Source organism: Lonchura striata, chromosome 2 (assembly GCF_046129695.1).
Source record: "Lonchura striata isolate bLonStr1 chromosome 2, bLonStr1.mat, whole genome shotgun sequence".
Lineage (NCBI taxonomy): Eukaryota > Metazoa > Chordata > Aves > Passeriformes > Estrildidae > Lonchura > Lonchura striata.
In genome coordinates, this window is record NC_134604.1 from 61,030,813 (window position 1) to 61,101,586 (window position 70,774).

At 41.3% G+C, this 70,774-nt stretch overlaps 2 protein-coding genes across 4 annotated transcripts; both read left to right on the plus strand.

Moving 5' to 3' along the window:
• Positions 1–4,647: 4,647 nt before the first annotated feature.
• Positions 4,648–16,465, plus strand: SLC25A30 (solute carrier family 25 member 30). 3 transcript variants are annotated; one of them, XM_077781393.1, is made up of 11 exons: positions 4,649–4,732; positions 5,314–5,403; positions 7,407–7,485; positions 9,014–9,161; positions 9,777–9,871; positions 10,138–10,223; positions 11,411–11,510; positions 12,374–12,494; positions 13,008–13,146; positions 14,002–14,082; positions 14,848–16,465. In XM_077781393.1, the coding sequence occupies exons 2-11, from the start codon at positions 5,383–5,385 to the stop codon at positions 14,887–14,889; spliced, it is 912 nt and encodes a 303-aa protein (XP_077637519.1). In that variant the 5' UTR covers positions 4,649–4,732; positions 5,314–5,382; the 3' UTR covers positions 14,890–16,465. The 3 variants fall into 3 exon arrangements, with proteins under 3 accessions (XP_077637520.1, XP_077637519.1, XP_077637521.1); XM_077781394.1 differs by lacking the exon at positions 5,314–5,403 and having other exon boundaries at positions 4,648–4,732; XM_077781395.1 differs by lacking the exons at positions 4,649–4,732; positions 5,314–5,403; positions 7,407–7,485 and adding an exon at positions 7,499–7,685.
• Positions 16,466–17,662: 1,197 nt separating this feature from the next.
• Positions 17,663–46,834, plus strand: COG3 (component of oligomeric golgi complex 3). Its single transcript, XM_021528457.2, has 23 exons — positions 17,663–17,845; positions 19,674–19,820; positions 20,347–20,408; positions 22,068–22,233; positions 23,011–23,085; positions 23,209–23,301; positions 23,592–23,717; positions 25,893–25,973; positions 26,186–26,229; positions 26,435–26,561; positions 27,056–27,147; positions 28,108–28,247; positions 29,441–29,601; positions 31,724–31,829; positions 33,693–33,817; positions 35,401–35,490; positions 37,376–37,496; positions 39,792–39,880; positions 39,978–40,112; positions 41,136–41,211; positions 42,661–42,788; positions 43,350–43,448; positions 44,657–46,834. The coding sequence occupies exons 1-23, from the start codon at positions 17,678–17,680 to the stop codon at positions 44,684–44,686; spliced, it is 2,481 nt and encodes an 826-aa protein (XP_021384132.2). The 5' UTR covers positions 17,663–17,677; the 3' UTR covers positions 44,687–46,834.
• Positions 46,835–70,774: the final 23,940 nt, after the last annotated feature.

The following is a 70,774-nucleotide window of genomic DNA, read 5'->3' on the forward strand; positions in this document are numbered from 1 at the left end:
TTTTTGTGACAGACAACTATCACAAGGACAAAATCTTACGGCTGTTTTTCCCTGCAGTGCAGAATAACCTGTCTTGCTCAAGGTTATCAGCAATCAGCTCATCTCAGCCAAACACTGTGTTAATTCTGGTGTTGTCATCCTGTGGATCAGCAGGACTGTGAAGCAGGGGAATACTTCTTCAGAAAGCATCCTGCCTTTTCAGAATTTTTTATTTTAAAAAAAGTTACTTAAACATTTCATTTGACAAAATTTTATAAAGTATATTTTTAAATTTAAGGGGAAGGAAATGGTATTCAGATGCTGATAGTGAAAGCTAGGTTACTCAAAGCCAGACTGGAGCAACCAGAAGAAAATCTGTACTATTTGCATAATGATTTAATGCAAGGCTTTCTGTAAAACTAGAGGAAAACCCTCAAAACTTGAGAATTGGGAAAGAGAAAGCGAGGCTCCTTTAAGAAGTAATAGCACTGAAAGTTTTAAATTTTCCTACGTAGGCAGTTCTGTATTCTGATCAACCTAAATCCTGCATTGTGAGGGACATGGCTTGGGGTCACCTGCCAGTACATCTCCCTGATCATTGTCTTGTTTGTGTCATGTTTCTTTTACTGTAGAACTACTTCAGCTGCAACTCTGCTTTCACAGGAGACTGTAGTGCAAATATGTATTTCCCCCAGCAGACACTTCCACAAATATATTCTTCCTCCGACAAATGCTTTCTATTATCTCTGGATATTGAGTACGGCCAGCAAGGGGTGTACTGAAAGTGGCAATGAACATATAATGTGTGAGATGTTATTTGGTGTCACTCATTCAATGTTGAATCATCTCCCATGTGGGAAAGGTTGAGCTGTATCTTACACCATATTCTGTCTGTTTTTTAGTAGAACATAGAAAAATATTTGCTCTTCTTTTTATTGCATCTTCCAGCATTTAAATTGGCATTGTTTCTTCCAGCTGCTACTTGTTTAGTGCAGTGCAATTTTGGACAAAAGCCTCTGTGAAGCAACTGTGACTGATCTTTATTTAGCAAGGACCTGGAGGATCACCCTTTGAGGTTGGAAAGTATTTTGTAGCAGTGAAAAGCCTCCTATAGTGCCTTCCTATCTGAGCAACTTTAGCAGCTTTTCATTTGCTCATTCAAATAACATCAAGCTGAACACTGTGACGTACATAGGAGTTATTATCTCTGTATGGAGTCTCAGAAAAGAAGATAAATCAATTTCCCAGGATCTGTTGCAAGATTGCAACATTTTCAGAAAATTTTGTTTGGTTTAAAAGTTTACATTTACTAGAACTGCCTTGCTGGGACCTTATGCTGTATGACTCTCGTCCACTCAAAGCCTGGAACTGCCCTCCTTTCCTTCACCCTTTACCCATTAAAAACAAATAACATGTCCCTTTTATATCCACAAAACAATGACACAGTAAAGACCTTTGGCTCCTGCCAATGCCAGAGTCCAAATCAGATTATAAGAAAAAAATTATTAAAAAAAACATACAAAATAACATTTCTTGTTACTCCTGATTTCACTTTCCTTTCTCCTTGGTCTCTGCACAGTAGATTATGTTACTAAGTTAGAAACTTCAGTTGTCTTGTCATTGTGCATAACATATGCTAGCAGCTGGAAGAGGAAATGTCATTGAATAATTACAGAAAAAAAGGGCTGGAGAGATCCTTGAGAGTCCATCCCAATGCTTGGTCTGGGTAATCCAGATTGTAATTATACCTCAAAACCAGCTGCTTAACAGTTTTTAAAAGTTTGTGATGATGAAGGTACTGCAAACTCCACAGTCATTTTCATCTAGCACTGTCCACACCATTAGAAAGTCTGTTGTATGTCTGATATAAGTGGTGGAGAAAAGATAATTAAATTCCTCTTTATGGATAAATTTCAGTCTTGAAGATTATGTTATACTAATCTTTTTTTAAAGATTGTTTTTTTCAATATTTTCTTACAGATTGTGTTTTGTATTCCTAGCCTTATTTTCCTAGCTCTTCTGTACAGCTGTCCTGAAATGCACCACACATAACTGGATGTGGTGCTTCAGGCTGAGGCTTTCCCTCTGGAAAACACAATGGAAGTATTATTTATTATGTCTTACAATTTTAGATGTGAGTGTCTACTTTTCCAACAAAGTCATGTGCTGTATGATTGAAGGTCAGATGAAATGCTCTTCAGAGAGAAAGTACAAGCAATTGAAGGTGAGGAGGCAGGGAGTTCTTGACTCCCATGTCCTAGGCTTACTTTCATCACTCAGCCAATGGAACATGAAAGATGCAAATCAATTATATAACTAATAATTGTGGAAGTTTCCAAGGGAAAAAGGTAACTCTCCAGTGGTTACAGCTAGCAACAAAATTACAAGGCAGTTTGAACAATACCTGTAGCCATCTGTGTCTCTCCACTTACAATTCATTTAAGCAGTAGGAGACTTGGCAAAACTGTCTTCACCACTGCAGAGACCAGAAATGAATTGATTTTCCATTTTAAGCAGCAATGGAAGTAGCAAAACAGGAATGAATGCACAAAAAGCAGAGCTCCCCCGTAAAATGGTTTGAGGGCTGTCTTCTTTTGCTTAAAAAAAAGAAACAAAAAAATGTGTGAGGAAATTTAGGAGCAGTAAGTTTAGGGGTGTGGGAATTAACTAATTAAACTGTACCCCTGCACAGTCCCTTGGGAGAGAACTGGTGCTTGGATAAAGCTGTTGTAAGATTGTGTAATCAGTAGCACATGTGGAAAGATGCTGAGCACCTCAGTGTAGGTATGACGCAGATGCCAGGTTCCAGCTTGTCAAAAGTAGTCCACTGTTGGTTGGCAAAAGCATTACGTACCTCATTACGTAGTATGAATTGGGTTAAGAATACAACAGAAGACTTTAATCAGAGGACCCATGCAAAAGTCACCAGTAGTAACAAAAGTTAACCTGAATTATTTTATATTCAGAAGTACACAGTTGAGAACTAGCATCTAGGTTGCTAAGAAACTAAGAAATGTGATTGGGTGCAAGATATAACATGTGAGCAGGAACTGATTTTCATCAGAGGTAATAAAAACCATCTGCCTGCAGAAGGAGCTGCCCAACTCAAGACCAGAGTGGAACTAAAGTCCTTCTTAAAAGGAGGCAGAAATTTGAGAAGTCAGGAAACTGAAGCGACTGCACCAAAGTGCAAAATCAGTCAATGTTAGAATCGGTCCAAACGATCTCTGTGCAAAAAGAGAGGAGTTCAAAGTTTAACTGAAGTAAGATTGTACTACTACTTGTTGTAGCTATAAAACCTGTACTAGCTAGGTACTAGGAGTTTCAGGACGGGGGTTAGAATGTGAATTCCAATTCTAAGGTGGGACTTCATAGCTACTTCATTCTGTGAGGCCCACCTGCAAAGACAACTTTGCAACACTGTGATTAGAGCACAAGCTTTGTAGGCTGCCCACCTTTAACAACTGAAATGTAACATTTGTGGGAAATCTGTAATAGACTTAGATTGCTTTAGAGAACTATTTTCATTGTATGAAATACTTGTGGCACATTGGAACCCAAATTTTGGATTCCTATGCTTTATGGCGGATTCCATGCAAAGCCACATCCAGCTTCTTAATGAGGGCTGAGCGGGTGTCACCCCCTTTTCCCACCAGCCAGTAAGCTTAAATATAGGTTCTTAGCCTCCAGCCTTGCCCTGAAATTGGCGCGGGGAGCAATCCCGCGGGATGTTTTGCCCTTTCCGGGGTAAGGGATGCCGTCCGCCCGCAAGGCAGCAGACTGACAGCGGCAGCAGGGCTGCGCCGTGGGGGTAGGTTCCTACAAGCACTCCTGGCAGCTCTTCAGTCAGAAACAGAAACACCGAGTTGCCAGAACACTCTGCCTTTAGGGGCAGCAAAAGAGCTGATCCCAGCCATTTCACAGCGAGCCCTGGGCTCCGGACCAGTTCTGGTTCTCCTCCAGTCCTCCGTACAGCGGCTGAGACCTGCCCTTTCGGACAGCCCCTTTCCTTCTGGACAGGCACCGGATGTGTGTGAACAAAGCAGTGTAAAGCATATATACTGAATCCAGGATTTCTGCCATGGTAATGCGAAGAAACATAGAATGGCACAGACCTGTGTAATACTACTACGACTGCTGAATCAACGTGTAACCGCTCTGCCAAAAACATTGAAGTGGGTATTTTAAACAGCAAAGTAGCTATTTAAGCCCACCCTGCCCCTTTCTGTTCCTCCACAGAGCAGGTAAATAAAGGTCCCTGTGCCGCTTCAGGAAAGCTCAGCCCGGGTACTGCTGCGGTGTCGCTGGCGCCCATAGGATCGTAAACCGAGGGGCAAAATCATTGTGTCTCCTGGAGAGGAGAAACTCTAAGGGCCGAGTGACCTGCTCGTTAATCGGGGAGCGCTGAAACACCCGACACAGCCACTCCATTCTCCCAGGGCAGGAATGCTAATGGAAAATGCCGGCCTGCCCCGCCAGCCCTCCAAGGCCAGTGGCAAGGAGACACCTCTGACTGCAAGGTCAGCGTGGTTAATCTTTTCCCGGATAATTACAGCCGGCTCGGCGCCCCGTTTAAACCAACCGCGGCTTTGCATCCGCCCTTTCCACACCCCGCTCCTGGCTCGGCCCCTCGGGCCAGCCCGCCCCGGGGCGGAGCCCCGCGTTCCCCAAAAGCGGCCGCGGGGAGCGGCGCTGGGATTGGGGAGCGGCGGGGTAGGCACGGCCGGACGCGGGGCTCGGGCAGGGCTCGGTGGTGAGTAGGGAGGTGGCAGTGGCTGCTGCTGCCGCCCTCAGGTCTTGGAGGGTGGGAGACCATTTTTCTTCCGTAGTAGTAGTTGTTGCCACCTTAGACCGGAATCCGTTTTAAATAGTTAAAGCTCCTATAAGCTCGAGTGTATTGTGTGCTTAATACGTCAGCGATGTTTTCAACCAATATGTAATTCGATGTGAGACTTTTCAAGCCTGTTCCCCGTCGGGGAAATACCAAGTTATTTAAGTGATTTGTTCTTTCATGGAACCCAGGCTTTTGTGTTTAGTCCAGTCATGCTGTGGTTAAAAAAAAAAAAGATTCTCTTCTGACCTCTGCAGAAAGTGTGTGGATGAATCTCTGTATTAATTCAACCCAATGTTCGTTAGGGTCGAGTATCTCCTCTGTCATCGTTGAGGTTTAGGGTATGGCAACATATATTTTGTAAAGACAGTATCTTTCTAGTAAAAGTGGAGACCTTAATTTTTTCTATAATGATGGCTGAATTCTCTTTTTAAGTAGTTTCCCATTCACTCAGCTGATACGGATTTGTTCTGAGGAGACACTTATTATTTTCATTGATATAGGGAAGAAGTTTTGACTAAGAAGCAAACCAAGAATTCGGAGTATAAGTGGGAAATGAGGCACCTGAGGTCATGGGGCGAAACTACTGGCTGGTGTGTGTTTTTGATTTTTTTTTTTTTTCTGAGAAAAACTCTCCCTCTTTGCTTTATCTTTTTCTTCTTCATACTTCTTCCTAAAGTATGGAAATCTTGAAGAAGAGGGCTGGAGGTTAGAAGTGGAAAGATTCATATGGCTAGTTTAGCATACTGGCAGGAGATGAGACTTGAAAGCCTTTCAGATGTACAGATCTTGACCTTCACTGTGGGACCTGTCAAAGGAAGAGTGTACTATAAAGTTCTTGCATTAGGATATCCTATTTATATATTGAAGCTTCAACTAATATTTGTAAATCTGTGTGCAAACTGAAAACTTTATTTGACCATGCTCAGCATTACATAGAAAAAGTGAGTAGCCTTCATTGCCTAGGCAGAGTGAAATATAAAACAAATAGAAAAAGGATCTATTTTCATTTTATTCCTGTTATGGTATTTGTGATAGATGAAAATTTGTTTTAATATGTTGGGGGTCTTAACTATCAGTTTTGATTAATTTCTCAGGGATGAAGATCAGGTGTGTAGCAGATAGTGGGCAAACTGAGCTTGGCTTTGTCTCTGCTAAGTAAATGATCTGCCATTAATCAGGGCAGAACAGGATTATGAGGAACTTGGAGCTGGAACTGGCCTCCCTCTGATACAGTGGCTCTCCCTCCATGTGGCTCTGCCTCCTATGTATTGAAAAGCTGGCACAGTCTAAACCTGTGTGTCCAGACTTCTGTACTGCACTCTTTTTGACAGTATAGTGGGGGTAACTTAGTTGCCTTGTCCTCTTTTTTTTTTTTTTTTTTTTAATGATGTTCTTTGCAGTAGTCTAAAGAATAAGATGGATTTCTGCACATGTAGGTGTTGAGTATGTGGAATTTTGTGATTTTAGCTTCTTTCTTTGTCTTGTATCTCAAAAGACTCAGGTAACTCATAATGAAATAAAGATGATTAAAAGAAAACTAGAGCTGCAGGAAGTGTTCAGGCCTTCTGAGTGTCAGCAGCTCTGAAAATTCATTTAGGTGCTGGGTTATTGGCATTTCTAGAGGAAGTGACTAAAGAAGGTTCAGCTGTACAAAAGGCTGGGCTAAGTAATGGGTGTATTTGTGATATTTTCCAGTTAGGCACTACAGGTGATAAAGCAGGGAAGAATAACATGGAGTGTAAGTGCCAAGGGAAGTATTTTCAAGTACAGTTTTCCCCTAAAATTAATTGGTGAAAATAACTGTAGAATGCAATGTTTAGGGGGATATTATAGAAAATGGGGAATGAAAACTATTTGTATTGTGAGAAAGGGGAAAAAATAAGATGTTGAGAAATGTGCTTGCTTTTAGGAAGGGCAATCTTGTGTTGGCTGGACTAGTTTGGTTTTAAAGTTCTTGTCTCTTTTCTAATATAACTGGATTACTTTAACATTGTGCAAAGCATATGCTATAGTTAATGATGGATTGTGGTTACTTTGTCAAATTTGCTAACTGATACAATTTTCATGTTACATTGACATAATTTTCATGTAACATTCAAGAATGAATATTGTGAATACTGGTAGCAGAAATGGGTCTGAATGGAAGCAAAATGGTGTATGCTCCCTTATTTTCTGTCCAAGTGTACCAGCTTAGCTCATGTTAGATCTTGGTGGTAACTGGAAAAAAGGAAGTTCTGTAATGACTGCAGGATGTAGTCAGACTAGTTCAGCTTAGTAAAAATCCTTGGAGGCTATTCAGTGCTATGTTCCTTAGCAGTATGCCTGGGAGATAACCTGCTTTAACCTTTCATGGTGAGGAGAGTGGTGGCCCAAATACATAACAAACACTGATTTGAACCCAGATGCCTTTCTGTGGTATTCCTGTCTTTCTTCTGATTGTCAAAAGTATTACATGTTTTTGTTTTTTTTTTTCCTCTTTACTCGTGTTTGAAAGGCCCATTTTAATTGGACCAGGCACAAAGTTTTTACTAAGTGTTAGCATGTATATTTTTGACATGTACTTACAATAGTGTTAAATCTTCCTCTTTTACAGAAAGAGGAACCAATAATGCCAGCATTGAACTGGAAGCCCTTTATCTATGGAGGTTTAGCATCAATCACTGCAGAATGTGGTAAATGTTTGCTTTAATTGTTGACATGATTTTCTTTACTTGGATGGTCTCTATGTCAAACAAGTCTGGTTCCATGCTGCCGATGACACAGTGGTATATGGTGGTCTGCAGCAGAGTTTTTTTGCTTAATGCTGACTGAAGAGTTGCTCTTATCTCTGTTGCAATGTCAGAGCACTTGTGTCTGTAAACGCTTATCCCTGGTGAGTCTTGTTTTTTATACATATTTTGCCTTTGTGTTTTGTTATTTGGTGTTTGTTTGATCTGTTCCTAGGCAATAGTCATAAGTAGATACAGCTTCTGCTTTGCTGCAGTAGATCAGTTATGCTCTTAATTTGTAGGTTTTTCTCTTAGCTTTACTGAATATCTATGTTGCAGTGTAAATAATCTTTTCTTGAATGTAAATGGTTGCTTAGATTTGAACACTTAAATTCAGTAGTGACCAATACAGAATAGTTGCTGTAGTGAGACAGTGCATTTGATGTTTTAGGCCTCCTCTAAAGGCAGACCTTAAATTTCAACATCATTGTAAAGTTGTATATGAAAATAAAGGAAATCCGGATTTTCATTGTAGCAGGGTGTGTGGTGAGCTTGCATGAAAGGTCTGTCTAGTAAAGTAGAGGCAGTATAAGATTACACTTAAATCTACTATTTTGATTTCATAGAGTAGTTTGGGTTGGAAGGCCATCTGGTCCAACCCCTTTGCTTTAAGCAGGGACATCTTCAATTAGATCAGGTTGCTCAAAGCCTTGTCCAATCTGACTTTGAATGATTCCAGGGATGGGAAGGGTTTTTACTTAGGAAATTTGTACAAACTTGAGTTTGAAAACTGTCATTATTTGACTTGACTGAATATGGTTAATAATGCCAAAAGCTTTTAAGGAAGACATATAATGCATGAAAACTTTGCTTGTCTGGTAAGCCTCATTTAAACAGGTGTAGTTAATCCTGACTTCTGTTAGTACTTAGGTGAGTATGGAATGTTAAGGTGGTCCTTTTCCTAGATGGATACAGCTTCTGAACACTTTGATAAGGGGAGCATGGAGAATATGAATTGAACATAACACAGCAGTAGGCTACAGGAAAGCAGTAACAGAAATAGGCACTGCTGCTATTGCTTTTTCAGATACTAGGCCAGAATCTATATAGTGTGTCCTACAGAATTTATTTGCCTTCAGTGGCATCCTCTTCAAAGGTGTTGGTAAAATATATGTACAAACTAGGCGCTTGATTGGGATTGTAGGATCCTGTTCAGTGTGGCTGCTTAACAATAAGGCAATGCAGGGCTGCCTGAAAATACAGTGAGTGTGAACACAGGAGGTAGGCAGGGCCTCTGACAGGTCATTTGAAGAAACAGGGTGATAGAATGTGAATCACTTCTTCAAAAGAAAGTCTTGGTAAGAAAGGCTTCTTTCCCATGGGAGTACTTTTATATATTATGATATATAATAAATGTTACTGTTTCTTGTATGATGTCTGTTGCCTTTGGTTAGGTAGGTACTTCATTAATTTTCACTGATTTTCCTTTAAGGTACTTTCCCTATTGATCTGACCAAAACGCGTCTTCAGGTTCAAGGTCAAGTTAATGATGCCAAATATAAAGAGATCCGCTACCGTGGAATGGTGCATGCACTGGTCAGAATATGCAGAGAAGAAGGGTTGAAAGCCTTATACTGTGGGTAAGATTAACTGAGTTGCAGCAATGGTTTATGAACAGTCTGATGATAAAAGTATAAGCCCATTGTATGTGAATTTTTGGGTTTCGGGATTACAAAGTGTTTGGCTAGCCTTTATCTGTAAGTTGGAAGACCCAGGTTTCATACCTTCAGTGCTGCACACATTTAATGTTTAAAAAAATCCTCAAACAACAAAACCTAACTAAGCATTAGGTTATTCTCTACAGTGCTGCTATGGTTGTTCCATCTGTCAGAATTAAAACTGGATTTACCTTTGTCTATAAATGAGCATGATTTTCTTCAAAATGTGCAGGATGGTGGGGGGACTACATTTCAGACATTGCCAGCTATTTTATCGATTACAAGTTGAAGCATGGTCTAGTAGTAATAATTCCCTCACAGTCCATTCATGTTCTTGCAGGCTATATTAAAAAAAAAAAAAAAAACCACAAAAACCACAATCTAAAAAGCTCCAAAGCTTATTTTGTTTATAGTGTGTTTAAACCATTTATTTAAATGAACAAACCTTTCTTTGCTAGATATCTCTGCACTAGGAAGAACTTTCTGATGAGCTTTTGAGACCTTGAGCATAAACATTATTGCTGCTTGTTTTTACAGGATTGCACCTGCACTGCTACGACAAGCTTCATATGGAACCATAAAAATAGGCACTTACCAGAGCTTGAAAAGAATATTTGTTGAGCGTCCAGAAGGTGAGTGGTTATTTTCTATTTGATGACTGATTTGCTTGAAGCTGATTGTTTCCACTTGGTATCTTATGTTGCATTTGAACAAGTCTACTAAGACGACGTTCCTTATACCAGTTACAACAAAGTCAGTCAGCAAGGGTAACTCATCAGAGTAGGCTTTATGGGTTCTGTAACTGGCACTCTCTGGTTAAGTGAGGGGAAGCATCATCCTGTCCTAATGCATCTTAAGCTTTGTAAATCTGCAGCTAAAATCTTTGTTTGTGAAACAGATGAAACCCTCATGATTAATGTTCTGTGTGGCATTCTTTCGGGAGTAATCTCGTCATCTATTGCCAACCCTACCGATGTCTTAAAGGTAATTATGTAGAGCTTGTCTTCTTAGTTTTTGTTCTCTCCTGAAGTAAAAACAGTCTCCTGATGAATATAGGCTTTGTTTTGTAACCCTATTTATTCTCATCTCTTAACTTCGAAAGAATCAGTAACATCCCAAATTCTTGGAAGCTCCTTCTGGTCCATACTAATCATTTGGAAGTATGCATAAGGGAGGTGAAGGCTGGGGAGGTAGTTAGATCCACATATTTCTGAGTGTGAGGGGAGAATAACTTTGATGCTATTTGTGTGGAAGCCACAATGCATATTTAATCTGTACTTCTTGGTGACATTGTTGCACTTGTTTCTAGAGCTCAAAATAGGTGAAGATCAGTTCAGAGGCAAGAGTTCCAGTGAATGCTACTTCTACTGTATGGTTCCTTAACACTGTAGAGTGGCTTTGCAAACCTGTGTTCTAAAGAAATGGCATTCCAGCAGCAGTCATTTAAAGTGAATTAATGAAACAACGATCTCTTTAAGAATTTGTTAGCTTAACCACAGTCAGTTACTCGAGAGGGTTGATGGCATTTATCTTATAAAACTGGAGCTTGTGACTTACACAGCTGCTCCTAATGAAAAGAAAGTCAGTAAAACTATGTTCTGAAACTACTAAAAAGCTTAATCCTTCATAGTTCTAATGAGGTTACATAGTAACATTTCAAACATAATCTTGTATTTCAAATGTGACTTCAATTAATTACTTCCTAAAATTATGTCCACTTACCAAGTCACTTGTTGACAACTTGTATATGAAAGTTACCCTGACAGGTTCCTAAGAATGTTCTTATAAATCTACTGGGTTGAAGACCATGGTTCTCAGTTGCTGAAACATTAATCTTTTTAACCTTTCATTTCAACATGTTCCTGTGAGAACACTGTAAAGGACATCCTGCAGAACCCATCTGCCAGTCTTATCTAAATGGAGCAGTGTACCCATACAGAAATAGAAGTGACTTAATGCAGCTAAGAATTCTATCACATACTTCTTCAAAATTAGAAGCTGCATTTGGATAGTTAAGGCAAAAGATTGCACTATAGTTGTGGTAATGTCAGCTCTTGCTTTTGTATGCAAAGAGAAATTTGCTTTACTACTTGCAATTGTAACTTAATAGGTGAATCTAGTTTTATTTTTGTTGTATTAATCTTTTAATTGTATCTTCAAATGAATCTCAGATCAGAATGCAAGCTCAAGGTAGAACAATTCAAGGAGGAATGATGGGCAACTTCATACAGATCTACCAAAAGGAAGGCACTAAAGGATTATGGAAGGCAAGTTTTTTTAATGTATCTTACACTTCAGCTGTACTTCCTTATTCAATTTAATGCCATGTATTCCTACAGTGTTCTCAGCTGAAATATAGAGGATATAATGCCTGTCATTTGTCATGACTGCTTTCACTGCTAGTGTCTCAGTGCTTTTTGGTGAAGGACTACAGCCAGCCTTGTGTGAAGGATTAGCTGCCACTTAGGACAGGGAGGACAAATGTAGGGTTTAATTAGGGTGACTGGCTCTAGGAACAGCTCAACAATCCTTTGCATGACACCTCTCAATCTGTATGCTGTCTGTTTTAAAACATATGCTAAAGAATATTTGGAAGCAAAGGAGCTGCTGAGCATCCCTTCCAGCTCAGGAACTGTCATATTCAGTCTTACAGGTTGTCTCTTGGGCCAGTTATAGTCAATGACTGTACAACAACTGAAGAGCCAAAATGGACAATTGTTTTGAAACAGCTGGAAAATAGGAATGTTCTTCTATTAGTGTGCTTTTCTCACAAAGTTTCTTAAGGATGGACAAAACCTGGAGATCCTTACTTTGTCAGTTTTTCAGCTAGCAGCAAAGGAACACTGTTTTTGAAGTTTTAGCTGACTGTTGATGCAGGAATTGAGATGTTAGGCAGAGATAAAAAATAACAGATCTGAAGTTGCCATTCTGTGTGGAGAAGTGATTTATGTTATTTCAAATTTGTGGCTTTGGAGCACATACATTGAAGACTTGTATTAATTAGCCTTATTTGAATTTGCAATGTTCTTAACACATTTGTGGTGTCTTGCTTTGTATTAGAAGAGCTTGGCTTTTCTAACAGTGCACAAATGTTGACTTTAAACTTCAACTATATCCTTTCTTTTGTCAGGGAGTATCATTGACAGCACAGAGAGCTGCTATTGTTGTTGGAGTAGAGCTGCCAGTGTATGACCTTACCAAAAAGCACATAATTATGTCTGGACATATGGGAGATACAGTGTATACTCATTTCCTGTAAGTTTGTGTAAGTGGTTGTATAGCTCAAGATTAGTTAGTTCGTGCTACAGGGGAGAGGAATATTTTGATTTTTTTTCTATCATCTGTCTAGATGTGTATATATACATCTGATGGGTTTATAATTTTTTGTGTAATAGCATCTCAAATGGTAGCTTGGAAGCTAATTTGATTTAGCATTTGGATTTAGCTTTCTTTTGAAATGTGAAAATTTGTTTTGTGGGTGGTCTGAATAATTCAACTGTGCAAACTGAGGTTAGAAGAAATTTACAGTCAAATATTATTTCCTGGGGCATGAACATCTTTCCAAACATACTGTATATAAGGGCTGTATAGCAAATTTTCAAAATTGTTTTTATAGTAAATGAAAAGTAACTTTTTGCATCCATTACCTGATATAATTTTTTTAGTAGAAGAATTAAACAGTCATTATTACTATGTGTTTCCTGGGAAGGAGGAGTTCTTGTACATCTGTGGGGTAGATCAGGTTTCATTAAACTCTTCTTTTACTAGTTCCAGTTTTCTTTGTGGGTTAGCTGGAGCCCTTGCATCCAACCCAGTTGATGTTGTAAGAACACGCATGATGAATCAGAAAAGCCACAAACATGGGGGACACTCAGCCTACAAGGGCACTTTGGATTGCTTGTTACAGGTAAGTAGTTCATGTATCATCATAAATAGACTGCTGCCACCAGCCAGTGTTTTTGCTGTGGAGCTCAAAATTGTTCTGTTTTCCCTAATAACTTAGATATGCTTTCTGCCATAATATTTAAAAGGCCTATGCTGTCAGTAATGTACTCAAGTTTGAAAAGTACCTACTGTCTTGACAGAAAGACAGGAAGAAAGTGTCTGCTGTCAAACCTTACTTTATTTGGGTATTGGATGAGGAGAGAAGGGCTCTCAGCAGCACTCTCTCTTGCTCAACTTTCTACTATGTCAGGCAGACAGGAAGTTATAATTTCATAGGTTGGTCCTTGAAGAACAAGAATTTCTGAAACAGATGGTTTTCTATGTTACTTACTACATAATGGAAAGCCTAGTGCAGCTGGAGGCAAAACCAACCTCTGGTTTTGATTACTTTGATTTGGTTTCTGGAGTCTCTAACTTTGGTATGAGGTAGGACCATGATGGCCTTTTACATGGAAAAGAATGGATGGTCAGCTGTTGGTCAGCTGTTGCTGTTCAACTGTTGACTGAACAGTCCAAGTCACATTGTCCAGTGAAATTTTTTGAGGCCCATGAAGCAAATGAAATATTTCAAGGGGCTGCCAAATGCTAACTACAGGTTTATATGCAGCAAATTTCAAGGGGCTGCCAAATGTGAACTGCAAGTTTGTATCTAGTGAAATGTATTTCTTTGTCCTGTCAGACAATAAATTTAAATTAAGGGGGTGGCTTAGTCCTGTAACCTTGTCTGGTATAGTCTTGTTAGCTGACATGCTGTTTGGATTTCTCATTAAAAAAATTATGTAAGTGTGCTCTTATGTTTTTCTTTTTTTTTCCCTAGACATGGAAGAATGAAGGCTTTTTTGCCCTGTATAAAGGATTTTGGCCGAACTGGTTAAGACTTGGTCCTTGGAATATCATTGTATCCTTTACATAGGTGTGCAAAACTGCTAAATTAGCCATTCAACAGCAAGTATTGTTTTTTACAGAATTACTGTGTGGGAAGTGTCATATCAGCACAGATAGTCCCTTTTTTTATGAATGGAAAATTGTGCAGTTGACAGGTTTTTTTTTTAGTCAACTGCTTCCAGTCAGATTGAATTTGTGATTCATACAGAGTCAATACTAAAATATGGTCTTGCAGAATAATTTTCTGTTCTTCCAATTTCATACCTGTCCGTTTCCTTTGCTATGAGCCCAGTTTTAATCAAAGTTGACCAGGTGAATTAGGAATGGGGGCTATTTCCAGAGCTGGGGAAACTGTTGGCAGTTACTGATGCAATCTTTTTGTTTATCGTAGTCTCACAATTTTGGCTTTGTTTCAAGAGCCAGCTGATCAGAGCCCTGGGAAGTAGGTTGATAGAAATGTTTTTTACAATAAACAGACCTTCTTTAGCCCATCAAAGCTAGGTGATTAAAAACTCTTAAGGGGTTTTCCAGTATTGTCCTGCCTTCTCAGTCCTGAGTTTAACATCCTGAGGAAGATGGATGAGAAAGTATTTTCTATCACCAGCTTTTAAGCAAGTTTCATTGTTCTGCCTAGTATTGTGTAAAAATGTGGCCAACCCTGCAGCATGGCATAGAAAGGAACAAGGAATGGAACACAGTTGCAGCTAACCTTCAGTAGTAAAGTGACCACTTTTCACTGCATGAACAGGAAACAGTTTTCCTTAATAAGCTGTGCCAGTTCTTTCTGACATATGAACAGCTGAAGAAATTGGATGCCTGACATGCTGAGCTGCGTACAGAATTGTGTTAATGTACTGTCTGAGTTTAGAGCAACGTGCAAGCTGTCTTGAGTGTTTGCTCTTTGTCTGAGCTGCTGGCCAAAGGAAGAGGTCACTGCGAGACTGAATTAGAAGAACGTGGAAGTAATTTATTTCAAGGCAAGTTGGCTCCTGTAACCATGGCTTGTGCACATGATTCAGTGGATGATATGCCCTGTTTTTCAGACGGAACCAAACATGATGGAATACCTTCTGTCAACTGTTTCAGTGCTCTTGAACGTAAAGATCCGCAATGCAACCTTGTGCATCTGAGTCTCAAAGCACAGTGTTTCATAGAGTCAAAGAACAAGTTTTTTACTTCTGTATTTCCATAAAGGAAGGAAAAGAAAAATATTGCTGTAAAGGAAAAAAGTGTTTCTGTAAGGGAAGATAAGCAGAACCAAGGAGTTGGGCTTTTCTTGCTTTCAGAAATGTGTACAATTTAAATGTAATAGCTTAAAGCATCCGGGTAACTGGAAATGTCACAAGACATCTTTGCTGGCTTTCAGGTTGGCAAAATAACTACTGCAGCATAAAATCTGTTTCTGGTTTTGAAAGTTTCCTGTGTTTTAAGTCCTGAGGTGTCTACATAATTTTCTGGGAATAATCCAGCTTCATTAGCAAGTGTGGTTGCTACAGTTGACAGTTTTGCATAGCTTGAAGAAAGTTTTTTTTATTCCATGTATAATTTTTGATTTCAGCATAAGTACTTCTTCAACATATTCATATGGAAATTGCTAGTAGGAATGAAGTTCAAACAAGTTCATGCCCAGCTGCTGATCTTGCAGAGAAACTTTCCATGCTTCTTCCATCCTTGGGAAGAACTATTGGTTATTGGCTGTTTTACACTGAGCAGTCAGGCTCTGCCATGTGGGTGCCTATGTGGCAAGAACCAACCCCTCCAAAAGTGAATCTACTATAAAGACTGCTTTCCTCCTTTAAAAAGACACCCAAGTCCAGAACTAGTGAACACTTTCATGTACCAAAGATGCTCAAGTTGCTGTTACATGCAAGGAAACACTTGATGTAGAAATCAACCACAGCTTCTGTAAACATTACCTTTAGGCTTAAAGGTATATCAAAACTTTAGGGCCATTAACTCAATGGTTACATCAAGCTTTTAAGTGCTGTTGTTGAATTCCAGGAAAAAGGAGTATGTGAGATGCAAATCTTAGGATGGCTCCTCTATGTTTACAGAGGGCAGCAAAGCAGGATCCATAGATTTGGATTTTTGTGGCCTTGTGTTAATATTTTACATATTTTTGATAGAATCATGCATTCCACTTAAGTTTCATTATGATCTCAAAATAGCTATAATCACTTAATTACTAATTTTGAATTCACAAATAGATTTTTTTAAATGCACAAGGCACTTTCTTTCCTAAGGTAAAACATTTTCTATATATAGGGGTATGCTGATGTGCAGTGTTTCCCCTTACAACTGTTTCTATGCTTTAATAAAAAAAGTGTAAATATTTTTGTATGCTATGTAAACAAAGTATATGTTTGTCAAGCCTATTAAAAGCATTAAAATGTAAAGTGTGATGACTTAAACTGCTTTCAGTTCTGAAGTTTCAAATACTTCAAGTTGCTTAACAAAGGAAAGCTGCTGAATTGAACTGAATTGAACATTGCACTGTTCAATGTTATTGGTTATTTAGCCAAGGCATATTGAAGTGGCTTGTAGTAAAAAGATTGTGACTTGTGGCTGAATAACATGCACTGACCGCAGGTTTCTGCTGTTCTTTAGCATATCTTAAACAGCAAGACCATTTCCCCCAATGTTAGAGAAACTTTGGTCTGAAACAGATCAATCTTTTTTTTTTGGTAGCAACAGAGTAAGTTTATCACATGTGGAACCAGAGTGGATTTTTTGAGACTGTGTGTGACAGGAGAAGTGTCATGGATTAACTCTGAGGGGGATGAGGAATCTGCCAGTTTGGAGTGACAGGAACTGCACTGTGCCAGTAAATCTGTGGGGAAGCTGCAGAGGGCTAGATGGACTGGAATTGACTGCTCAGTCTCAAGGGCAGCAAAACAGTGAAACAGCGGTTCAGGATCTCAGCTGCAGCCATGAGCCGGCGTGTGCCAGGGGGCTGGGAGGTGAATGGCGCCCTGGGCCGGGGCAGTCACTGTCTGCCTGTGGAGCTGCGTTTCAAGTGTTGTGTCGGGAAGGATGCTGAGGTGCTGGAGTGTCTGCCTGGTGAGGGGTCTGGAGCACAAGTCCTGCGAGGAGGGGCTGGGAGAGCTGGAGATGTTCAGCCTGGGGCAAAGGAGGATCAGGAGGGGCCCTATCCCTTCTGGAGCTGCCTGGCAGGAGGGTGCGGCCAGGTGGGATTGGTCTCTTCTCCCCGGGAACCGGCGGCAGGAGAGCACAAAGACAGGTCTAGGTTGGCTAGTAGGGGCCGTTTCTTCTCAGAAAGGGTCACTGGGCATTGGAGCGGGCTGCCTAGGGCGGTGCTGAGGGAAGGCCTGGCGCGGCTCTCGGTGCCCGCCCGCAGCCGGCCCCGCCGCCGCGGGGCTCCTCCCGGCCGCCAGGGGGCGCCGTCCGCCCGCCGCCCTTCCTGGCGCGCTGTCCGCCCCGTGCCCGTGACGCCTCTGCCACGCGACGCGGCGCGGCGCGCTCCGAGCCTCCCCCGGAAGCGCCGCCCGCTCCCGGCGTTCCGCCGCGCTCCCGGCGTTCCGCCGCGCTCCGGGCGCCGCTCCCGGCCCGGCCCGGCCCGGCCCGGCCCGGCCCGTCCCGCCGGCAGCATGCTGGAGCCGCCGCCCGCGGAGCCGCCGCCCGCGGCCACGGACGTGCGGGACCGCCTCGCTCTCTGGGACCGCCGCCCGCAGCCCACCGCGCCGCTCAGCGACCGCCAGACCGACTCGGTGCTGGAGCTGAAGGCGGCGGCCGAGAACCCGCCGGTGCCTGCCGAGGTGAGGCGGCGGCGCTGCCCGGCCGCGGGGCGCAGGGCGGCAGCGGCCGCGGTGCCACGTCGCCAGGCGGGCGGGGTGAGGGCCCAGACCTGGGCTGCGGGGCCGCTCCGGGCCTCGGGGCTCCCAGCAGCGTTCTGGGTTTTTTCTGTTTTGCGTTCTGGGTCTCGCCCACAGCCCCTCCCCAGCCTCCCCGTCCCTCGGAGCCGCATGCCGCCCGCCCACCTGCCTGGCAGCCTTGGGAGCTTTCCCCTGACAAGCCACGGGCTTTCTCTGCCCCCCTCGCTGCTTTCCTCAGCGTTTGTTCTGCTGACGGTGGGGCTTTAGTCGTGGAGTTCAATTCTCTTGGTCCTCTTAAATTGATCCTTACCAATGCCTAGCTGCTGGCGCCAACGTTATTTCCTGGTACGAATTGCAGGCTCTCGACTGAGCTGAGGAAAGTCAGGAATAGGGGTAAAAAGTGTAATAATGTGTCAGCACCACAGAGGACATGGCCTCCCACGGTGTAAAATTCCGAACTCTGATAAGGTGATTATTTATGAACACTCCCTTGTCTGCAAAGGGAGGTGGAACACAATGCTTGCATTCCTAAGGTGCACTTTTCAGGAGAGAGTTTGTATTTGAACAGGATCGTAGTGTAAGATACAGTGCCATAAAATCAACAAAGCTTGCTCTCAGCAAATGTCTGAAAGCTCAGAACTGCAAAAGGGAGAATGTAAAGCAATTCCTTCCTCAAGTGCACCTGTTTCATTTAATCCTTCCTGGTTTCTTTTTTTTTTTTTTTGTGTGTGAACAGAATGCAAAAAGTAAATATTGGCAGGCATCCAAAGTGATTGTAGAAGGATGTCCTGCTATCAGAGGATGTTCTTACGGATCTAAACCAGCTTTGCAACAAGGCAGGTAGTCCGTTTGCCAGTGAGGACAACAGCAAAGCCAATACATTGAGTTCTTCAGAGAACTGGGACAGCGTTGTCTCAGCTGTCCTGAAACAGCAGGCTCTGGTGGGTTCACCTTTGCCTCTGTATTAGACACGAGAGAAACCCTGGCTGCCCTGCTGGGGCCAGCCTTGCTTTGGGGGGCGGGGTGGAGAGGTGTGTGGAAGTTGGACAATGAATGGCAATCTGTTTTTTCTCAAGTGGTTGAAATACTGATAGCTCTTTCTCTGTCAGACTAATATTACCAGGCAGGGAATATTTCACTAAGCAAGTTGTTTTCTAGATAGATACCAATTTGTAGCTAAGCAGTGTTTTCTGGTGTTACCCTGCTGATGTTCTCAGAAAACATACAATTCATAATAATGTAATTGAAGAGGGTGTTGTATTAGTTAGGTGTATATAACAGGATTTTTCTTCTTGCATTAATTTTTTTTCTATATAGGCTAATTAGTATTCTCTGGTCATACTTAAATACGACTTATCTCAAGTTAATTTTTCCCATGTTTTTTCTTGTTTAAACAAAATAATTGTGGCTAAAAATAAGTCCTGTTCAGCAGAACTGTTCTTTGTCTTCTAAATAAATTATGGCAGCAGTCTTGAATTTTAGTTTAATGTCTGGCAAAAATAACCTTACAGTTCCTGTGTGGTGTTTCTAAATGTATGGATGTTGTAGTTGTTGGTGTAATGGTTGGATTCAGTGATCTCAGAGGTTTTTTCTAAACTTAATGATTCAGTGATTATCATATTGATAGATAAAATGTCTGTTGCATTTTTTTCTTCAAAAGTAGATGCCTGTAATTTTCTCATCTTACTGCTTTGGATGGCTTTATAGTTGAGGTGCATATAGGAGTTTTCAGTGAGTTATCTGATCAAAGTTTGTGGTGGTTTGTGAGCAGCTGCCCATTGAGGACTTGTGCAGCCTGACGTCCCAGTCGCTGCCTGTTCTGCTGACAGCTGCCGTGCCAGAGTCCACAGAGGATGTCCTTCTGAAGGGATTTGCAACACTAGGGATGGAGAATGAAAGAATTGAAACAGCACAGCAGGTAAGGGAATGGCCTCCAAGATGCACTGATCTTCAGAGAATTCTGTTAGTTTGTGTGTCTCGCTTAGCTTTTGGTGGGTTTGCTAAACCTTTTGGGGAGTTTTCAAGATGCATAACGGGGAACTTTGGGGGAAAACAACACTGAAGTTTTAGCTCTGAAGTGACAGGTACTTTTTGCATTTGGAGTGGAATCTAACATGAGAATAAGGCACCCCTTCAAGAGAAACAGTGGTGTTTCTCTTGAAGTAGAAGAACCCCGACCATCTAATATGATACCCTTGTTCTTGTGCAAATAAAGCCAGATGAAATTCAGTCTTTACCATTTTAATGCAGTGAAGGAATTGAATGGAGTATTTCAGTTGGAAGAGACCCACAGTATGGAATTAGTTTCTTAGATTAATAACTGAATTCTGAAACAGCTCTGTTTTTAACAAAAGCTCATCTTCATTTCATAGATCATAGATTTGATTTTTTTTAATTGATTGCATGTGATACCTATATTGTTCACACCATAAAATCTCTTCTAGTTCTTCTCCTGGTTTGCTCAAGTGCAAACACAGATGGATCAAGATGAAGGTGCCAAGTATAGGTACGTGCTCTTCCTCAGTTCTTTTCACTATAAGCAGTTCCACCCTTGAAGGACTTCATCTTGTCCATTAACGTTACCACATGTTCACATTCATCTGGTGGGGAGTGGGGGAATGTGTTGGAGCAGCTGAGGCTTTCCAAGGCTGTGTGCCTCACTCCCAAAGGTCATTGTTCAGATGGCAGAGCAGTTAAAAAGGATGCAGATTTCCTTCTGAACTGCCCAGTATACTTAGGCAGATGGAAATTAGTTTCGGCTTACAGACAGGGCTATAGACAAAGGCAGTGTAAGAGCTTTCCTATGATTTTTCAATTGCTGCTGCTATTGGAATGGCATTCTCTGAGGGTGAGATTGTGTAAGCAGATGTGGCTGGTGGTCATTCCTGTTCTCACTGTTTGGCTCACCAGTGACTGTGGTTGTCATTCTGTATCTGCATTCCCTGCATTCCTTGACACTTTGCTCAACTCCAGTTTTGAGTCTTGCCATTCTCATCTGTTTTTGTGTAACTGACTTTTCCATCAGGCTCAGAAGAACCCCTTCCCACTGACTTTGATGGTTACTCCTTGGGAATCCGAAGTACGGCTGAATGGCTTAGCTAGATCTGCTCGTGGCTTTTATAGAAACTGGCTTCTGTTTTGAGACTTCACAAACTTGCCGTTTTCCACAAGGAGATGCGGCTGTATTCCCTCTTCTGTTTTTCCTCTGCTTTTCTTTGAGCTGTTTCTTTTCTCTTTTGCTCTGACATTTGAGGACGTGACTTTTCTTAAAAGCAGAGAGTGAGGCATATACAGATCCTGTGATTTGATCATTAAGAACCTAAAAGGAGTAGCAAGCTTTCACTTTGTCAGTTGACATGTTCATAATGGTGCACACAGGTGTGTGCTATGGATGCACAGTGGTTTGTAGGAAGGCCAATATGCTGCTGTCTGCAGGAGGCCAAAGGTGCAGAAGGAAAATAAATAATTTCTTTGCCTGTTGCACATGGATACAGGGAATTGCTTTACTTCCAGCTTTTTAAGTGGTAAAGTAGAACTCAGAAGTTTTAGCTGACATCCAAGAGTAATTAATTTTTAATACGCTTTAGATCAGCTGAATGCTTGACATAACATTAAGTTATCATTTAGAGTTTTTGTCTGCATTGAGCCTTGGACAAATCTGGTGACATTAGACACCAAATTTATTTTTATCTAAGCCTCTTTCAGTCCTCACAGTAAGTTTCGAATCCTCTAGATAATTTCAGCTACTTCAGGAGAGAAAAAGTAATTTCTAAAGGGAAACTGAAAATAATGTAGAGGAGACCCAAATTAACACCCCTGTTGGGAGCAAGGCAGGTAGAATTTGGCTGCTTGCAGAAGTCATTGTGTTTGTGCTGCCCATTTAGAGTGTATTCACATGCTGCAGATCAGCTGTGGTGCAAGCTGCTGCTTTCAAGGTAGGCTTGCTATAAGGAATGTCAGGGAAATGGAGTGGCTATTCCAGACCCTTCAGCTTTGTTATTTCTGAGATTATGAAATACCTGCTTATCAGATGACTCTTGCTTGATGTAGGTGATCTCTTATTTCTAGAGAGAAAAGTGGTGGCAGTGTCCCTGCAGGCAGCTGGATCTGCAAATACAGAAAGGGAAATTTTACTTCTGTTATCTGTTGATTCTCTTTTTTCTAGACAGATGAGGGATTACTTGTCTGGCTTTCAGGAGCAGTGTGATGCTATCTTGAATGATGTGAATAGTGCCCTTCAGCACCTGGAATCACTGCAAAAACAGTATCTTTTTGTGTCCACAAAGACAGGAACGCTGCATGAGGCCTGTGAACAGCTTTTGAAAGAGCAGGTAATCTTTGATGGGAGGCGTACTGGGAACTGCTAAGACATCTTACATGAAAGTTTATTTTTCTTGGGCTGGGAAAACATGTGAGCTGTAGTAACAATCCATCCATTTGCTTTGGACCTAATTTTTTATGTGTGTTTCACCTGAAACTGGGGTGTCAGGCTTTGCAGTAAAATATTTGGTATGTGTTAGTGTATGCTTTAATGAAGAAAGTTAGCTGAGGGCAGTTTTTGTAACTGATGCCTGACAAGTGCAAACTGTATTGGAATTAATAATTCATATATATCACTTGCAGAAGTATTTTGAGCTACTTACTGCAAGATCCTTAAAGTTGGGAGCTTATTTCCCACGTACTTTATTTTTCCTGATGAATTGCTGCAACAGTGATACAATGAATGTTTTTTTTTTCATAGTCAGACTGGATAAGAAACAACTTTTTAAGACTCCAGTCCTGAGATACAGGATTTTTACAAGCCTCTGTAATACTGATGGCAGCACTGCTGTTTGTATGCAGCACTGTGTGTAGGATACTGACAAACCTGTAGTATATATTATTTTAAATACACTACTGCATTTACAGCATTTTTTGTTGTACTTAATTAGTTACAAGATACTTGGAGCTATTTAACAGTGGTTTGTGCTGAAAGCTGAGAGGGAGGCTTAATAATTTTATATGTATATGTATATATGTATATATATATATATATATATATATATATATATATATATAAGCCACTTCATAGGTTGATGATTTTCTTTTATTTATTGTTTCTTTAATAGTCAGAACTTGTTGACTTGGCTGAAAACATCCAGCAGAAACTTTCTTACTTTAATGAGCTGGAAAATATCAACACTGTGAGTATTATTTCATTGTTAATAGTCTTAGAAAATGAAAGTATACCGGTCTGTTGAACTTGGTCACCAACTAAGTAATGTGCTTAGATTCCTTACAATGATGCTTTGTCTTGTTTTCCAAAGAAACTGAATTCCCCTACGCTGTCCGTGAACAGTGAAGGATTCATTCCCATGCTGGCTAAGCTTGATGATTGTATTGCATATATTTCATCACATGTAAGTGATTCTGTATTCATTTTGGTTAAATTGTCACTACTATGTGTTCATAGTTTTGTAATGGTTTTTTTCCCCTGTAAAAAGTTTTTTCTGTCAGATACAGGAAGAAGTTAAGGATGGTGCTTTATAAATGTGGGAAATTTTTATTGAATATACTTACTATTCTGTTTAAGTTTTGTAAAATACTGCTTTTAGTTTGTACAAGCTAGCTACTTATGTAAGTATTTAAAGTTTTGATAAATTTTTGACTCTTTATATTACTATTTAAAATGGATTTTTTTTTCTTTCAGCCAAATTTTAAGGACTATCCTGTATATTTGACAAAGTTTAAACAATGCCTTTCTAAAGCTATGCACCTTATCAAGACATACACTGTGAATACACTACAGAACCTCACAACACAGTTAATGAAAAGGGTAAGGTGAACCAGTAAGTGGGAAGTGGAGCTGTACTGAAATGTCTATTATAGCATCAAACAGTTCTCTTTTTATTTTTTTGAAGGTGGGATGTGTCAGCAGTTTTTTTCTGGAAAATAGGTCAGTGCTGTGGTGTTTGTGTAGGTTGTCCAATACTCAGCCAAATATGACAGAGACCTAGTGGTCCAAAAGATTTAAAAGGAGTAATTAAAAATGATGGAAATTGAAGAACATGAAGCCAGTGAATTGAAGTAGGTGAGCAGTAAGCTGGTGAAGGCCAGGGATGGATGAAGGACTGTGTTAGAGGCACCAGATGGCCAGACAGCTGCTTTCCTGAACCAGAGTGTGCACTGGAGCTCTGAACTGGCTGTTGGTCTGTTGCCAAATGGGGGAGGTACCCAAGAGAAATAGAGGTACTTTGGTGTTTTGTTTGGAGGTGGATTGCTTTGGAGACAGAGAGAGATTGAAGGGAATACTTGAAAAAAGTATACAGGAACTGGGTGTTATATAGGATGGTAATTGTAAAGCACAGCTCTGAGTTCATACTGTGATCATTTCAGTATTACATTCCAGTAAGTATTCTTGGGTGCTCTTGGTCATGTAAATGTTCATTTATTCTGTAGTGGTTTGTGTAGCTGCAGATAACAACTGTTCCAGGTTCCTGTTAGTTTTGCTAATATTTTTTGTTTCAGTTTAAAATGTTGACAGTGATGCTAATGTCCCAGGGAAGAGACACCCTATCCAGGTGTTTATTCCCCTTCACTTCAGGGAGATGTAGGCATAAATGTGAACAGGGAGGGTTACTGGTCTCATTAAAATGTTGATAGTCTCATGTTGCAGTATTCTGGCAGAGCAGAAGGGAGAGGGGAATGTCTCTTCCTATGCACTTCTATTCTTTCTCCAAATAATTGTTTTGTACCTTGTGCTCGGTTCTGTTACAGGTAAACTAGGTGTCTCGAGGGATAATCAGTGAAACTGAAAGATGATAGAATTGAGAACTGGCACACCTAAAAGAAGGGAATTTTAGGCAGTGATCATGGAAACTTATGAAAGGGTACTCATGGATTGAAGATTGTGGCTAAGTGGCATTGAACATTTTTCATGTTTGTTACAAACCTAGGTCTTATTAAAAAAAGGTATCATAGCTTGGTTTGATGTCAGTGGATTGCCCTGACTGAGCTGAATTTAACAAAATTGAACATCTCTGATAATAAGCATGTCTTCAGAAAGAAGTGCATAACCTAATTTCTGGATTTGAATTAGGAGTTTTAAGTCAGGAAGAATACGTCTTTTGAGAGTTGGATAACCTTTTCCTTCCCATGTACCTGGGGGTTTTGTGGATATTTTGTATACTTTGAAACATCAAATTACTCCTTCTGCTGACTCCAAAGTGCAGTACTGGAGCAGTGTTTTTTAGTTGTGATCAAGTGTTGAGTTTCCTGTTGTAACAGAACAAGACTGTCAGGACTGGAAATGGACTGAGATCCGGATGTTCTTTGGTGATGCACACATGAGTGGAGGTTTTGATGTATGTTTGTAGAAAGATGATGAGGTTGCTCACAGGGATGAAAATAGGAGGTGAGGATGGTGGAGTTTTCCTGCCCCCATCATGTTTCTGAAGAAGACCATCTCTTCTCTCTCACTTCATTAGGGATAAGGGGAAGAAAGCTTGGTGTGTAAACTGGGTCTCTGCTCTGCTTTGTTAGTGCTAGAATTTGTTTAAGTTCAAGCTGTCTGCCCTCCTGGGCTGGGGAGCTACCTCAAGACTTGATATTCTGGTTGGAGCTTGAATGCAAGCTGAAACTTTGCTTCTCTGCCTTGGGTCCAACAGATAAAAGGGAAATTTGTTCAATTTTAGTACTTCATATTAAGGACCAACAATCTGCCTTCTCTAGCAGGTCCAGAGAAAATTTTTGTCTCTAATGGAGAATTTAATAATTACTGAAAATGTTCCTTTTCCTGTAGAGGCTATTGGATGAAACATTTGTGTTGGGTTTTGTTCTTCCATCTGACTTTAAATTCTGAAACCAGCATGCCTTTGTTGGTGAGAAGTAGCAAAGAGCTATTTCACTGGAAGCAATATCCTGTTTTAGAGCCTAATTATCTCAGCCATTATATACTAGATGCCTAATACAGTATTTTGCTTTTTAACCAATTACTCATCTCTTCTTTCAGGATCCTTCAGCTGTGCCAAATTCTGACAATGCCTTCACACTGTTTTATGTGAAATTCAGAGCAGCTGCTCCCAAAGTCAGAGTAAGTAGCTGGTAACTGACTTTTAAAAAGGAAGTTATGAAAACGAGGCTTGACTTTATATGAAGGGTGAATGCAGGGATTGCATATTGTGCAAGTGTGAATATCCAAAGATTGCGTATTGTATCTGTGGAAAAATACTACAAACTCTTTTCCAATTACTACAAAAAAGCAATTTACTGATAATACTTCTTTCTCTTTTTTTTTTTGAGTAGACTCTTATTGAACAAGTAGAGCAAAGATCTGAAAAAATGCCAGAGTAAGTATGTCTACAGAATTTATCTTCAACAGTTTTAAATTTTGAAAATATTTACTTTTGTTTAGGTACTGTTAAAACATTAATTGTTTAAAAGAAAGTTTTAAAAACTGAAATTACATAGACCTAAAGAGGGTATTAGAGTGCATTTTATATGTGCCAGAAAATGATCTTCAGGATGCAGTTACTGTTTTAATTTCTTGGCTAGGTATCAGCAAGTTCTCAATGAAATCCATCAATGTTACCTCGACCAGCGGGAGCTTTTGCTTGGTCCAAGTATCGCTAGCACTGTTACAGAATTAACCAGTCAGAATAACAGAGATCATTGTGCTCTGGTAGGTAAAGTAGTCATGTGTTGTGAGGGTTTTGTTATGTTTTAATCCTCTCTCCCCCGGGAAGAATGAATTTACTTAATTCAGTCATTTACTTGCAAAATTGTTACTGTTCTCTGTGAGTTTGAATCACTAACATTCTACTAATATTTTCAAGCCATACATGTTTTGTTTCTGTAAAAACTCCTCTCTGTTACAAACCTCACCGAGGGAGGAGGATAAAAAAGAAGCATAAAATGTGGTTACTTAAATTTCAGAAACAAAAAGGGGACAGAAGTTGTACAGTGAGCTTTTATTTGGTTAGTAATATATTTTCAGCCCATAGTCTTAGAGCTCATCTCATTGCTTTTGAATTTTACAAACCTTCAGTTTTATCATAGCTGTAATAATCACAACACAGTATATAATGCATAGTAATAATACTTCTCATATCTCTTGTGATACTGATGTAAGGAAAATAATTTAATAATCAAGTATTTGTGTTTCTGTGGATACAGGTACGAAGTGGTTGTGCCTTTATGGTCCATGTATGCCAGGATGAGCACCAGCTTTACAATGAGTTCTTCACAAAACCAACACCAAAACTGGAGTAGGTGGTAGATGCTGGTTTTGTTTTACTGGATGTTGTATTTAGTGTGTTGTGATGTAGCAGGCAATATTTTAAGGCAAATAGCTATGTTCAAATGATTTGGTAAGAACTTGCAAGATAAAAAACCAGCTCAATCACTTCTAGCATCAGAATTTGGTGTTCTTGTGTTCTTCTTTCTTCAGGCAAAGCTGATAGTTCCCATTCTCTGTAAATAATCTTTGCAAATGTTCTGTAGATAGTATTAGTGCCTAATATGTGATTAGTGAAGGGAGCATTGAGAATGGCGAAAATGTCTAGAGTGAGTGCTATTGGTGTCTTAAACAAGATATGCATCACTTTGAACATGAAAGAAAAAAATAAATTCAAGTGAGATTTCTGGTGTGTCACTGCATTGATATAATAACTTCAGTTGGATTAGAAAGTGTGCTCTGAGATGTTGGTAGCTATTACAGAAAACATTACCAAGCTTCTCCTCCTGCGTCCCTCTTTGTGTGCTCCTGATTCTAATACACTGTTGTGTCCTTAGAATCAGGTGAGTCTTTTCTCAAGGGAAGATTTGAGTTATGATTCTGAGCTCAGCAGGAGCATTTTCTTACACAGAAGCCAAGTAAACCAGGTTGCAGCGTCTTCCCTTTGTGACAGGTTGAGTTGTTGGTTGGTTTGTATAGATTTTTTTTGTTTATTTGAGTTTTTAAAAGTTTATTTTAAAATTAAATAAAAGCTGTAACACCATTTTTAAGCAGTTGATATGCCACATCTTTTAAAAGGAAAACTTTTCCTACTAGGAAATAGTGGGTTTATGTTTTAAACATCCTTGTCTGATGTTTTCTGTGACACTTGTTTTCTCACCCTCCTTTCAAAAACCTTTGCCACAAAATAATCTATGTTTATGATAAAGTTTTCTTTTGCTTTTGAGGGATCCTTGAAAGTATTTTGCTTTGTTTTATTTTTTCTTCATAGTGAGCTCTTGGAGAAGTTGTGTCTTTCATTGTATGATGTCCTGAGGCCAATGATCATCCATGTCATTCACTTAGAGACACTTTCTGAGCTCTGTGGGATTCTCAAAAATGAGATGCTTGAGGATCATGTACAGAACAATGGTAACTCATAGATTGAAGATTGTTTTTAAGAGTTTTCTTAACTGATTAATTGTGTAGTCAGAAATTTCAGATACTTATTTCTTTCTAGTGGATCTTAACCTAACCTCATATTTGACATGTTTGTGTAAAATTAATTATGCTTTTTCTTTTATAGCGAAGGTCTGTATATTTGGGTCTGTGCATAGCATCATTTAAGTAATGTACTGATGTTAGTCATGTTTTCTCTAGATTGTACAAATGCTAGCAAGCATCCACCCAGTGCATATGCATGCATCAGGGTTGATTTAAATTAACTTTTCAAATTTACAAACTGCTTTACTTGGCCCTGCTAATTTATCATCCATGTAGAACTTTCTGCATAATGATGATAAAGGAATGCAAACTGATTTTTTTTTTCAATTCTCCTTAAAGTCATGTTTCCCATATTAGAAATTGTAACTTTGGCAGAGGAGTTAAGCAGCAGTGTATATTTTGGAGTTTTGTAAGAGCTCAAAGTTTCATAGAAGTCTCACCTGGTGTCTCATTTTGTAGTATGACCAGTGCATAATGGAATCCTTTCACAGTCTTTATTGCACCTGGCAATAAACAGAAATCATCCTTGGTAGCTGGTATATCACCCAGTGTAGCTCTTTGGCACTGAAGTTGTGCCAATAATCATGAAGAATTGTTCAGTTTCCTGGAAGTATAATTGTAGCACTGTTGGGAATGAGCAAAAACTTGCTGACTTAATCTTTTGGCTTATCATAAGTGTCTTACTAAATTTTGGGCTGATACAATAATTCTTAAGTTTGATGCGAGCTGCTTTGATTCACCTGTTTTTATTAACTTCCAACACTCACACCACAGATATTGACTGTGATAGAACCAAAGCCACCTTGCTTTGTTGTTCCCACCAAAACTACACTTAATGTACCAAGGTCTGAAATAATTAGAACCTTTAATTATAACAAGGCAACTGATGTCATCTGTGTGAGGTTGCATTTTCATAGCCTAATGAAAATCTGGGGAGCCAAAGCAACTGCAGTATGTAGTTAAGTAAATTCCTTGTTTGTCACAAATTCGTCTGCATGTTGCTGTTCCAACAATAGCTTGACTCCATCTGCCAGGTTTTTATGCTCCTATATGTGATACTTCAAACTTGTGTTTCTATAAGCTTGTTTTAACAAGTTTGTGCCTTTTCTTACCTCTGTCAGCTGAACAACTGGGTGCATTTGCAGCTGGTGTCAAGCAGATGTTGGAAGATGTACAAGAGCGCCTTGTCTATAGGACGCACATTTATATTCAGACTGACATCACCGGCTACAAGCCCGCACCAGGCGATCTCGCCTATCCTGACAAGCTGGAAATGATGGAGGTACAGCCTCAGCTTTTTCATTGTCCTTGGTTTTGTACATGCAGTTGTGCAGTATGGTGCTTTGCAGCTTGGGTTTTCCTGTTCTTAGGTGTATTTAGTATTACTGGCATTTTTCAATTGACACCTGCTGATTAAGTTATGACCCTAAACTAGATGTCAACGTTTTATGTCAAACTTATTGACAATGGCAATAGTTCTCACAGTTAACAGTTTTATCAAACTTGAAGCTTCTGTATTTTTATTTACATTTACATTACCTATTTAAGTAATAGATATTACCCAATGTAATTGCTAGTTGAGCTGGAATTGAAGAAATGCTTTAGATAGTCCCAATTAGCTGCAGGTTTGTTTTAAGAATTACTTGCCAAGTAGCTTTTGATAGGCATGCGTGTACCGTGTGCTCAGGCAGTGTGAGAAGAGACTTGCTTTAGATAATCAAACACGTTAACAGTGGCTTGCAGAAGCCCTTTTCAAGTTCTTATCAGTATTAGCAATTTCTTTAGCTATTCCAAGCCCTTCGAGCCAATTTTCCTGTTGAAATGGATCAAACTAATTCTACTTACTTTAAAAGGTTAATACTATATTGTTGAAAGTTTCAGAATGAAACAACTCACAGAAATAAATAAATGCTCAATGAGAAACCTTTCATGAGTTTTTGACTAGAACAAGCTGCAACTGCATGAAGACTACACGGAAGCAGTAAAGCATAGCAAAGATCCCCCCCTCCAAGTAACTACTTGCATTCACTTTATAATGGGAGGCCCAAGTTGTCAAAGGACTGAGGTTACTGAGAATGGCCTTTCCAACGTGGACTAGCAAGATCCAAATTTTATTGCTGTATTCTGCTTTCCATCTAGCTGCCAAAATAGCTGGTGGTGCTTAGAAAATTGTAGGACTTAGTTCCAGTTGACCAGTTGGTAGAGAAGCTGCTGTTTGACTTCAGAATCAGAACATTACTTATAAAAAATACAGAAGCTGTCTATCGATCTGTCTGTCTTATCTCTCTCTTCTCTCTACCTACCTACCTACCTACCTAAAATATGCATATTTTGCTGTGGGCTGAAAGACAATAACATTGTGTGACTGTACTTTAATGGTCTCAATTCTTGCCTGCAAACAGACAAAACACTGAGAAAATTACCAGTAGTGAGCTCATGTTGCTATGATATTGTCCTTATACACATGTAAAGCTTTTGTTGTGCTATAGTTTGTACTTTGGCAACTTTGTGGGATATCCATGGGGTTTTAAACCCTGCAGCTAGTGAGTCTGTTGGGTACATGCTATTTGTACTGAAAGTTTAAGGACTAATAAGCATCTTCAGGCAAGTAATTCTGCTGTTTGGTCTGTATGATGCCTTATTTTCAAACAAAGGTTCTATGACCCTTCAGTTAAGGAAGAGAAAGTTCATTCCAAATTGAGAAATTATGCTGCTCTTCATATGTCCTCATAAGACTTCAGGTTTTGCCTGGTTTGAGATTAATTTTGCTACTTGATTGCTTTTAAACCTCAAAACCTTGCTATTTAGAGAGACTGTCTCTCTTAGTAAATAAATTATTAAAATGTTAAAAGCACAGAGCAGAAATGTTTTTTGTGCTGTTCTGCTCAAATATTAATGCAGTTCTTTGCCTATTCTTGCTGCCTCTTGTTGCTTTGAAGATGACCAAGTACTGGAAAAGGTTGAAGTGTGGAAATGTTGAGTAATGTTAGGGAAAGGCTTTTGGCTGAACTCTCACAGGGAATAAACTTTTGGGCCATCTGCACATGTCATTTATGAAAATAAAGCCATCAAAAAATAATAGGTTTAAAGTCCAAGTAAGTGTTGAACTGGGTTACCCTATTTTGAACTTTTCTTTCTAGATGTCTTTCTAGGTCATTATTGAAACATCAGTAAAACAGGCAAAATGGAAAGAACAGTGCTTTACACATATATGTATTTGTGAACCTTTATCATATTGCAGTATTTCTGCCACTGTTTTGGAAACATCTGCCTATTTCTTATAAATGTTTTTGAGACACTGGAAGCTGTGTGTAGCTGATTTCTTTTGTAATTAAGCATGCTTTTATCTGTTGTAACCAAAGCAGTGTTATGTGATATTAAAATATTATTGTCTTTCTTTGCAGAAAATTGCACAGAGTTTGAAAGAGGAACAGAAGAAGCTGCCATCTGAAGCTTCATTTTCAGATGTCCAGCTAGAAGATCCCGAGTCCTGCAGCTTAGTTAAATCTGGTATGAAATACATCTCATATTGTCAAATTAATGTATAAAGCTCATGGAATGTGAGCATTTACTTGAACCATCTGTGAGAAGCTTGCATGTATTTTAAAGGGTTATTTTCCTAGACAAATTCATAAGCAATTTTTAGAGGTGAATTTTGTCTCAAAGTTTTAGTTTTGTATTTTATATGAGAAACAGCCTAATCGTGTTCTTTTCTTTGTACTTCGAGTGCAGTCCATTATATGAAGCAACTACTTTTGCAATCAACAATATCTATTGTACTTTGTATAAACCTGAGCTTTTGTATTCTCCATTGAAAAGCATCCCTGCCATGAAGATGTGTACTTCAGGATGCTTTTGTGTGTTAGCTGTGCTAAGATGGGAAAGGTGATTTGGTGTGTCAGGCATGTCTCTTAAATTATAGGTATTTAAAATAATTCAGAATTTACTTCTTGACATTTTAAACATGTGACCCACGTGTCTGTAAATTACAGCAAACTGGAATAAAATTTCATAAAATTGGCTGTTCTGATGCCAGTCATTTGAATGTTAGAAATTTTTAAATTACTATTGAAGATCTATGAAGAATTTCTCCTTTTATTTTATCATTGTTCAGAGTGGTACAATGTTATTATTTACTCAGCAGCATCTTTCTCAGCTCTTTCACTTCTTTCTCGTATTCCTTTTGATTATATGGTAGTTTCTTGCTTTTGGCTTGGGAAGTCTGTAGAGGTGTTTCTAGCTGGACTCCACAAATTCCATTGAGAATGAATTTCATCATACTTCACCCCAGGTGCATGGAATTTGCAAGCCCTGTAAATCTCACCTGTACTCAGGAGATGGAAGGAACCTATATGGTATAATTTGAAGATATGTGTTTGAGATAATTTGGATTATTTGTCCTTCAGAGGTGCCTCTCTCCCATTTCAGGACCTGCAGGAGTAGCTGAAGTGACTAATAAATCGCCTAGGAACCTCAAATTGATATAAGATTTTACAGGCTTTCTAATTACTGTGACAATAAATTTATAGTTGCAAAAGGTAGAAAGATATTACTAGATTATTTCAGATTATTTCTTCACTGATCACATAAACACAAGTGCATTTTCCATCAGCAGGTGAAACTACAAGAATTTTACTTTTTTAAAATTATTGGTATTTGAAATCAGAGTTCTGATGCTATTGATTCAGCTGTTTTGCAGCTTGTTTTAAGGACAAATTGAAAACATACTTCTAGCTGTCACGTGTTGAGAAAATCCATTTTGAGCATACTGTGTTATTATGAAGGTTACCCAGGAGAAGTACTTTTTTTATGTTTACAACAACCTCATGACAAAATTGGTTTTGCTGTTAATTTACAGTTTATAAGTTATGTTTAAACCTGTATTTTTTGCAACTGTTCAATCCATGTAGGATTATACCCAGCAGAAAGGAAAGAGTGAAGAAATAGAATGTTTTTTTTCTTTTTTTTTTCCCTAAGCATTTCCTGTAATTGCTTGATCTCTAACCATTTCTTTTTCCTCTTTTCTCCTGTGCTGTTTTTTTTTTTTTCAGTAACTGATGATTTCAGCTGTTTAGCTGAGTGGGAGGTGTGTGTCATTAGAGACATGCCTGTTACACTAACTCATTTAAAAAGGTCGAGCTGGGCCACCACTGAAAGCACATTTATGTCTTTCACAGGCTTGTGCTCCATTCACATCAGAAATCTAGTACTGACCTGCTCAGAAGGGAAAAAAAAAAAAAATAACTTGTTTGGGTAAAAGAAAGTGTCATATTTCTGTGTACATGGTATAAAATGGAATTTTATATTACAGTCTCCTTTATTTCAAAGGACGAAAGGGCAAGCTTTTCATGTGTGTATTTTGCTTTTAAACAGGTTCGGCTGAATCCCTTAATCCCAGGCATCAAAGCACGATTTCACCTGCAGATCTGCATGGAATGTGGTATCCTACTGTCAGAAGGACTCTAGTGTGTCTCTCCAAACTGTACAGATGTATAGATGTATGCAAAAATTTCTTTATCTAATTTTTAAGGTGAAGTTATAAAGTGTGTAGGGCACCATGTCTAAATATTTTAATACCAACTATGAATGGACAATTACTGGCCTCTGATCTCTTGGTCTTTCTGCTGCTATCTTTATGTAAAACAAGTGAACTGACAAATTTAGGTCATCATTTTCAAGGCAGTTTTATATTTGTAGAATTAGAAAAATAGCACTGATTTGTACATCTATTGTTTTTGCTGTTACAGAAATAATTTAGTGTCTGATGTTCAAGATACTGGTCTCGCCAAAGCTGAGGAGTGAATAGCACAAGAAAAAATAGAAAGTTCTGGTCAATTACAAGGAATGATTCTATTGCTGAAATTACTGGATGAGTGTGTTTGTGTGATGTCTCTGCTCTTAAAAACGCTGACTGTACTGCTTCTACATTTTGAAAATGTTTTGAATTTTTTTTGGTGGCACATCTCTTCATGTTCCAAAATGCAGGAACACATTTCCAAAGTTTAAGACAGTGGAAAGCTTCATGTCTAGCAGAAACAAAAGCAATGTTTACTTAACATATATTTTAAGACTTTCCCATTAGAATCTGTTTTGTGTTGCTCACTTAACAGCATATAAAGCTGATAAATCTCTGAGGAAACTAATGCAAGTGTTTTTGCTTTTCTGCATGTGTTGTATCTTTATTAGACACATTTAATGGATTTCAAAATATCTTTGATGGGTGTTACATGAAACTCCTGCCAAGATGCTAGTGCTAAAAAAGAAACCAGAAAATACTAATGCTTTATTGCTTAAAATATCAATCCCACTAAAATAGATGAATATTTGCCCTTGTTTTCAGCTAGACCTTTGTAAATGAGGTGATTTCTGCGTTGTTTACAGTGTGTCTGCACAGAGGTTAATTTAGTTGTCCCCTGAGACACTGTAGCAGAACTGATACCCCTTGCCTGCAGCCTGTAGATGGGGAATAGGTGAACGAAGCGGTGCTGGCAAGTCTGGGGCAGTCAGGGCCCTGTTGGAGTGCTGGTGGGAGCAAGCTGTGTTCCTGTGGCTGGCTCATATTGCTGCCACTTAAGCACTTGCACCGTGTCCCCTGGGCCATGGCAGCTCTCATGTTTGTTTACTAAGCTGTCACAAATGTGAGGTAATTTGAGTCTGCCTGAGGTTAGCTCACTCGAATGATCTCTTGTCTATTACAGATGTAGCTTGCACCCACAGGTAGTTGCCCTGACACTGAAAGAAGTGTCTGGTTTAGGTTACTCAGCACACACCATTCATGCTGTTGGCTCTGCATGTGTGAGGTGTCACTGACCATGTCGCTACCCACGTGCCAATTCAGAGCTGCAGGGTGAGCTGGGCAGGCTTGTGTGGGTACCAGCATCCAGCCTGAGTGGTTGTAGCAAGCTTTTGTATGTAAATGCTCCATCCTGTGTCACTGCACTTAACCAACTTGTAGCTAGTTAATCTTGAGTTTTATAAATGGTAAACACATCGTTCACAAAGTGCAACTCTTAAAATTCTGACTAAGCTTTGCTAACACCTCTTTTGTTGGTCTTTTTTATCCTTTTCCTCTTCCCTGCAGAGGGCAGTGTTTCAGGGATTATCACAAGAGGCCTTATCTGCCTGCATCCTGTCGCTGCTGGGAGCTGCTGATTCCATCAGCAAAAACAAGGTCAGAATCTGTGCTTTCTATATTTTTTCCACAGCCCCCAGCCCCTTGTATATCTAAAGTCATGAAGCAGTGTTTCAGAATTCCGTTAAAATCTTAGTCAAAGCATGTTGCTTCTGCCCCCAGAGGCTTGATGGATTTGTCAGTTCTTAGTTATGGTTAATGTATTGCAGGGCAAATATAATGATTCACATGGTAGCCTGTCTGAAAAGGTGGAATACAGATTGTAGCAATTGTGTTTACAGGCTGCTCTAACTCATGGGAATTCAGTGAAGTGATGCCTAAAGGGAAATTTCAGCTAGAGGACATTGTATTTATTTTTACTGCCTGTTACTCTTTTATTTTTTCTCTGCCTCCATGGTTTGAATTTTTAAAAATCTTTTTAATTTATGTTCACTGGGAAGAAGTTTTAAGTATTCTCTGCTCAGAACTGTGTGATGTCAAAAGGTTTGATCTGATGTGTTGCTCAGAATTCAATGCAGTTTCATCAAGTGATTTAAACTTTAACTGTGTTTAAGTAGTTGGAGTAAGCTTTCTTTTTCCTGTCACAGTTCCTTTAAATCCTGTAGTAATTTGCTGATTCCTAACAACCAGGAAGTGAATTAAAAAAGACAAGTCTTAGTAGGCTAAAATTGTTGGATTTTAATAAGCAGTAAATATTTAGTAATGAAAAAGGTTTTAGTTCTGATTGGAAATGATCTTTTTTAAAGTGTCTCTTTTGAGTGTCCTTTAAAAAAATCTGTTAAACATAGCATCTTTAAAAAGAAATGCAAGCTACACTTCCCTTTAGCTTGAGCAGATAATGATTTCAGTGTAACTGATTTCAGAGTTCTGCAGTTAAATACTAATTCCAGCACTGTGTACCTGGTCAGCATTGACTTAAAAGTATTGCAGAGAATGAAACTCATCCTGCAATGAACCCTAAATAGGTTGGCCCAGAACTAGGATGTCTACCACTTTGTTCTTGATACATGTTAATTTAATGTTATCTGGTGAAATGATGCATATAAGAATAAAAAACAAAAAGCCAAACCCAAACAACTCAAGCACTTTCTATTACCCATTTTTAGTGAAATTTCTGTTTGTTGAAACTGCAGATTTAAATTTGATTTCTTTTTTTTTTTGTTTTATTTAACATTATATCAAGGAAAGTCCTCCTCCAGCTTGCAAAAGCAAATTTGAATTCTAGAGTCCTCCTCCTTTTACCTCAATGAGCCATGAACTTTAAAGATTAAAACCAGCATGCGGTATAAAGCATGTAGTTAAAATAAAAAGCAGTGCAAAACGGATCATTTAGATGGAGTGAACTTGGCCTTCTTTTACTCTTTGTGTCTTTGCTGTACTGTTTAGAAATTAACTAAGCTTTGTGTTTAATGACATGAGAAAAATGCGTTGTAAGACCTCTGCAGAACAGCACAGTTAATCAAGATTATTTACAGGAACACTGACTTTTTTTAGTCATTGTAATGATGAAAACAAATTTAGAGCCTCATGTTTTTCAACTATAAATTATATGAATTACATGAAATAATTCCTCTCTTAGAAGAAGAATAAATTTGTACCTTTCAAATAGTGGATACCTTTACTTAATGAGGACATTTAGTAATATGGCTGTGTAATCTAATTCTTCTAAGAAATGGGAATAAAGTATCCCATCGAAGTAGAAGTAATGCTTCTGTAGTGCAGTATTTTAGGAATAGTACAGAAGTGGGATTTGTTGATCCCAGAGTGTAGTTAATCACACTGCAGACTAATGGAAAAAGCTTGTTAATTAATAAAAGTGGAAATGTTGAAACTTTGCTCCTCATTTAATTGTTTGGGGTTTTTTTTGTTTTGGTTTTTTGGTTTTTTTTCACATATAATGCATATTCTTTCTTTTGTGCTGTAGACCCAGGTCGATGGACAGCTTTTCTTAATAAAACACCTTCTGATTCTTCGGGAACAAATTGCTCCTTTCCACACTGATTTCACCATTAAGGAAATTTCCCTGGACCTTAAGAAAACTAGAGGTACTAAACAGCTGCTGGCTACAGAATGGGATGGGATTGTCCTCCCTTTGTGCCAGCAAAAGTTTTGGGTTTATTTTATGTTCACTTGCAATGACCTGTATGCTTTTTCTAATCTCTTGCTTTGTTCCTAGCTTTTCTGAAAAAAACCAAAACCATTCTCCTACTGTGGGCAATTCAAAATGTATTTAATAAATTCTTTATTTTTGTATGAAATGTGTTTGCCTGCTTTCACTGCTGACCTAACTAATTTATCCATTTTTTTTTAAGAACAGCTAAGTAATCTACATTTCTATTGCATAGAACTGTCTTTGCTCTTTTCTGGCTTGTTAAAGGAATATCTTTCTTTACTGCTGCTTAGCAGGTGAATTTAACAATACCTAGTCAACTTAGCTAGAGTAAATTAAGATTTCCTGGACCATTCTGTGAGGGTTTTTGTTTTGAGAAGGATTTCTTATTTTGCAAGTTCAATAAACAGTATCGGTATTACGGTATTATGTAGCAAGCATGCCTCTTGTAGGAAAATAGAAGTAGTGGCCATGGTCATGGTTTTTGAAATTGTACTATTGTTCCCTTATAAAATTCAGGAAAAAAGCTCTCAATAAAAAAATTGAACTGCCATGTACTTTCCAAGCTGTAAGGATAATGGGAAAAAATATTGGAAGCATGTCAAATTTCTTTCTTTGCATTCCAGAAGAGAAAGCTGAAGAAATAACTTCTCTTTCCTGCTAATATGCTGCAGCCTTATCTGTGAAGCAAGCTTTTCTTACACTAACCATTTCACTTGTTGCATTTGAACATCAATGAAACCTCCTACCTGTTGAGTGGTTTCTAGTTGACTGGAGGTTAAAGGGCAAATACATCCTTTTGGTGTCTTGTCCTGGCTGACACACAAGTTTGTTCTCCATATTCATTTAATGGAATAAATTTTTGTGCCAGCCAGTGCTTTCCAGGTGGTAGTGGTAAGTACTGGAAAACACTTTCTTTGTATTGGGTGGTGCTGGTAGTGGTGTTGAAAAGGTGTATGTTGTGCTTAATTCTTACTATGGTGTAGCATAGGCCACTAGGGCTTTTAATATTTGGGATGAGTTGTAGAAGAAAAATAATATGGCTAATAGTTTTGCAGTCAAACTTTTTCTAGCCAGACTTCCTGCACACAGGTTTAAGATGTAATTGGTGTTTACAGATGAAGCAATACTGCTTACTGTAAAAGTCATGCTTTTGCCCAATTTCTTTGAAGTAGTATAATGTTAAGGTTCATGTAACTGAGATATTTGGTGGGAAAGAGGACTAGCTTGTAGTCTTCTAATCAGAAATTTGGGAAATCTTTGGAATTTCTCAAATTCTTGGTAAAAAATTCAGAGAACAAAAAATAATCTTGCTCTGTGTTCACCTTTCACTGCACAGGAGTGCAGATTCTTAGTTCAGTGCAAAATCTACAAACCTGTGTATTTGATATTCTGTCTTTATTTAATGCTTCAGAAAACACTTCTTTTACACTTAATGTCTTTTTTCTCTCCCCCTGTTTTATACAGAGTGCAGAATTCCTTTTGAAATGAAAAAAAAAAAAAGGCAGATTGATGTGTAGGATGATAAATGGCTGACAGTAGGGTAAAAAGCTATACTGCAACTAATAATTTTCTTTTTCCCAAATTGACTAGATTTCAGCATGGCAACATCCTATTGAGACTATAGTGTAATTTCAGTATCTTTTGTTAATTACAGACATTGTTGCTTTTCCTTCTTGAGACTTATGTGTAGAGAACATGAATGTTTATCAACCTTGATGTTTTGTTGTTTAGTCCTAACAAAACAGCTAAGCACAAAAGAAAAAAGTGCCAATTAAAAGTTATTTCATGCAACTGTAGTTGGTTTTCCCAGTCAATGTGTGCAAAATTTTGCATATTGTTTATAAATGCTTAAATAGCTTATGTAAAAGTCTTCCACTTGTAGATTACAGTAACAAGAAGAGGAGCACTCACATAATTTTCTTGCTTATGGCACTGCAGTTAATATCAGCATCTTGTTAGTTTGTTGTAATGTATTTATCTGTTTAGACTGTGTGACTGTTAGGTACAGGTGTACCATAGATGCCATTGAAAAGTGATGAATTAAACTTTGTGTGCTTCTGTGCATGTGCATTTGTGCATCCACTCTGAGCAGTGCTAGAATCATTAATGTTGCAGTCATAATCATTTGTGCTGGGCCATTTTTTATGCATAAATGAGTGATTAGAGTTTGTAGTTCCTGGAGCTGATTGGCATTGACTTACAGTGTGAGTGACTTTCTGATTCACAGATGCAGCTTTTAAAATCCTGAATCCTAAGGCAGTTTCAAGATTTTTTAGATTGAACAGCAACAATGCCTTGATACAGTTCTTACTGGAGGTAATGTGGACTCTTATTGCATTAAGAAAAATTGGGTAATTTAAGTGTGTGGTGATCTCTGGCAAGTAAAAAGAAGAGAATTGTTCTCTTGTTCAAGGGTACTCCAGAAATCAGAGAACATTATATTGACTCCAAGAAAGACGTAGATCGTCATCTGAAATCAGCTTGTGAGCAGTTTATTCAGCAGCAAACCAAACAGTTTATAGACCAGCTGGAGGAGTTCATGACAAAGGTACAAGTGTGTTGTATGTTTGTTAACCTAACTACAGTACTGGTAGGATAAGGAAATTGGTATTTAAATTGAGTATATGACAATCTGCTATTGCTGTGTGATTAGCTGAAGATAATGTGCTTTCCTTTAAGTTACAGCAGCAGTTTTCCAGGCATTTTGAGATTAATGGGTTAAAGGAATATGTCATAGTTTGTTTTTACAAGCACCCCTTGTGTTCTTCGATCAAGAAGCTTTAATTTTTCCTTGAATTGTAACAGGTATGTGAAGGTTGGCAGGAGCTTTTCTTTTTTGCAGGAATTACTTTGATTGTGTTTGTAGGCCTTCAAAAACAGTCTTGGGTCACGTGTGTTCTTGAGGGAGGTCTTAGAGTATTAGCTGTCTTGTCACAATACATTTCTTTCTAGAACCTGCTCTAGAGGTCAGGATTTCTAGTGAGAAAACCTCTCAACAGGATCTATTCTGAACCTTAGATCCTGAGAATAAGTGACATGGCCTTTCAGAAACCGGGGCTATAGCATTGCTTGGACTGCAGATACCCCAGCTGCTGATTTTTTTTGAGAATTTTGAAGATTACAGTATTAAATTTACTCATGCCTGTCACGCTGGGGTAGGGGTCAGTGGCATGTCTAAAATACAGATGGGTAACTGGTGAGATTGGTAGATTGTCTGAGTGATCTCAGTGATTCTTTGGGAATACGGGGAGTTTGACTAAGCTGCTTAAGGATAAGTCTCTTTTGAGGTTTTGTATCCTTAGGTGCCTAAACATCTTTGTAAATTTAATCCCATTTTCAATTTTACTTTCAAGAATTGATCACGGTTGTAATTTTGAATTGCATTTCTGTCAAGCTACTTCCCCTGTGTGTTGTTAAGTCAGGTCATGGAAGAGACAGAGCAGTGGAGATTCTGTACACTGTGGTATCTTAAGAGAGTTGTGCAATTTTTGCTTGGTCATTTTATTGTGAACTCAACTGAAAGAAACATCATTGATTGATCGTTGATTATTGTTGATTTTACTTGTTTTAGGTAGCTGCTTTAAAAACAATGGCCACTCAAGGAGGTCCCAATTACAGCCTTTCACAACAACCTTGGGCACAGCCAGGTATTTACTTTGGTTTATATTCATGTCATATTAAGAATCTGAAGAGGTGGTCAGAATAACTTGGACTGAGAGACTGTGATTGATTTTGAAAAATTCTACATAAAAGAACTGTCTCCTTTTTTCTTGCAAATCCTGGCTTATGTTTGAGCCTGTGTGCTATTTGAAATGTCTTAAGCCAGCTCTAATAACCTGAAAAACTTCAGAATATGTGTTTAATTGGTGCAGTAGGTGAATACCATGTTGATTTCTCAAGCTGTGATTGTTCTTGCGTGTAAACAACATTTCTGCAACTGCATACAGAATGTGCTTAAGGAATTAATTAATTACATAGTGATAAAGCTTTTACTTTTGTAGGAAAGAATTAATCCTCATTGAAGCCCTTATTGTCTGTACATTTGGTATTTACTTTGTTTTCTGTTTTACTGTCACCATGCAAAAATGGAATCTGGGTTTGTTTCCCTCTTTTTTAAAAATTCAGTTGTGAACATTTCATAGGAACATTTGGAGCAGTTTTAGATACTCCTTGGTTGTTCTGCTCTTCACTTTAAAAAGTTGTGCTTCTGGATTAAAAAATCTGATTTTTCCAAATCATACACTGGAACGTTCTGTTGCATCATATTCTTAAGATGCAAAGCCAGCCATGTTTATCCATAATTCAGTGCTACTCCATGGGTTAGAGGCTCTCAAGGGTGAACTTGAGGTTCTACTTAGTATCTCCCACGTCTTCAGGAGTATTTTTAATGTTTGTTTGGAGATAATTATGTGTGTAGAAGCAGATTGAAGCAGAGCTTCTGCTGTTTCCTAGAGTCATTTGTCTGGGAAGTGGGACTAAGCAGAAAATTTAGATGTGACAGAAGTTGAGGGGGTTAAAAACCCACATAGGATTTTAATTTCAGTACTTTAAAACTACAAAATGTATTTTTTCCCTGGCCTTAGGCAGTGATCTTGTAAAATCATTAAAATTCCTAGCAATAAAAGAAAGAAGGTCTTGTCTGACAGAGGATTCCTGTCTGGTTAATTCAAAATCCAGATTTCTGTGCAGCCTTTCCTCTCACAGACATGGCCTATAATCAGTAAGGATTTGTGATATTCTGTTCTCTTTGCTAGCACTGTTTCCCAGCAGTTGCTTTTCCAGATAAGTTTTCTGGGAGGGAGCCGATGTAGAACTTAGTTTCTATTGGAGGGCTGTGATTTCAGAAACCTCAGGAGGATGTGGTAGCTTTCAGAAATGGGATGGGTGCATTTTCTGCAGGGAAAGGAAGCAGTGTCTGGCAGGCTGCGGTCCTGTGATGGGTTTGACACTGCACAGCCCAGTGCCCCCTCTCTCCCTTCCACTCAAACCTCTGGTAATGATTTGCCCCAGGAGAGTGGAGGTGATTTTCTGGAGTACAGGTTTCAGCAGACAGAACTCCATTTTAGCCTATTATACATATTTTCTTTTACTTTCAGCAAAGATCAACGATCTGGTCTCTTCCACTTACAAGACAATAAAAACAAAGTTGCCATCAACTTTACGAAGCATGTCCTTATACTTGTCCAATAAAGATACAGAATTAATTCTGTTTAAGCCAGTCAGGGTGAGTATTGCTGCCATGTTTTTCTGTAGATGTTTCACAGTGATATCTTTAGCTTAAGAAAGCCAAATCCAAACAGCTGTGCTGTTCTCACTTGTACTATGCAAAACATGGATATTACAGGGAAGTAACTGCTGCTCTTTATTGTATACATCTTCCACCTGGCACCAAATGAGCTGCCATTAGGAAAATTAACTCTGTCCTACACCAACCAGTTGATTTTGCTCAGTTATGCATGGACAAGAGCACCAGAGGCAGAGAGGGTGATACAGATTCAGTGGAAAACCTGCTGTAAACAACCAGAAGAGCCAAGGCTGAGTTTTAAGCTTCCAGGTTAAGCCTTTAGGACACAGTGTTTCGCATGTAAGCTGAAGTTTTTATCTGATGACTAATGTGGATTCCTGTAGCTGTTTTGGGGTTTGTTTTCGAAAAAAGTTCTTGAAGCTTGACTGCTTCCCCCTACCTGGTCACTTCAGCAGCTATTCCATGTGCATTGTGTTTGTTCTGGTTTAAAATGGGTGTTGTGTTTTTTAAATATTGATTTTTTCTTCTTTCCTTTAAAAGAATAACATTCAGCAAATGTTCCAGAAACTCCATGCTCTGTTAAAGGAAGAATTCAGTAATGAAGACCTCCAGATCATAGCTTGTCCTTCAATGGAACAGGTATATATTGAAGCTCCCTATTTTATTTTATCAGTTGCTCTTTCATGCGACTGGCTTTTATAAATGTAGATTTTTTTTTGTATTTTCAGTGTTCAGAATCATTATTTATTTGTTATCCCCCTTAATCCTGGGTGATTAAACTTTCGGGTTGATCTGATCTTAAGACTCTCAGATAGGAGGAGACTTTGTTTGGTGGGTTTTTTAATGAATGTCTAATAGATTTTCTTAAACCAAAGTGGTGATTGATGTTGCTGGGGATTGAGTTGTACAGCACTGTAGAAGAGTCTTGCCATTTCCTGGCATTGTCTTCTTGGAAAGGTATCAAAGCCAGTGAATATACCTTAAAAAAACCTGTGCATTTGAAGGCATTCTTTATTTTGACAAATACAAAAAGCAGCAGCTTTTACATTTAGGAAGCATGGGAATGAATTACTAGAGTGCATTTAAAGTTAATTGTAATGAGAAAATGTGTAGATGTTTATGGAAGTGTAACCCTACATGGTCTGTAGTCTCAGAGATAATTTGAGTTAAGAATTCCATCTTTTAGGATTCTCTGTCAGAAACCAAGTAGGGTTTAAAAAAATGTCACTTTGACCTTAGTAGTCTAGGGAATGTAGGTAGCATCTTGATTATCACAGGATAGTTTAAACAGGTAATCTAGTTTATGGATTAGAGGATGTTGCCTGCAGTACGTGTGGCCACAGGAATGTGTGATAACTGTCCTGGAGCACTGACCTGGAGTGAGAGTGATGCATCATAAGGAGGTGAGGTTATCCTGGAGGAGATGGCTTCCTCTCATTGTTTATCTGATTAACCATAGGATCACTTATCCTACAAACTGAAGTGTGTGGGAAACCATATTGTAATCTATGGGAAACAAGTACTGTGAAGGATCCCAAGAGTGTTTCAGATATTTGAGGTGAATGGTAACATTTTTTGTCAGTGTTTTTTGGAATTTCTTGACAACATATTAAGTTACCTTAGGAAGTTTATCACAGTAGTTTGTGGCTGCTGAAATGAGTGGTCAGCACGGTTGATTGCATTTTAAAAAACCTGTGACTAGGCATTTGACTGGAAATTTTGGCTGTTTTGTAACTGTCTTCTGATTAATGCGCTTCCTAGGAATCCTGTTTAAAGGTTAAAATATGACACATCCATTCTAAAACTTGGCTACTCTGTCTAATGTAGGCTTTCATTGTGTCTTTCAGGTGAACTTACTGTTGTCGATGTCCAAGTAGCCCAAAACTGAGGCTGCTTAGAATAAGCTTCAGCCAAATGCCAGGGAGTGAAGGGAGTGCAGAGACATTTGCTTGAAGTAAACGAAGGATCCCACTGTGCAGTCCAATCTGCAATCAAAACTATCTGGCTGCTTAACCCTGTTTTAGTGAAAACGCCCAAAATGAACAGGTTTGTTGATTTGGTAAAGGTCTTCCTGTTCATTTGCTTGAGCAGAAGAAAATGAAACAAAAACCCCTTTACTGATCACTCTTTTGGAAGCTCAATTACTGCCTTTTCCAGATATTTTCAAAGTGGAAAATCTTTTTTGTTTGTTTTTTTTAGTGTAAAAACCATTCTTGCTTTCCCTTAATGAGTTGATATATGCAATGGAAAGTCACACTTTCAAAGAGACGCTGGAAATACAGTGCAAGGAATCAAACGAGAGCAGCAATAGATATTTGTGAGACTTGGGAGATGACCATATTTGTATGACAATTTGACTTAAACTCAGAGCATGCCTGCTTTTCTCTAACTTCTCTGAAAATCCCAGTAATCCACCACATACTTAAAAGTTATTCAGAGGTTCTTGCTTGGGAAAACTTAATTTCCCACATGTGAAGTGTTTCTTGAAACACTGGATGGGCTGTCTTTCTTACACTCTTGTGACTGGGAGCTGTGAGGTCTGACCTGAAGTGTCATACTCTACCCTTTCTCCAGGTGAAGTGTCTCAGATCCTTGGGATTTGCAATGGAAAGCTGTGCAGCATAATTTCTGTTGTTTCTGAGTGAATTGCACATTTTCAGATGCTTTACAGCAGTGCTTAGCTTTGAGGTTTTCAGCAACCTAATTTTAGGGCAGAGATGTTTTTTTTGCCTTTCTCAAGCTCAGATGGTGGTGTCACATTGTTTAAAGTGGGAATGGTGTCTGGAACTTGCACAGCCTTTGTTCTTGGAGAAAGTGCTAATCAGGGGGTGTGGGGATGCCTGAAACTGATGTGCAAGGCTGTCAAATCTGCATTAAAGAGAGGATAAGTACTTGGTAACTGGTAAACAGTGCACACTGTTGAGTGAGCATTAATTGGACATTAGTGTGGAAAGCAGGATGCTAAATGCCTGGCTCTTAATGGAATGAACAGGGTCTCTCACTGTGTAAATGTTCATTGTACAGCACTGCAAAATGAAAATGTATTGGGTGATGTGATAGATTTTTAACTTATTTATAAAGCCTATTCTGTTTGAACATTCACATTTGAATATGAAGCCTTTACATTTGAATATGAAGAAATTTCCTTGCACATTAGTGGTATTTTGATTTAATAATTTTCCCGATATAAATAACAAGGCTGGAGTGTAAGAAGGTAGGACTGAAAGCTACCACAAGAGGTGTTACAGCAGTGGTGCTGAAATACATAAATGGTACTCATAGAACCTTACATGACTCCTTAAAAATTAAGTAAAGGAACTAAGAAGGAGAAACATTTGCCCTCTTCCTATACTTATGTAGAAACACAGGCTGTAAAATAATGTCCAGTGCTTTGTAATATATGTATATTTGTTTTTTATACGGTTTTTCAGAAGGACTGCATGGTCACTGTACAGAGTTATGACTAACTTAATACAGACATTGTACAGAAGAGTTGTGAAAGGTAAACCATGGCAGTAGTTGCTCTTGTGCTTGGGATCTTTTTCTCTCTTAGAGTACCCATTCAGCTCTAGGACAGCTGGTGGAAGGATTAGAAGAGCAATCATTTTATACAGCCTGTTTGCTAAATGAACATTTGTTTAAACATGTACAGTTTCAGATATTTACGTTTACAAATAGTGTAAATAGTTTCAAAAATTAATTTAAGATGCTTTATATTATCTGACTAGAAACTTGCTGGTTTTAATTTTTTTAAATAAAAATCTTGCCTCCTATTTTGGTCCAAGAGTAAAGCTTTATTCTGTATCCTGAAACTTGTCTGTCAAGATAACTGCAATACAGAAACAATAAACATCCTAATGAGCACAGGTTGTGCAATGATGAGAAGTGTTCTTTTTTTAGCAGTAAGAGAATTGAATTTATTTGGGACAGATATATCTGAGTGCTGAATGTACAGCTAATTGTTAAATTAATGCCTCTTTATGGTTATAATAAAAGTAAATTTGTATTTTCTTTACTGATAAGCAGTCTTGTGTGGCTAAATGGTCTCTTTCCTTACAGTTTTGTTAGGAGGAAGAAACCACAACTGTGAACCACAACTGAAATACAAGAACATATTTTAGCTAAGTTGGCTTTTACTAAGAGAGCTTGGGAGCTGGTGGCAGATAACAGAAGTGTTACTGAGTTTGATGACTGTTCTTGCCTGTTTAATCACAAACTTACTTACCCAGAGTTTCTCATTACTCTGTAGTGCTCTTCTGGCCCTTGGTGGTGTAAAACACATCATACAGAAGCTTGCAGTTTGTCCCCTGTAATGTCAGCATGAAGTTTCCCTTCACCCTCTGGCTTTCACAATGTCATTTGAATGGAACTATCAAAGTAAAAGCTCTCCTTACCTGTGGAATTTGGCTTCTGTCTGAGAGGTTTGGAGAAGTGATGTGTAACTAGAGCTTCCTGGTCACTTGGAGGCTCCTCTAGGGGTCTGGCTCTTCGGATTGCATCCAAATGAGATGAATGCCTGGCCAGCTTTTGGACAACTGTGATGCCTGCAGCAAAATCTTATGCTGTGCCATGTGTTTTCTGAGCAAAACCTAATAGTTCTTTTCTCAAACACGTATTTGGTGTTGTGGGTGATGTGGGTATGAAAAAGGGAAAAAGTCTGTGCTGCTGAAGCAAATCCTGGTGACTGCAGGTAGATCCAGCTCTGTCCACAAATGTTGCTTTCTCCTACTCTTGTACATTTTCATCCTCATAGAGGTCTAAAACGAAGCCAATATGTGTGAAGCAAGTCAGTTGTTTGATATGAAGGCCTCTAAATAACACAAAAGGAAAAGAGAATCAGATGGTTCCTTTCAGTGGTGGCCAGCCATGCCATTAAGCCATGGGTATTGCCATCAGCTGGAGCTCAGAAACCCAAGAGACACCTCGTGTTCCCTCTCTTGGATTGCTCCTGATCTCCGTGCCCAGGCTGCTCTTTGCCATCCCCTCTGCACCAGCCCAGGTGTCTCTGGCTGAGAGCCAAAGCTGGTTGCTCATGCTTGGCACAACCAGTTCCCAAATTCCCAGTTCCTCAGCTGCCGTATGGAAGCCATGTGCTTCAAGGCACTGTGCATTTGGTGTGTAGCCCTGCTGATCAGACTGCGATCCATCATGTGCTGCCAGCTGAGGCAAACCTGCTTACAAGGACCTGGTGCACAGATGGGCATTGTGAGCTTGAAGAAAGGAGCTTCGTTTTTATTGCAAAGTGACTGTTACCACCCTGATAAGGGAAAAGTTGGTCTGAAATGCTGATGTGACTGCTTGCTGTTTCTTGCATTTCAGTATTTCATGCAGGTAGAAGATAACAAAATGCAAGGAGTGATACCACTGAGAGATTGCGAAAAGTATTGCAACACTGATTATTGGAGAGCAGGCTCATGAGCTGAATGTTTCTAGGCTGAAGGAAGCGTCTTTTCTTTCTGACCACCTCAGTGGGTGGCTTTCCTCTGCATCTTTCAGCTGCAAAGAGAGCCTGTGCAGAGTGAAGGATGTTAATGCTAAACTTTCTGAGGGGGGGACTGAGCGGGAGAGCATCCTGCATCTCTTGTAACCCAGCCTTCCATCATGCAACCTGCGATGGTTGCCCCTTCCCTTCATGCTTGTGGAGCACACTAACCCTACAGCTTCCCCTGGAAGCTGATCCTCTTCCAGCACAAGGGGACTGAAGAGCAAAGAACTAAACTCACGACTTGGAGCCAGCTCAGATGGGAGTGGGCTGCCCAGAAGTAGTGGGACAAGGAAGATGACTTCCTTATCTAACAGAGCAGAAGGTCTTGAGAAGTCTGAATCTGGGGAGTCAAAGAGCAGTAGCCAGAACTTTATGGTTCTGCACTTTGTGGTTCTTGGGGCCTTGGCTCACTGCCACCCTCCTGAACAGGTACTGCAGAGGTTGTTTCCATTAGCGATGTGCCTGTGACCACTTAGAGCATTGCTGTAAGGGCTGGCAGCATTTGGTGTGTGCCTGCACTAGGGAGGACAACTTGAATCCTTCCCCATGAGGCCTCAGCGCCCAACCAAGCATGGGCAATCTGTGATTGCAGTGCTGACCAGTTGTGTTTGCTTCTAGTAAGGGACAGGGTTACACACAGTAGGCTGGGACAGTCACACTGGCACTGAGTGGGGCTCAACTTTGGCCAGAACAGCATTTTCACCCCTAAGGGTCAGTGGTGTAAACCTGAGTGGGTGACAACAAATACCAAAGGATTTTAATGGTGTTCTCCCTGTGTGCTTGTTTCCTGTTAAGTGGAATGTTGTTCAGATAAAATCAGAAGCTTTGTGCTTATATTGACATGTAATATTAATGCTTTGAAAAGAAGCAGTGTTTCAAAATGGCTTTGTGAGTCTTGTTCTTGCCCTTCAATGACAGCATCTCCACTCAATGCTTTTCCAGGAGAGAATTTCATAAAGAGTCAGGCAGGAAATTTGGTTGTGAATGAAACAAGTTATTTTTCTGCATGAATATTTGTGACCAGTCCCATGTAGCAGTCCCAGGTTTATCTCCACTGGGTGGTTTCCTTGCTGCTCTCCAAGGAGCTGGTAGGCAGGAGCTGGTCAGGCAGGGATATCACAGCAAGTGCTCACCAGGAGCTGGGACCCCACACTGAAACACACAGGATTGTTGTGTCTGAGAGACAGTCAGTTTGAACCTTAATGGTGATGTGGCCTTTCTATTCCTTGATGGGCTGTGAGAGTGCTGGCTGAAGTCAATCAGATCAGCACTTCTGGTGGCTCCTTCCTGCCCCAAATAGACTCCAGTACATGGGTCTGGGGTGGCCCTGAGGAGAAATACACAGCTGGGTGAATTTAGACCCAACTACTTCCTGGTCCCAGGTACCACTTTTTGTCTGCAATTGGACCAAACTTCCATTTTTTCCATTCAAGAGTTGTTTCTGGGACCTGATGCATCAAGTCAGGGGCTGTTTTTTGGTAAGTTTTTGTCCTTTGGTAAATGCACACTACAGAAATTGGGTGGCCCTTTGGAGAACCATGAGTCCCTGAAGGGCAAAAAAACCCCATGGGTAGAGTATGGGCTGTGTGTGTGTATAAGTCCCTGTCAAGTGAAAAGGGGAGATTAACTCAAACCCTTTGTGTTTGACTGGTCTGCTAACACCGCAAAAAAGCTGGGACCCGTGTGATGCGGACATGTGCCAGTCCAAGGAGTGCAATTTCACTACGGCTGCTGATTCAACAGCAAGATGCCTTTCTTTATCTCCCTTGGTTCTCAGCTGCTGTCTTCAGGGGCTCATCAGCTGGAATGTACCACTGGGTTCCCTCCTCTGCAAGGGTTTCAGCAGAGCCTGGCTGTGGTGTCTCTGCTCCACCCTCCCTTTAGTCCCCCTTAGGCTGTGCTGTGCTGTGTGTGGAAGGTGGGGTATGCTGGCCGTGCTCCATCCAGGGAGTAGCAGCTCTATTTTCCGCAGCAACTTCCACACCCTTATCTTTTTTACCCCCATCATCTTTCCATGATCCCTCTCTTCCTACTGCATGGCTACAGCTGTAAGTCCCTAAAAAGAGGTCTTCCATATGTGTATGTGGGGCTGGGTATGGGAAGTGGCCCTGCCAAACTACAGAGGAGAGGGAAAGGCAGCATGTGAGGGAAAACAGCCCATATTTACACATACAAATACAAATTGATGCTCTCCATCTCATGACAGCCTGGTGGAGGGCTCTGGGTGCTGGACCATCCACCAGCTGTGGCACACAACATGTATTGCATTGAGTTTTTCCTGCCCAAGCATGAAGAAGTTGTTTCTCACTAGGCTGCAAGTGTGGCTTGGTCTCCCTTGTGCAGCAGCTTGGAATAAACAACTGGAAAAAAAAAATCTAACTTTTCCTCTGTGATTTGTTACAGCACCAGTCATGGGCAAGCCTGAGCCTGTCTGTAAGCAGGACAAGCTGTCAGATTTCTCTTTTCCTCCCATCAAAACTATCACATTCTATTCACAAATATCAGAGTGGTCACTTAACGCTGCCCTTAATCTGCAGGTGCTGGGTGAGGCTGGGTGTGTTGCAGCAGCCAGCCCCAGCTCTGAGGCTGATGCCTTGCAAGGCTACCTAGAAGAGAGGCTAGACAGTGTTAAAGGAATAAAGTAGGTATTTATTAAAAGGCCTTCAAAGGATACACCTTGGGCAGTGCAAGAGCCCAGCTGTCCCTCCACCCAAGGTGGATGCTGGGTCACGAATTTTCACACTTCTATAAGTTTTGGTCCATTTACATAGTGGGGTTATTTTTCCAATTACAGCTTGAGGTTATGAAGTCCCATCCTCCCAGACTGCTCTCCTCAATTCACTGTTGTTTACACTTTTTGGGCCTGAAGCTGCAATGGTGTCTTTGGTTCTCAGGCTGGAAAAGGATTGTTTTGTCTAACTGAACTGTGATGGGAACTTGCTATAACTTTATATGAAGTTTGGAGTTATGTACTAATGCAGTACAGAATGTGAAAAATATGAAAGCTAAAACTTAAGGCATCAAGGTGAGCCAGCAGCCAGCATGTGGCTGACAGCGATGGGAAGCGTGCGGTCCTGTGAGGCTGGGAGAGACTCGTGGCACATCAGCGATGGTTCAGTGCTGCTCAGCATCTCCTGGGTGTCAGGCTGTAAAACCTGGCTGCTGTGTGATGGATGGAGCACCAACATGTCTGCAGGCAAATGGCAGGACTGCAGGAGTCTGATGGAAGCGTTATTGCAAAAGCTATTTAAAATGATTTGTAATAGCTGGTTAGACATTTAAGATGTCCATTAATTAGCCTCAGCACAAGGAGGACTTGTAAAATTGAGATGGGATTTAGTGATTCCCCCAGATATGAGCTTTCTGAAGGGAAACTTTGGAGACTGGAAATGGGATGTCAAAAATTATTATTTGATGGCTCAGATGCTTGCAGCTTTTACTAAAGTCATCACTCACCTCATATAACAACTTAGACTGCAAGAAATTGGTCACCTCAGTCATTCTTTCAGTGAAGAACACTCACAGGAGATGAGAAACAATCCAGCAGCAATGTTGTTCTGAAGCTAACCAGCTCCATTGCAGCTTCCCCTCACAGGTGCAGGTAGCAAGCCCACATTTTTCCATTGTGGCCACCTGGGGCTCCACGTGGAAGTGTGGTGGGGATGCCTGCCTGGATAGAGGGTATGGGGATGTGATGCCCCAGGCCTTCTTCCCCCCTCCACGGGTACCACCCCCAGAGCTCTGCAAGACCATCTCACTCTGTGCTTTCCACCTCACCTTGGGTATTTTTGTTTATTTGTTTATTGTTTAATTAAACCCTTTAAAATAATTGAGGAAAACTCATCCTTCACTTCTGTGTTTTCAATTTCCATGTACAAAGATGGCTCTTTTTATTCTGTATTATTAGCTGCTCTCTGATGTTATAATTTGCTAAGTGCCCTGTTTTCATCAGACACAAAAGTAATTCATCCTGCAAGGTACTGACAAGGAACATAGAAACATTTCTTTGCTAAGGGCTTGGCTCCCAGCATTACAAGGGAGCAGGGCTTAATATTTTCTAATAGAAATAAGCAGCAGTACCTCCTGCTTCTCTGGGAAGAATGGAGAGCTAGGAGAGGGAGAAGCAGAGAGGTCATTGTTAATGCAGCAGCCAATTCTCACTTGCAGAAAGGGACTGTGCTTAGGCTGTGTCTGTGGCAGGGACTTGAGGAACTCGTCCACAGCAGCTCCCAGGTGGAGGCATTTTGTATACTTGAAGTGGGTGACTCCAGTTGTAGCTCTGGCAGCAGTTTAGTAACCTGAAGGTGCAGGCATTAGCTCTGCAGAACAGCAAAGAATTCCTTCCTGCTTGTAGAGGGGAACAAAAAAAGCAATAAACTGACGATTTTGTTCCTGCTTTCATTTTCCAGGCTTTTTATGAGGCTAAAAAGACAGACAGGCAGGCGGATTTGCTACCCCTATATTTCAGTGTGGAGAGCAGTATAACGTGCTTCTATGTCCAAAATAAAAAAGCCAACAAAATCACTGATTGTGTGATAAATCACAGGTCATTTTCTTGCATGCTGACAGAGACTGCAATGCTGCCTGGCTGGGGAAGGGAGAGGAGAAGCAGGCAAGGAAGAGAGGAGCCATGCTGCAGGGGCTGGAGCTGTCAGGGAGATCCCTTCCAGCCCTTGGCTCACTGGGCAGAGCTCCAGTCCTTGCTTGCCCTTCCAAAGTCACCGAAGCTGGGACAACAGGGCCTGGGGTGCTGCTTCTCTTGGCAGTTGGGTTGGAGGGGATGTCCCAGGATACCTCATCCCCTGCTGGACACAGTGGTGATGTCCTTACTCAAGGCTGCCTAAACCCTGTAAAGCTTTTGCCTGTGCTGTTAAATTGCTGGCCTGGGACCAGGAGCGCTTCTCCTTGTGATTCCTAGCTGAGGAACCTGGATCTGACCCTGCTGGGTAGTTTGAATGGAGCAGCCTGGTTTGGAGGGCAAGAGAGGGGAATGGTGTGGATGTGGGTAGAGTCTGTTTCCCTGGCACTGCCATGGGATGGTCACTCTCCCTTTTTGCCAGGACAAAGTTTGTGCTGCAGCCATGCTCACACAGTGTGAGTAGACTCACATTTTCCTGGGGATATTGCGGCTGATCAGCTACTGTAGGTCTAGACTGTTCTCATAAAGGCATATATATATTTAGATATAAAATACAGGAAATGTAGGTTATATTTATCTGTGTTCCCACATAAACACAGTTGACATGTTTACACTTCCTTCTTAAGAGCTCAATGTAAACTTAGAGCTGTTTTTCATATGAAAATATGGACAACTTGGGAATTTGGCCTTCTTTTAACATCCTGTGAAGCACTGAGAAAGTGGAAAAAAAAAGAAAAAAAGGTTTAAAACTTTAAAAACTATTTTTTAAAAAAGCAGCTCCTGTCTCTTCTTTAAAAAGAAAACCCTTAGAAACTAGATTAGAAGTCAAGACACACTCAGCTTTTAAGACAATATTAATATGAAGAATCTGTGAGGGAAGTTGGAAAATTTGCATTTTGGAAAGTAAAATAGCCTGCACTTGCAAAGCATTTGCAATGGCAACATTTATGGCCAGCTCTCCTCCTTCCAGACTGGGGATTTCCCAAGCAGAGAATGGATTGTGAGCAGCCCTAAGGAGAAAGATCTGGGGGTGTCTGTTGACAAGAAGCTCAATATGGCCCAGCAATGTGCTCTTGCTGCCCAGAAAGCCAAACCTGTCCTGGGCTGCATCCAAAGCAGTGTGGGCAGCAGGATGAGGGAGGGGATTCTGCCCCTCTGCTCTGCTCTGGTGAGACTCCACCTGCAATGCTGCATCCAGCTCTGGGCTCCTCAGAGCAGGGAACACATGGATCTGTTCCAGAGAAGGGCCCCAAGATGGTCAGAGGGCTGGAGCATCTCTCCTATGAAGACAGGCTGAGAGATCCTGTCTCCAGCCTGTCGTTCAGCCCGGGGAAGAGAAGGCTCCAGGGACACCTTACAGCGCCTTCCAGTACCTAAAGGGGGCTCAGGAGAGCTGGAAAGGAACTTTTGTTAAAGGCAAAAGGGGGAATGGCTTTAAACTGTCAGAGAGTTTAGATTAGGTATTAGGAAGCAATTCTTTCTGTGAGGGTGATGAAGCACTTGGAACAGCTTGTTCAGAGAAGCTGTGGATGCCCCACCACTGGAAATGTTCAAGGCCAGGCTGGATGAGGCTATGGGCAAGCTGATTTAGTGGAAGATGTCCCTGCCCATAGTGAAGGGATTGGAACTAGATGATTGGAATTAGATGATCATGAATGTCCCTTCCAAACCATGCTGCCATTCTGTGATTCTATGATAATGGATCAAAAGCACTGCAAGTCTTGTTTAGCCTTAAGGGCCTTTTTCCTCTCTGTAATATTCATAGTAGCAATTCTGCTGCCTTCTATGTGATTAGTCCTGTCACCTAAGTCCAGCCCATCTTTCCCCAGGTTTCTTTCCAGATGGGTATTTCTTATCTGTCAACCAGCTGTGGTCCAGGGCTGTGTGGGCTGACAGCACAAACTCTGGCGCCACCAGGACCAATGAATGGCATCTGTGCATTTTGCATCTTATTCCAGCTTGATTTACAGGCATTGTGGCTTTGTGCTGGCTGAGTTACAGTGGCTGCTGCCACTGCTGCTTTTACAAAAGCTGTGCTCTGCCTGTGATCCACATCTGCCTTTCTGGTGGTGAGAAGAGTTGTTATTTATTATTCATTCCTCCCCAAAACCTCCCGTCGAGAGAGACAGGCAAAGACCCTCCAGTTCTGACCCGAATGAAATGCAAAGTTTCTAACAGGAGCCAAAGGGGCTGATTTTACACCCACTGTCAGTGCAGGTGTGTAAGCCATGCTGGTGTGGGTCACTAGCGCTGAGCTGGCACTGGGCACACCACGCTGTTCCCACCCCTAACCTCACCCCTAAACAAGAGGTGAAGGCACTGCTGAAATCCTCAGCCACTCTAGAGGAGCCGTGGTCATTTGCTGGTCCCCAGCTTCAGTCTCCAGAGTGGGCAGTGGCATGGCCAGAGCTGCCAGGCTGGGGTGGAAACAAGGACTTCTGCCTCGGTGGCTGAGCACCTCCACACTTGGTCGAGCAGGGGGCTGATGTCTGCAATATCAGTGGGTCTGCCCCTGGATTTCTCTTGGATTTCTGTTTTGCTCCCTGGTTCTGTGAAACCAGTCAGCCTTTTTTTACGTGTACACACATCTTTTTGCCAGGAGACAAAAGTGTTCCCACAGCTCTAGAAACACTTTGTGCTTGAGCCACTGATGCCTGCTCTTTTCTTTTGTCATCAAAAGCGTTCTGGTTTTCTGATGGTCAAGCTTAAGTCTCTTAAAAAGGGAGAGTGTCTGCCCTTTGAAGCAAGTTTTGCTCTGTCATCAGAGGAGAGACACATCCCTTTTCTCCTTGCAGGTGCAGGAGCATCAAATCACTTCCACAGAGCATTTTTCTGAAAACCACATGCTTTTTCTGAAAGGCATCTCACCAAAGAGCTGGCAAATCCTGCCCTACCTGGCTTTAGAGGCTGCAACACAAATTTACTAGGACCAGAGAGCAGAAGAAAACATATTCTCTGTGACCCTGTGGCTCTGAGTAGTGGCATTGGATAGGGATGAGAAACCCTCTCCTGTTTTTTCCTCTAGGTGAATGAATTTCATGCTCCCCCATGGTGCTGGAGAGAGGCTCAGTCTGGCTCCTTTTGCCCACAAATGGCAGTGGCAACTGCCCAGCCTCTTCCCCCAAACAAGGAAGAAGAGCCTCTGGTGTTGCTACCCAGCACTGATCCTCTGCCAGGCACTGCTGCAAGGTGCTGCTTTCCAGGGTAAACACACTGCTGGGAAAGTTCATTTCTGGGTTTTTCTCACCAAACAACCAGAGCTGGGTCTTGCCTTGCCTGAGCAGAGGGTAGTGACTGTTCCATCATCCTTGTGTTCTCCTCTCATGGAGAGAGGCTCCTTGTCTGACTCTAGCTTTGGGCTCCCTTGGACAAGCTTGACGGGCTCCCAGATTGATTTTTGTGAGGAGGAGTTCCCAGTTAGCCCCTGTTTGTTCAACACAACTTTGTGTGCAGAGGTTTTCTCAGAGAAAGGCTTTGCCATCCATTGCTTCCACTCTGAACCCTTCCTGGGGCCCCAGGGCTTCTGCTCACCTCCTTGGGCTGGGGCCCATTTTAGGCTGGTTTGGTACAAGGGCAGACACACATCCCAGCAAGTGCCATCGCCCCCATCCTATCTGTGCAAGGGGAGAGCTGGAAGTGCTGCTGAGGCACAATGCCATTTATCCCCAGCTGCTCTCCAATGACACCCCAAGAGCTTGAGAGGTGCCATTTCTCCCCTCTCCCTGGGAGCTGGCACTTTAAAATTGAGGGAGTAAGCTGTTAAATTAGCTAGAACATTGTCCCATGCTTTCTAAATATTCAGAAATAATCTCAAAATAGTGGCAAGAAGGGAGAGGAGAAGTTTGTTGATGATATTAAGGGTGGATGAAGCAAAGGGTTGACTGTGAATAGTTTCAGAAAGGCCCTCGTGGCACTGAATGAAAGGGTAATAAAATCACAGATAAAATCTGATGTAGATAAATGTAAAGTGATGTACATGGGAAAAGACAATCCTAGCTTTACATACAAAATAATGGGCTCCAAGCTGGCCATTTCCACTTGGGAGCAAAATCCTCAGGGTATAATAGATAATTCTATGCAAATGTCAGCTCAAGACTCAGTAACAATCAAAAAAGCAAACAGAAAACTAGGAATTGTTAGGAAAGGAGGAGAGAGTAAAACAGGGGAAATCATTATGCTGCTGTATAACTCCGTGGACTCCCTTCTCGTGAATGCCATTGTGCAGTCCTGATTCACTGATCTCAAATATGATACAGAAGAAATAGAAAAGTTACAGAGGAAGGCAATTGAAGATGATCAAAAGCACAAAAGGGCCTCCATTCAGGGAATGACTGAACAGATGAAGACTTTTTATCTTGAAGGAAAAAATGACTGAAGAAATATGACCGAGTTTTGTGAAAGGAAGAGCGATGTGACTGGGGAACAGCTGTTCACATTATTCAGTGCTCTTCAAAGGAAGAGAGTGAACATCAAAGAAAACTATCAAGTGACAAGTTCAAAATAAACAAAGGAGATTTTTAGCTGTGGCACTCCTTGCCATAAGGTACAGTGGATGTTTAAAGTTTGTGTTGGTTCAATAGGGTGCAAACTGATCGATAGAAGAGGAATCCATCAAGGGCTATTAAATGCAAAGATGGCATCTACAGTTCAGGAGGTTCCTGAGTCACAGACCACTGGGGAAATGAAAAGTATTCTGGGAAGTAAAAAAAAATGTTTGCTCTATTTTTGTATTACTTCCTGAGCATCTGCTGGGTCTCATCCAGGGCAGAATGCAGGGCCAGGTGTATTTTGGGGGCTGACCATTTTCAGTCATCCCTCTGTCCTGCATTTCACACCAGGCCATGTATCTCACTAAAGGCAATGGCTGAAATGAAGCCTGAGCTGTCTGGTGTTCTTGCCTGTCACTGTTCCAACATCAGGCACAATTTTCACCTTAAAAAGCCTTCCACCAAGACCTGCAGGCAGGAGCATTCCATTTTCCTTTAGCTCTCAAAGAAAAATTCTTCACCTGCATCGACAAGGCTTCTCAGCTGGAGGGCCAAGTCATCTGGAATGCAACAGGTAATCAAGGGATGCAGTCTTGTTCTCCATACAGACCTCTCGTGCAGATCTCCCAGGTCACTTTGCCTGGCCTGGGTCACCCTGGGTTTATTGTTCCAAGACATCACTGGAAGAGCATCCCTGGGTATGAGCAAGAAAAGATGGAGGAAAAAATGCAGCAGTGGCTCTAATGGTCAATTCAAATCTGAGTAATTTGCTAAATTTCTCCCAGTAAATTAAAAACAAACACTTGGACGCTGCATTCACACAAGATACAAGTGACCCTTCTGGTTGAAATCTCAGTGCCTTAATGACAGGGACATTTGTGTTCCTGTGCATTTTCCAAGGCTGCCTTAAAAGCCATGCCTTGGCAGTTTACAAGCTGGTGGCCACAAAGCAGTAAACTCACACTGCACCTCCTTCCCAGCTAGAAGTGAGAATGAGGGATAGTGGCTATTACGAGAGAATCACACCCAGAGAGAAATTCCTGAGCTCAACTATCTCTGTTCCCCAGATCAGGGTAATCTCATTGCACCTGGCTAGTCACTGGCAAAGCTTATCAAGCCCGGTTGGTTTGACACTCTCAGATTTTAGGAACCCACCCTATTTCTGGAGGCTGCTGCATCACCCAAGCAGCCTTGTGTTGACATCACATGCTCAGTAATGTAAAAGTGAGGCTTATTTTCTGAAAACCCACCACTTTCACCTATAAAGCCTAAATGAAAGTAAATGAAAGTCCAGATTCTATTTTTATTGACACCTGTGCTATTTTGCAGCAGCTCCGAAGGAGTAATGATGATGTACATTGAAACAGGAGGACAATCAGACACCTGTCCTCTTGATTGATCTGCAGGAGAGGCAACACAAAAAGGGCCATTACACGTACTGAAGCAACTAGTCTGATAATGACTGTTATGGAAGAAAAATCCCCACCCACATTTCTTGCTCCCAGATTTCTATTAGGAAAGAGACCCTGCTCTGCTTGGCTCCGGATGGAAGACAAGAGTCTTGGATTTCAGTGTGAAATGTAAGTGGGCAAGGGTAGAAAACCCCAGATCTTGACTGTAACCTGGGGAAAACAGGTAGCTTCCTCTTCCTTTTCCTCCTCCTTCTCCTCTTCTCTGATTGTTTACCCTCTGCCCTAATCCTTCACTACAGATCTCCCCATGGATCACTCTCCGGGTGAGATCCAGATCTCTCTGGGTGCCTCCTGGAGTAAACCCCAGCCCAGCTCCCACCACAAAGGCTGGCACTGTCCTGCCTGTGCTGGGGGGAGCTTTTAACCCCTGATATCCCATAGCCACGCACCTCTTGCATGGGCTGCTGGTGTGGCATCTGTGACTCCTGTGGCTCCTGTGACAGCCTTATTTTAATATGTTTGTGCTGAATAAAACACATTTCCCGTGAAGAAAGGTGGGTATTTCTGTGTCAAGGGGACTTGGCATCTCTGAATACTGAGCAGCCATTTCCTGAAAGCTGTAGTATTCAACCCCGTAATCAACCCTATTAGCACTAAAAGAAGCTGTCTAAATGCCAAGCCAGGTTCAATAAATAAGCACTAACACACTTAGAAATGGCTCAGAAAGGAGAATTAAAAGTTTTGCTGCTAATTATGTTTCTTATTTTAAATTTTCTATCAGTTCTAGCTCTTCCATTCAAATGAGATAATCATTTGCTGCCAAGATGAAGGAAATGAGATAATGTGAAAGGGGGCAAAGCTATTTATCCATAATAGAAAGCTAACAGGGACTTCAGCTCCTCTTGCAAGCCTCTGATGCCATGAGGATGGTGCCATGATACCCCCTGATCCCACCAGGAACCCCCAGGAGGCAAGGAGGGGCGGGCAGCTCCTCTGGCCAGCTGAAGGTGCTCAGCCCAGGAGGCAGGCAGGCAGAAGCAGGGAGCACGGCTTGCTGCAGGCACATTTTACAAACAGCTTCAAAATCTGTGTCGGGTTTAACAACCAACCCTGCTCCTCGAGACCCAGCTGCCTGAATGGGAGCGGGCTGGTGCTTTGATGTGGTAATGACATATAACTGATACTGATGGCAAGGGCTAATCCACTCTGCCCTGTAATGTTCCCAGTCAATCACGCAATATTCTGTTATTGGAAAAACTCATTTTTGTCCCTCTGATGGTAATCAGTGTATGCCCTGAAGCACGAGCCTTGATAGCCTGTGTAATTTGCAACCTAGCTAACTGTAACTGTGGATGTTAATCCTATTTATACAAATGCCTGGCAAGCAAAAGTAGGGCTGCTGGGACAAGCTGCAGGGCAGGGCAAGGCACAGAGCCAAATTTCCAGGAATTCTCCCCCTGCAGATTTCAAGCTGTTGCATCCCACTGATGGGAGACTGAGAGGTTTGGGGTGGGCAAAGAGAAGTGGCACAGGCAGTGACTCTACTGTTGTGTCACTCCTGTTGCCTGGTATTTGTTCTGGAATATGCTGGAGCAGACTTTGTCACAGTGCACATCCTCTGCTTTGGACAAGCACTCTCTACCTGACAAATGACATCCAGAGGGACCTTGACAGGCTTGAGAGGTGGGTCCATGTGAAACTCATGCAGTTCAACAAGGCCAGTGCAAGGTCCCACACACGGGTCAGGACAGCCCTAAGGACAGATACGGGGTGGGCAGAAAGTGGATTGAGGACAGCCCTGAGGAGAAGGACTTGCAGTGCTGGTTGAGAGGAGAAGCTCTACACGACCCAGCAATGTGCACTGGCAGCCCAGAAAGACAAACACACCCTGTGTGAGCTGAACCAGGGCCCAAGGTCAACACCCTAAGTGAAGCTTAACTTGAATTAGGGGACTGTCAACAGCAAGAAACAGACACTTCCAGCAAGCAAGTTGGAATAGGAGGCACATGGCCCAGGGGAAAGAGATGTGGACACAGCTCTCTAGCTACCCACCCTAGAAGGGCAGCAAAAGGCATTTCCTCACCTCACCAGGGTGCAGTGAGACCTAGACCTATTAAATGGCATATTCTGGAGAGACCAAGCCCTGAAGTGGTGCTCAGCTTCTCTACTTGGCTGCTCAGTACCGAAAACACCCTCCTAACAGCCTGGTGTGGGACTTAACTGGGAGTTGGGGTTATGTGTTTAGAGAGGCACCAAGTCTGCTCCCGTCACAGGCGGGTGCTCAGAGCAGCCTCGCACTGGTGATGGGTACCTGTGCCTGCCATCCCTCACTCCACCTATTTCACCAAGGACAGGGAGGAGGAGAGCTCACTCCTTTCCAACTGCAGGAAAGCCCCAGTTCCCAGGAATTCATGGCTTCAGGTGAAAACTTACCAAAGAAGGCTCTCAGGCCTCAAAGAAGAGAAAGGTCTAATGCCATTGACCCTGGGCCTTGCAGGAGCTGTTACCTGCCAGTGACAAAGGTCCCATCAGTGCAGGTGGGACCTAGTGACACAGGGACCCAGCCATCCAGCAGCATTTCCAGACATGGATTTCCCTGGGATTGTTCCCTTTCCAACAGCCCTGCAACACCCAGCATCTCCACCCTGATGTGCTACTGCTGGCACCATCCCTTGTCCTGCAGGATTAAAGAAATAGCAGCATTTCCCTGGTCTTATTCCAGTTTTTTTTCATAAACTGAAACACAAAACTTCCCCAAATCCAAACCAAGGAAAGCTGAGCTTTGTGACTATTTCATTAAAATTATACCTCTGGAAAACATAAACTACATCGAGTTTGCTGTGCCTTGTTTTCCTGTTTCTCCTCTCCTACTTGGGCAGAAATGCCAGACACACTAAGAGCACACACTTGCAGCACTACCCACATCAACACATCCCCTCTGTTTTGTGACACCCATCAGGTTTGATTTTTAGAGCAAGGCTGTGATGGCTTGGCCATATCACACATTTCTATAGCTGCAGGGACCCCAGTGGTGGCCAAGAGATCCCGCTTGTTGTGGTTCCAACTGCAGGGTCTAAGATCAGCAGCAAGGATAGGATGGAAGAGGATGGAAATATATTTAATTGTATCCATTAATACAGGTGGAAAAGAACAGACACATGTTTAGGCACATTTGTTTTCTTCCAGACCTGAGAAAGAGATGGTATAACCAGGAACATATTTTCCTACCCAACTGCACACTACAATTGGTCTAATAAAAAATGTATTTCATTTGCCTACAAAAATCACTCTTCTGGGCACATTACAGCCATAAAGGATGCTGCTTTCTATTCCTAGCTTCTTTTAAAAGGCCAAGTCTTGCTGCTGTATTATTGAATTAAGCAGACACATGGTACAGCCCAGCGAGCACTGCTGTAGGAGTCTTCACATTATAGTTCTCTTGAATGTGTGTGAAGGCTTGATCCTTCACACACATAAATGGATTTTACACTCACGAGGCTCCTGGGACACCCAGGCAGCTGCTTCAGGTTTTTGCCAGTTTAAGTAAGATTATTATCAGGCCCAAGAGCTTATGTGCCCTGCAACAGCCCATGTGTTGCAGGCACTTTTACCTCAGTGATCTCGTATCTGTGACAGAGAGTACGAGTGGGATGCGCAGCTGGGGTGATGCCTGCAAAACTGATGCTTAACCGTGGGCATGGGTAATCAAGTCTAGATGAAAACAGGCAAAATTGGTCCAGGATCTGGTTGTGATGCACATGCCAGCAAGTAGCTTCTGGTCCTTTTGACATCCCTGAGACCATGTGAAAAGGATGGTTTGGTCAAAATGATGTATTAGAACCTTAGATGCCCTCCCTTGGTATTATGTGGGCTTAAGGCTGCTCCTGCCACCCACAGCCTCTGAGTGCTATTACTGAAACAGCCTAAACATCATGTTTTAGTTATAAAGTGAGTTTAGTGGGTGGAAGGGCGGGAGGAAAGGGGGATTAAATTTACTGCTTCAGTGACTACAGATCTGAAATAAATCTCCAATTCAATGATAGATCAATAACATCAAGATTGGGTTTAAATTATTAATAAACTATGAGAAACAAGGATAATTATTCTATGAGTCACAGCTCTAATGCACTGCACATTTTTTCCCTGAGACATCTGCATTGAAGCACGACCTGCCTATCTTTTGGCAGAACGCTGTAGCCAAGAAGTTAATGCTGTTTGCTTTGCCAGCTAAGCATTTTGTAAACCCTCGTGGGCTGAGAGCCTGGTGACAATGTTGTGCTTCTGTCATGGAGAAACCCTTAGGCCAGGAACCCCTAAAACACTGAGGTGTCTACTGAGCCCCTGGAAATCAATGTGATCGATCTGAATCACATTTGTGAATGGTTCAAAAGGCCCTCAAATGCCCTTTGAAACCTGGGTGTCTGGAGGTGGAGGAGTTGTGCTAGCCTAAGAGGAGATGCTGGCCTTGAAGCTCACCTCACTGGTGGCAAGGAGGAGGCACAACCTGAGGGTTGCATGAGGCAGGGAGGGGAGGAAAAGTTTTTGCACATTGATGGTAGACTGACAACACCATGGAACTGCTGGTGAATTTCAAGTTAATTTCAAGAATTAATTTTCCCTTTTCAGGCAAAAACGGAGGGAACCATCAGCCTGAGGAGGCCTGTTAAAATGAAGAAGATGAAGACTGGAATACTCCTCCATTCTGGGTCATGGCCATCTCTGCTGGCTGAGACAGCCCATGCTGACACACTCAGGCTGGAGATGCTGAGCACCTCTGGGCATCCTCCCACCCCAGCTGCCGTCATCCCTCAGCTGGGGCATGATGGCTTAGGGTGGTGATGGAGAGCAGCCTTCCAGGGGCATGTCACAGAAAATCAGCTAATCCCTGCTCTTTGACAGGGTGGACTGGGGTCACATTTCCTCAGAGCACTCTTGATGATGCTCCTCAGCTGCTGGGCTATCAGGTGAGGGGCTTAGCATTGCCCTGGCTTACCAGGAGGGTACCCTGCTTAAGAGGAGAGGAACAGAACTCAGGACACAGGTCATGAAAGACACTTATCCTTGTGAAATGAGCTCTGCAGCACGCAGGGGAGACAATTGCCCTCACAAAGCTAAGGACAGCACAGAGGAGAAGGGTAGCTGACACACCAGAATGGACAAGGAGTATTGGTGGCAGCTGTACTGACTTTTCTATGGTCTCACTGCTTTCCTTGTCACTGGACAAAACAAGGTTTTATCAGTCCTAAAATCACCCTCCTGCTGATCTCAGCTTTCACAGTTCTGCAAATGGCAGTAGGTGACCCCCATTCTGCTGACAGTATGGTATCTCTCGGCACACATTTGGACTGGGACCTTGCAGGGACACCCCTCTTTTACCACAGCATGTCCAGCAGCAGCTGGGGCTTCCCATACAGCCTTCCACTCTCTCCTTTCACCAGAAGTTGTCAGTCAGGGTGCATGATCATTCTGAGCCTACAACACAGAGCTATCAAGGTGTCCAGCCACTACTATCTGTGTAATGTAGGGAATGTTTTACAGTCCCTGAAATAAACTAATTTAAAGATACCTGTTGCCTTAGCAAATGACAAAAACAAACCAGAAAAAAAGTGAAAATAAGATACTGAAGAAACTTTGCTTGGGGCTTGACTGTGATCTGATTCAAGGCAAGGGGTGAAGGATGTTTAAAAATTTATTTATTTATTTATATCCATTAGTAATTCAACAAGGTCTTTACACATCACTGCTTTCTTATTACTTACCTATGAATTGTAAAGGATTCTGGGCAGAGCACACACAGATTAATGCATCTGTGGATGAAAACTTATGAGGAATAGGGAGATGTTTCCATTGTGTTTGCTCTGCCAGCCCTCCTGAGGCAGCAAAAGGCCATCATCTCTGCCTTGCACATGAGGAGTAGAGCACTATGTGCAGGTTAACTGGGACCAGTATCAAGCCCAAATCTCATGGAAAACCCTGTTTCTGGGACCAGGCTGTAGGTGGGAGACTTGGATGCTCCCTGGGTCAAGCTGGTATTTGCTTGAGAACGAGATGTGCCCAGAGTGAGGAACCTGCCTGCCCATGCTGGGCTGGGGGCAGCCCCAGCAGTGCATGGGCAGCTCTCTGCAGGCACCCCAAATCACAGCCAGGCCCTTAAGGAGAGATGGACTGCAGGGTGCCCTCTCACAAACCTTCAGATGGGGGAAAATCTTTTTTTCCCATTCATGTAGTGACTTTAGCCAGGAAACTTTTAAGACTGATTTCCCTTGATTTGCCATTGGAAGTTTCACTTCAGTCCACAACATTTTCAAAATTTGGGGAAGAAATAGAGTCTGCACTCTTTCAGGATGAAAGTTATGAATTTAGAACAGTTATTTATTTGTGTTGGACATTTAAATTTATTAAAAATCTATAACATTTACAATTTCTATGGATGTTATTTATAAAATATAATCCAAAAAACACCTGGCAGCATGTTCCTGTAACAACGTAACAGCTTTCCCTAAAACAGCTGCTTGCATCCATTTCCCTTGGTGCCAAGGGAAGAAAGAAGTTAAAAAAAAAAAGAATTGGATATTCCTATAAAGATTGTTATTAGTGAACTGAGAGCTCTTTAAAGTCACTGAAAAAGAATTTGGTCTTTGTTTGCCTCTTCACAAGAGTATCTATTCAATTTCCTTTCCCTGCTTTCTCTCTGCGAGGAAGATTAGATATGTCTCTATGTTTACATTGGGCAGACGGGAGGAGGGAGCCACGTCTCCAGATGGTGTAAATCCGTGTTGCTGCAGCAGCACCGGTGGTGGGAAGGGTGGTATTATGCTGATTTACTGTGCCTGGGGAATCAGACCTATTTTTTTCCCCAGCTGGAAGAGCAGCCTGTAAAATAAAAATCACACATCTCGGTTGATTTGAGAGATGCTGTGTAAGATTTATCTGTCTAGCAAAATAAGATAAAAAATTTAAAAACCTCTCTGCAGAGGCTGGCAGCATCCCTTTTAATACAGCTGATGTTGAGGGGCCCAAAGACAACCCCTCGGACAGGCATAACTTCCAGTTTATTAATGGCAAGGGCGCAGCAGAGGCTGCCGGGCTGTGAGTGTCTCAGGCACACTGTAAATTTCCAGTTGCTCGGTGTTCCTGCTGCTTGCCTGTGCATGGCATAAATACAGCCTAACGTGACTGAATTTTACAGAAAAATGTTACCAATTACTCTGCTTACCTGGGTTCCTTTGGCACAGGTCCTGTGGGCTGAGCTGGTGGAGAATACGTTGCTGGTGCTGGAGAGGAGAGAAAGAGTTTTCTTTAAAAAAAAAAATCATCTTTTTGTGTAGAACAGTGGGTTGGTTGGTTTTTTTCCCCTGCCTTGAGATTTCTTGCCATTTTGTTATTTTGTATTTCAGATAAAACCTTCTCACCTTAATGAGGAACATTTTTCCCCATCGGTTTTAATGGTATAATAAATTGAGGGAGAGCAAAGAAAAAGCTCCAGAAAATGAACCGTAAAAAAAGTTGCTGAAGACCGAGGACAGGCTTTGCAGAGGATGTGGCAAGAGTAACAAGCTAATTTGCTTTGCCTCTCTGTTCAGGTTTCCTCTGTAAACAGCTTGGGTCTCCTTATTTTAGAGACTCTTTGGAAGGGCACATTCCCCTGGGTGTCTTACCTTCCCTTCCCTGTGGCTGCACAGCAGCGATGGGGCAAAGAGGACTGGGGTGCCCCTCTTTGGGAAGGTCATGGTGCTGCAAGAATGAGGAGTGAACCCAAAATGGTGATTTTGGACCAAGCATGTCATACAACCAGGTGGGGTGCCATAAGGAATTTGCTGCCAGAACAGCACCTTTCTCCTCCAGGTTTGCCTTAATTCAGTGGCCACATGCTGCACATTTCCCTCTTTGTGCTGAGCTCAGCAGGCCTGGGGGCTGCTACAGCCCACACCTACTGGGTCAGCTGTGCCTCTTGCCTTGTCTCACGTGCTCTGTCAGGTCATGCAGCTCTTATGCAACCTACCTCAGTGTCTCCAGACATAAGTGGTCTTATTGCCAAAAAATCGGAGGAGACAGAGGGAAGAGATTCAGGGCAGACATATACAGAAGGAAGTGGGAGAGAGGAGAGGTGCCTGTGGACACACAGGGTTCTGGGGAAAGAGGGTGGACAAGGAGGCATTTGGGAAGGGCCGTAGGGTGGCAGAGGAGATGGTAGAAAAGAAAATGTGGAAGAGTAAGACACATGGTAAAAAAAGAGAGGTATAGATAGCTATGACAGGGAGCCAGAAAAAGCATTGAAATGCAGGTTATTGCTCAGATTACATAAGCCACTCTTATGAAAGACAAAAAAGAATGAAAAGCAATCAAAAGAAGCCAAAAAATCCCCATGAACCACTGTAGTGTACAAATTCTTGAAGACATATCAAATGTTGACACTGGTCCCCTAATGAGGCATTCCCATATTTGACTTTCCTTGGTAAATCTTCCTGTGTCCACATACTATCTCTCTACTGAAACAAACTTAATATATCACCTGAATTTTAATTGTGATATGCAATTCCAAGAAATGACTGCCTAGGATAGCACTGAGAGAGGTTTCTGCATGCATTTGCTGCCTGTCTTTTGTGGTGGTTTCAGACTCTCAGCCTCTTGCTAGGATAGATTTGTCCTCAAGGATGCAGCTCACATGTATTCCTGATAAGAGTACTTGATTTCCACGTGGAAAACTCTCTAAAACATTAACCTTACGTGTGTGAGCAGTTTATTTTTCTCATTTTTAGGAGCTGGCAAATTTGCATTGAGAAAAATGCAAAAGTGAGCAGAAAATACTTCTGTTGATAACCCCCAAGGAGGACAAATGCATGAATTCCTTAGGAAATAGGTAACCCTTTACATGAAGGGATAGCCTGGCTCTTTCATGCTGGCTGTGCCAGGGGCTCTCCTATAGCAGGCAGAATTCTTGCTCATACTGTGTTCAAATAAGAATTAACAGAAAAAGTACGATCTTTCCTCCAAAAAATTGTTTAGACCTAGGATAATGCCAAGCTGTCCCACCTGGACCCCAGTTTGTGATCCAGACAGAAAGCCAGACTCTCCTCGTGTAGGGAACCAGCTGTGTTGTTCCCTCCTAGTGGCTTTTGATGGAGCCACTTGTCCCTTCCTCACCCACTCGCAGGGGGCAGCTGTGACCCTATCCTGGCTGGGTTACTTAATGGGCTGTCAAGTGTTATTAAAAGAAGGATATGTATATCTACCTATATCTATCTAAATGTCTATCTATTTATCTGTCTGAAGTAAACAGAACTTGAAGAGTCTTATAAGACAGATAACTGTCTCATATTAATTTTCTGTAATTTAAATGCAATACAGCAACTCTGATCCAGACAAAAAGAAAACAGATGGTTCTATCCTATGCTGAGAGAGTTGGGGTTGTTCAGTGTGGAAAAGAGAAGGCTCCAGGGACACTATGCTGGATGTCTTTCAGTACTTAAAGGAGGCTTATAAAAAAAACAGGAGAATGACTTTTTAAATGGTCATATAGTGACAGTACAAGGGGGAATGGTATTAAATTAAAAGAGGGGAGAGTTATATTAGGTGTTAGGAGTAAATTCTTTACTGTGAGGGTACTGAGACACTGACAGACGTTGTTCAGAGAAGTTGTAGATGCCTCATCCCTGGAATTGTTCAAGGCAGGTTTGGATGGAACTCTGAGCAACCTGGTCTAGTGGAAGGTGTCCCTGCCTATGGCAGAGGGGTTGGAATGAGATGATCTTTAAGGTCTCTTCCAACCCAAACTATTCTATGATGATTCATTCTATGATTCTATGATATGCAGAGAGCAATGTAGAAAAGCTCCAGAACAGCTGACTTATTCTTTCTCCTTCCCTGTAACAGATTGCTCAAAAATACCTGTCAATAGCTCTTCTTTCTTCAGAGGTCTTTCAGGAAACTCCATTGCAATTTTTGCTTGTTTAGCAGGAAGGGATAAGGAGGCTTCGTCAGGCTCTGCATCACAGACAAAATCTCTGCTGGTTCTCCTAGTTGTCTCTTTGTGGAAGAGAATAAGATTAGTCTTCTCAATATAATCTTGCACTCTCTGCATTTTGAAGGCTTCTTTAGAAGCCACATATTCCTCTTCCAGCCTTTTCAAATTTTCCACTGTGAGAGCAGAACTGGGATACGACGACCAAATCCGAAGGGGAAATATTTTTGGTTGGAACTGGTTACTGCAAGACCCTGTCAGCTTCTGTCCATTAAACATATCTGCAATGCATTAAGGAGATGAGAATCTTTAGCAACAGGCAAAGTCAATTCATCATTCTTGTAACAAAGAAAGAAAGAAAAGAAAAATCCCATTAGTCATTTACTCCTGATGGGCATATTGATTGATGTAGTTAAAATGTTCACACTAAGATAACCTTATTAGATTGAAAATCACTTTCTTTTCAAGAGGATCTACTAGGCAGCAATTCAACAAAGCACTTAAACAAATACCTGATATTGAGGGCATGCTCAGGTCCTATTGGTGGGATTTTCTTAAATTGTTCCCACCTAACACTTCAGGCCAAAACTTAAGATAGCTACAAAGGATGACATAATGCTTCTCTGTGTTTCAGATATAGAGAAAAGTTGAGCAACCAAATATCTCATATCATAACACACTACTTTCTTCCCCACTAAGGCTGTACTAAAGATTGCATCAGTGATTTCATTAGTAACCCAGTTTGCTTTGGCTGTAAAATGCTGTACAGCTGAAACTTACTGTGTGCAGGCTGGAATAGAGTGCACTTTATATTCATTACTAGTACTCAGACAAATTATTTTGGACAGTTTTTGCTGCACACTGATGGAGAAAAAAATAAAATGTACAGTGGAATCTATTGAATCTGTTTAATTGGACCTGCTGGTGGTCCTCTGACCATGCCAATTAAATAAAGACAAACAAAAGCAACTCTCAGAAGACCTGCAGTGAATAAACCCAGGCTAAATACTGCATGGTTTTTCTTATTGCATTATTCTGTATAGCTGTGTGTCTGAAACATAAACTAGCCATAAAAAGCAACTCACCCTCCCGTCTGCAATATCTGCTTAATTGTGTCTGCATCTTCCGTTCTCCCACTCAATCTGTTTAATGTCAAAAGATAAAGGAGGGAAAAATAATAAGGTTAGTTTGGCAGGACTAGTGCTTTGCAACCTCCTCTTTCCTGGCCTTCCCCTCCCTGTCAGTTCCCATCAGGCATGATGCTCCTCTGCTCTGTCTGACTGCAGGCTGAGATGGCTGTTTCCAGGTGTTTCATCAATGCAGAAGACCCAAAGCCTTCCATTGCCCTGGGCAGAGGGGTCTCTGCCAGCACTGTGGGAGCCCACAGACACACTCACCCTCAGGCACTGCCCTTGGGATGGCTCAGCAGGACACCCTCGGCTGGGCTTCCCCAGTGGAATAATTTCTGAGAAGGGAGTAGGTAAGGGCTGAGCAGGACTGGCACAGCACTGCCCAAGGTGACAGCGCTGCCCAGGCGAGGTGCCAGCCAGGGCTGTTTTTGAGGTGCTTTAGAAATGATCCTGTTACCATTTCTTGTACTGAAGGCTGTAAGCCTGAGGCACGGTGTTAACCTGTTTGAACCCACAAGGCTAAACTGGTTTACTTGTGTAATACCAGTGCCTGACACAATAAGATCAAGTGCTACAGAGAAACACATGTATGGGGTATCAGTATTTTTACCTTTGTCAATCAATCTTGTACAATATCTCATTTAAAAAAGTCACTGAGTTAGCTGGTCTGGCAAAAGCCATGTGTGTTGAAATCACATTAAGAGTGACCTTTAATTCTCCTCTTTTTCTTGGGATAATTTTCCTTTCAGTTTTCTGGAACTTTCTTTCTGATCCAAGTAATGGTGAAAACCAACTGCAAATGACCCAGAAAGACCCTCAAAGATTTCTCTTACTCCTCTTTGGTCTAGATT

What these genes read in the sequence shown, in the direction of transcription:
- SLC25A30 (XM_077781393.1), top strand. Translation starts at nt 5,383, where the DNA reads ATGGGGCGAAACTACTGGCTG. An exon ending in ATCAATCACTGCAGAATGTG is followed by an intron (nt 7,486 to 9,013) that starts GTAAATGTTTGC and finishes TTTTCCTTTAAG; the next exon opens with GTACTTTCCCTATTGATCTG. An exon ending in ATTTGTTGAGCGTCCAGAAG is followed by an intron (nt 9,872 to 10,137) that starts GTGAGTGGTTAT and finishes TTTGTGAAACAG; the next exon opens with ATGAAACCCTCATGATTAAT.
- COG3 (XM_021528457.2), top strand. Translation starts at nt 17,678, where the DNA reads ATGCTGGAGCCGCCGCCCGCGGAGCCGCCGCCCGCGGCCACGGACGTG. An exon ending in AGCTGGAAAATATCAACACT is followed by an intron (nt 23,086 to 23,208) that starts GTGAGTATTATT and finishes TGTTTTCCAAAG; the next exon opens with AAACTGAATTCCCCTACGCT. An exon ending in CAACACAGTTAATGAAAAGG is followed by an intron (nt 23,718 to 25,892) that starts GTAAGGTGAACC and finishes CTCTTCTTTCAG; the next exon opens with GATCCTTCAGCTGTGCCAAA.